General features: G+C 43.9%; 1 protein-coding gene across 2 annotated transcripts; it reads left to right on the top strand.

Annotated features, from left to right (window-relative positions):
- The first annotated feature begins 30461 nt into the window (after positions 1-30461).
- On the top strand, positions 30462-58636 carry GPR26 (G protein-coupled receptor 26). 2 transcript variants are annotated; one of them, XM_089668960.1, is made up of 4 exons: positions 30462-31458; positions 41330-41350; positions 45707-45820; positions 57535-58636. In XM_089668960.1, exons 1-4 carry the CDS (start codon positions 30791-30793, stop codon positions 57767-57769), a joined length of 1038 nt encoding a protein of 345 aa, XP_089525086.1. In that variant the 5' UTR covers positions 30462-30790; the 3' UTR covers positions 57770-58636. The 2 variants fall into 2 exon arrangements, with proteins under 2 accessions (XP_089525086.1, XP_089525089.1); XM_089668963.1 differs by lacking the exon at positions 41330-41350 and having other exon boundaries at positions 30469-31458.
- Positions 58637-72089: the final 13453 nt, after the last annotated feature.

Here is a 72089-nt window from a genome sequence, read left to right on the forward strand (position 1 = left end):
AATCGTTACTTAGGGACAAAGAAACGCTAGTTAGGGCCACAGAATTCATACTCAGGGACAGACAGAATTGTTACTGAGTGCCAGAGAATTGTTACTTAGGGCCACAGAAACGTTATTAGGGCCACAGAATTGTTACTCAGGGACAGACAGAATTGTTACTGAGTGCCAGAGAATTGTTACTTAGGGCCACAGAAACTTTAGTTAGGGCCACAGAATTGTTACTCAGGGACAGACACAGAATTGTTACTGAGGGCCACAGAACTGTTACTTAGGACCACAGAATTGTTACTCGCACAGACACAGAATTGTTACTCGCACAGACACAGAATTGTTACTCAGGGCCACAGAACTGTTACTTAGGGCCACAGAATTGTTACTCGCACAGACACAGAATTGTTACTGAGGGCCACAGAACTGTTACTTGGGGCCAAAGAAACGTTAATCAGGGACACAGAATTGTTACTGAGGGCCACAGAACTGTTACTTAGGGCCACAGAATTGTTACTCGCACAGACACAGAATTGTTACTCGCACAGACACAGAATTGTTACTCAGGGCCACAGAACTGTTACTTAGGGCCACAGAATTGTTACTCGCACAGACACAGAATTGTTACTCAGGGACAGACAGAATTGTTACTGAGTGCCAGAGAATTGTTACTTAGGGCCACAGAAACTTTAGTTAGGGCCACAGAATTGTTACTCAGGGACAGACACAGAATTGTTACTCGCACAGACACAGAATTGTTACTGAGGGCCACAGAACTGTTACTTAGGGCCACAGAATTGTTACTTGCACAGACACAGAATTGTTACTCAGGGACAGACAGAATTGTTACTGAGTGCCAGAGAATTGTTACTTAGGGCCACAGAAACGTTATTAGGGCCACAGAATTGTTACTCAGGGACAGACAGAATTGTTACTGAGTGCCAGAGAATTGTTACTTAGGGCCACAGAAACTTTAGTTAGGGCCACAGAATTGTTACTCAGGGACAGACACAGAATTGTTACTGAGGGCCACAGAACTGTTACTTAGGGCCACAGAATTGTTACTGAGGGCCACAGAACTGTTACTTAGGGCCACAGAATTGTTACTCGCACAGACACAGAATTGTTACTGAGGGCCACAGAACTGTTACTTAGGGCCACAGAATTGTTACTCGCACAGACACAGAATTGTTACTCAGGGACAGACAGAATTGTTACTAAGTGCCAGAGAATTGTTACTTAGGGCCACAGAAACGTTATTAGGGCCACAGTATTGTTACTCAGGGACAGACAGAATTGTTACTGAGTGCCAGAGAATTGTTACTTAGGGCCACAGAAACTTTAGTTAGGGCCACAGAATTGTTACTCAGGGACAGACACAGAATTGTTACTCGCACAGACACAGAATTGTTACTGAGGGCCACAGAACTATTACTTAGGGCCACAGAATTGTTACTCGCACAGACACAGAATTGTTACTCAGGGACAGACAGAATTGTTACTGAGTGCCAGAGAATTGTTACTTAGGGCCACAGAAACGTTATTAGGGCCACAGAATTGTTACTCAGGGACAGACAGAATTGTTACTGAGTGCCAGAGAATTGTTACTTAGGGCCACAGAAACTTTAGTTAGGGCCACAGAATTGTTACTCAGGGACAGACACAGAATTGTTACTCGCACAGACACAGAACTGTTACTGAGGGCCACAGAACTGTTACTTAGGGCCACAGAATTGTTACTCGCACAGACACAGAATTGTTACTCGCACAGACACAGAATTGTTACTCAGGGACACAGAACTGTTACTGAGGGCCACAGAACTGTTACTTAGGGCCACAGAATTGTTACTCGCACAGACACAGAATTGTTACTCGCACAGACACAGAATTGTTACTGAGGGCCACAGAACTGTTACTTGGGGCCACAGAAACGTTAATCAGGGACACAGAATTGTTACTGAGGGCCACAGAACTGTTACTTAGGGCCACAGAATTGTTACTCGCACAGACACAGAATTGTTACTCGCACAGACACAGAATTGTTACTGAGGGCCACAGAACTGTTACTTGGGGCCACAGAAACGTTAATCAGGGACACAGAATTGTTACTGAGGGCCACAGAACTGTTACTTAGGGCCACAGAATTGTTACTCGCACAGACACAGAATTGTTACTCGCACAGACACAGAATTGTTACTGAGGGCCACAGAACTGTTACTTGGGGCCACAGAAACGTTAATCAGGGACACAGAATTGTTACTGAGGGCCACAGAACTGTTACTTAGGGCCACAGAATTGTTACTCGCACAGACACAGAATTGTTACTCGCACAGACACAGAATTGTTACTGAGGGCCACAGAACTGTTACTTGGGGCCACAGAAACGTTAATCAGGGACACAGAATTGTTACTGAGGGCCACAGAACTGTTACTTAGGGCCACAGAATTGTTACTCGCACAGACACAGAATTGTTACTCAGGGACACAGAATTGTTACTCAGGGACACATAATCGTTTAATTAAAGAGTATGTCAGACAACATGCAGAGGAGTGGCAGAGGAGGCAATGTTTTAGGAGTGAGCAGACGTGGCAGCAGAGGAAGGGGTCGAGGCAGCACTATTCGCAGCCAGAGGCCAGTGCTCCCGGTGTCATCCAGCGGTCGTGTCTCCACCGACAACCCTGCCGTCATCGATTGGTTGGCTCGGTCGTCTTCCTCTTCCCAGGTCACCTCTGACACCTACAGCCAACGGTCGGTGGGTACGTCAGACACAACCGTTAGTTGGCATGGCCCGGGAGCAAGCCCACTGAAATCACGTGTCCTCTACCTGCCCCTGTCCTTTGGTGTTCCCTCACCAAGCGAAGTATCGCATGCTGTGGGCTCAGCCCCACTGTACAGTGAGGAAGAGCTAACAGAGGGCGGTCAGGAACGGGGGAGACATCCGCCTCTTCAGCAGCCAGGCGAAGAAGTACTGGCAAGGAGAGTGGCTCGGTAGCCGGTCTAGAGACAGGTCTGTCTCCTGACCCAGACGCAGCCGAGGGGGCTAGTAGTGAGGCGGAGACCCTACTTGATGATGAGGAGGTTGATCGCACTTGGCAGCCTCGTCGTCATCAGGCAATTTCTTCCGCATCATCAGGAGAAGAGGGTGGCAGCTTGGCAGTGAGCGAAACAGTCGGTGGGTTGCCCAGGAGACAGCAGCAGGGTCGCAGCAGTGTCAGTGGAAGCAGTGTCAGTGGAGCCAAACGGCCACGGAGTAGAGCACCAGCTCCACTGCAGCCTACCACCACGGCCAGTAGTGGTGCCGGTGTGCACGGAGGAAGCAGCAGTCAGCCAGTGAGGAGTATCGGGGGCAAAGTTTCCTACTCGGCGGTGTGGCAATTTTTCGTCAAGCCGCCCGAGGAAGTAAACGTAGCCGTATGTCGACTATGTGGCCAGAAAGTCAAGCGTGGCCAGGGGGCCCATGTTGGGACTACAGCGTTGCGGCAGCATATGCAGCGTCGCCATTTGGTGGCCTGGGAAAACCGTGATAAAGATACGGCGGTTCTGCCCGCCCCAGCCCCCGCTCCATCACCCGCTCCGTTACTTGCTCCGTCACACGACGTCAATCGCCCTCCATCAGCCAGTCAAGGCTCCAACACCTCTGCTGAGGGGAGTTGTCGCTCGGCATCTTCCGCTCGTTCAGATGCTCCTTCTCCTGCTACTCCTCTTCACGGATTCCGTCAGCAGTCTTTCTTGGAATCCGTTTCCAAGAGACAACAGTTTGCGAGCACGCACCCGACGGTGCAAAAGCTGAACGTCCTCCTGTCCAAGTTGCTGGTGCTGCAGTCCCTCCCTTTCCAAGTGGTGGACTCAGCACCTTTCAGAGAAATGATGGCTTGTGCCGCGCCGCGGTGGAGAGTGCCAAGCCGTTATTTCTTCGCCAAAAAGGCAGTGCCAGCCCTGCATTCACATGTAGAAGACATGGTGGGCCAGTCTTTGAGCATGTCGGTCTCTGCCAAAGTGCACGGCAGCGCCGACGTGTGGAGCTGTAACTACGGTCAGGGACAGTACATGTCATTTACGGCCCACTGGGTGAACGTAGTGCCGTCACAGCCGCACCAGCAACTTGGACAGGTCACGCCGCTTTTGCCTCCACGTTTGCACGTCCTTGGTCCGGCAAAGATGTCCGCCTCTACCACCTCTTCTTCCGCCGTGTCCTCAGCCGCCACCCCCGTGCCAAGTCCCATTACCCGACCGGAATATCACATGTGCAGGGCGCAACGGTGTCACGCTGTTCTGCACCTGGTATGCCTTGGCGAACGTAGTCACACAGGGGAGGAACTTCTGAGTGTAATGAACAGAGAAATCGACAGATGGCTGTCTCCGCGCAAACTGAAAATCGGAACCATGTTGACCGACAACGGAAAGAACATGGTGTCTGCTCTGCGTCAAGGAAGGTTGTGCCATGCGCCATGCATGGCTCACGTGTTCAATCTGGTTGTCAAGCGGTTCCTAAAATCCACCATCCCACTGCAAGACATCCTTAAAATGTCACGTAAACTTTGCATGCATTTCAGCCATTCCTACACCGCAAAGCACACCCTCCTTGAGCTGCAGCGGCAGAACGGAATTCCACATCATCGCCTGATCTGCGACGTTGCAACAAGGTGGAATTCAACCCTACACATGTTAGACCGCCTTTACGAGCAGCGAAAGGCCATCACCGATTTCCTGATGTTACAAGCAGATAAAGGTACTCCCCTGTGTAACTTCGATGTCAGCCATTGGCAGCTCATGCGTGACACCTGCCGCTTGCTCAGGCCCTTTGAGGAGGCCACGCTATTCGTGAGTCGGCAGGACTATGGGATGAACGACGTCATTCCTCTGTTGCACGTCCTTGAACAAATGCTGTTAACAATGGCTGGTCAGGGTGCGGTAGACGTGGCGCACAGATCTCAACGCCACATGACCCCTGTGGGGGCAGGACAGGAAGAAGAGGAGGAGGTAGAGGAGGACATTTGTGCTCAGGAATTATTGAGTGAAATGGGTGGTTTTTCCACTCAGCGGACAGGAGTGGAGGAGCAGGAGCATCTGGTAGAGGAGGAGGAGGAGGAGGAGACAGAGGACCCAGACGCACCGTGGCAGTATGCTGTGGAGATGGAGGCAGGGAGTCCCTCGCATTCCTTGGCACAAATGGCCCATAGCATGCTCGGTTGCTTGCGTAGCGACAGCCGAATAATAACCATCAGACAGAGGGATGACTTTTGGCTGTCCACCTTGTTGGACCCTCGCTACCGTTCAAAAATGGTGGCCTTTTTCACACCTGCTGAGAGGGAGGCCAAAATAACGTACTATAAAAACCACCTATGTAGTCAGTTGGTCTCTGCCTTTGTGCGCCAACGTCCATCCTCAGACACTGTGGGCCCTGTGCGCTCGCGTTCCGCTGCCATGGCAGCAGGGGAGGGGTGGGGTGGTAGGAGCAGTGGCAGCTCCACCAGCAGCGGCTGCCTCAGTCTGCAGTCGATGATGAGTAGCTTTCTTCACCAGCGCAGTGAGGAAACTACTAACCAGCCGCAGCAGCAGCAGCATCAGGTGGACCTGGAGCAGGACCTCAAACAACAGGATTGGGCCTACTTGGACAGCACCCTGCCAACCGAGGTAGACAATCCCCTTGACTACTGGGCAACGAAACTTGACCTTTGGCCCCAACTAGCTGAATTTGCCCTTGAAAGGCTGTCATGCCCGGCCAGTAGCGTGGCATCGGAGCGCGTGTTTAGTGCGGCAGGAGGTATTGTAACTCCGCGGAGGACACGACTGTCCACCCAAAGTGTGGAGAGACTCACGTTTGTGAAAATGAATCAGGCGTGGATTAGTCTGGATTTCAAACCACCAGTTCCTGACACAACTGACTAAATCCGCCATGAATCATGCCTCAAACATGTGCCACTTTCAGGTCTCCTCACACACTGCTGGTGTGTTGAATTTTTTGACATAGGGTGCTGGCAGATTACGGGCCTCCTATAGCTGCTGCCAGGCCCCTAATCTGCCATAGGCCCCTATATACCGCCTCCTCATGCTGCTGCCAGGTCCAGAGTCTCTCATGGGTCCCTGTACGGCCTCCCATTGCTGCTGTCTCCATCGCCACACTCTGCCATGTGCCACTTTCAGGTCTCCTCACACTGCTGGTGTGTAGAATTTTTTGACATAGGGTGCTGGCAGATTACGGGCCTCCCATAGCTGCTGCCAGGCCCCTAATCTGCCATAGGCCCCTATATACCGCCTCCTCATGCTGCTGCCAGGTCCAGAGTCTCTCATGGGTCCCTGTAAAGCCTCCCATTGCTGCTGTCTCCATCGCCACACTCTGCCATGTGCCACTTTCAGGTCTCCTCACACTGCTGGTGTGTAGAATTTTTTGACATAGGGTGCTGGCAGATTACGGGCCTCCCATAGCTGCTGCCAGGCTCCTAATCTGCCATAGGCCCCTATATACCGCCTCCTCATACTGCTGCCAGGTCCAGAGTCTCTCATGGGTCCCTGTACGGCCTCCCATTGCTGCTGTCTCCATCGCCACACTCTGCCATGTGCCACTTTCAGGTCTCCTCACACTGCTGGTGTGTAGAATTTTTTGACATAGGGTGCTGGCAGATTACGGGCCTCCCATAGCTGCTGCCAGGCCCCTAATCTGCCATAGGCCCCTATATACCGCCTCCTCATGCTGCTGCCAGGTCCAGAGTCTCTCATGGGTCCCTGTACGGCCTCCCATTGCTGCTGTCTCCATCGCCACACTCTGCCATGTGCCACTTTCAGGTCTCCTCACACTGCTGGTGTGTAGAATTTTTTGACATAGGGTGCTGGCAGATTACGGGCCTCCTATAGCTGCTGACAGGCCCCTAATCTGCCATAGGCCCCTATATACCGCCTCCTCATGCTGCTGCCAGGTCCAGAGTCTCTCATGGGTCCCTGTACGGCCTCCCATTGCTGCTGTCTCCATCGCCACACTCTGCCATGTGCCACTTTCAGGTCTCCTCACACTGCTGGTGTGTAGAATTTTTTGACATAGGGTGCTGGCAGATTACGGGCCTTCCATAGCTGCTGACAGGCCCCTAATCTGCCATAGGCCCCTATATACCGCCTCCTCATGCTGCTGCCAGGTCCAGAGTCTCTCATGGGTCCCTGTACGGCCTCCCATTGCTGCTGTCTCCATCGCCACACTCTGCCATGTGCCACTTTCAGGTCTCCTCACACTGCTGGTGTGTAGAATTTTTTGACATAGGGTGCTGGCAGATTACGGGCCTCCCATAGCTGCTGCCAGGCCCCTAATCTGCCATAGGCCCCTATATACCGCCTCCTCATGCTGCTGCCAGGTCCAGAGTCTCTCATGGGTCCCTGTAAAGCCTCCCATTGCTGCTGTCTCCATCGCCACACTCTGCCATGTGCCACTTTCAGGTCTCCTCACACTGCTGGTGTGTAGAATTTTTTGACATAGGGTGCTGGCAGATTACGGGCCTCCCATAGCTGCTGCCAGGCCCCTAATCTGCCATAGGCCCCTATATACCGCCTCCTCATGCTGCTGCCAGGTCCAGAGTCTCTCATGGGTCCCTGTACGGCCTCCCATTGCTGCTGTCTCCATCGCCACACTCTGCCATGTGCCACTTTCAGGTCTCCTCACACTGCTGGTGTGTAGAATTTTTTGACATAGGGTGCTGGCAGATTACGGGCCTCCCATAGCTGCTGCCAGGCCCCTAATCTGCCATAGGCCCCTATATACCGCCTCCTCATGCTGCTGCCAGGTCCAGAGTCTCTCATGGGTCCCTGTACGGCCTCCCATTGCTGCTGTCTCCATCGCCACACTCTGCCATGTGCCACTTTCAGGTCTCCTCACACTGCTGGTGTGTAGAATTTTTTGACATAGGGTGCTGGCAGATTACGGGCCTCCTATAGCTGCTGCCAGGCCCCTAATCTGCCATAGGCCCCTATATACCGCCTCCTCATGCTGCTGCCAGGTCCAGAGTCTCTCATGGGTCCCTGTACGGCCTCCCATTGCTGCTGTCTCCATCGCCACACTCTGCCATGTGCCACTTTCAGGTCTCCTCACACTGCTGGTGTGTAGAATTTTTTGACATAGGGTGCTGGCAGATTACGGGCCTCCTATAGCTGCTGCCAGGCCCCTAATCTGCCATAGGCCCCTATATACCGCCTCCTCATGCTGCTGCCAGGTCCAGAGTCTCTCATGGGTCCCTGTACAGCCTCCCATTGCTGCTGTCTCCATCGCCACACTCTGCCATGTGCCACTTTCAGGTCTCCTCACACTGCTGGTGTGTAGAATTTTTTGACATAGGGTGCTGGCAGATTACGGGCCTCCTATAGCTGCTGCCAGGCCCCTAATCTGCCATAGGCCCCTATATACCGCCTCCTCATGCTGCTGCCAGGTCCACAGTCTCTCATGCCATGTGCCACTTTCAGGTCTCCTCACACTGCTGGTGTGTTGAATTTTTTGACATAGGGTGCTGGCAGATTACGGGCCTCCCATAGCTGCTGCCAGGCCCCTAATCTGCCATGGGCCCCTATACCGCCTCCTCATGCTGCTGCCAAGTCCAGAGTGTGTCATGGGTCCCTGTACGGCCTCCCATTGCTGCTGTCTCCATAGCCACACTCTGCCATGTGCCACTTTCAGGTCTCCTCACACTGCTGGTGTGTTGAATTTTTTGACATAGGGTGCTGGCAGATTACGGGCCTCCCATTGCTGCTGCCAGGCACGTAATCTGCCATGGGCCCCCGTACCGACTCCTCATGCTGTGACGTTGCAACAAGGTGGAATTCAACCCTACATATGTTAGACCGCCTTTACGAACAGCGAAAGGCCATCACAGATTTCCTGATGTTAAAAGCGGATAAAGGTACTCCCTGTGTAACTTAGATGTCAGCCATTGGCAGCTCATGCGTGACACCTGCGCTTGCTCAGGCCCTTTGAGGAGGCCACGCTATTCGTGAGTCGGCAGGACTATGGGATGAACGACGTCATTCCTCTGTTGCACGTCCTGGAACAAATGCTGTTAACAATGGCTGGTCAGGGTGCGGTAGACGTGGCGCACAGATCTCAACGCCACATGACCCCTGTGGGGGCAGGACAGGAAGAAGAGGAGGAAGTATAGGAGGACATTGGTGCTCAGGAATTATTGAGTGAAATGGGTGGTTTTTCCACTCAGCGGACAGGAGTGGAGGAGCAGGAGCATCTGGTATAGGAGGAGGAGGAGAAGGAGACAGAGGACCCAGACGCACCGTGGCAGTATGCTGTGGAGATGGAGGCAGGGAGTCCCTCGCATTCCTTGGCACAAATGGCCCATAGCATGCTCGGTTGCTTGCGTAGCGACAGCCGAATAATAACCATCAGACAGAGGGATGACTTTTGGCTGTCCACCTTGTTGGACCCTCGCTACCGTTCAAAAATGGTGGCCTTTTTCACACCTGCTGAGAGGGAGGCCAAAATAACGTACTATAAAAACCACCTATGTAGTCAGCTGGTCTCTGCCTGTCTGCGCCAACGTCCATCCTCAGACACTGTGGGCCCTGTGCGCTCGCGTTCCGCTGCCATGGCAGCAGGGGAGGGGTGGGGTGGTAGGAGCAGTGGCAGCTCCACCAGCAGCGGCTGCCTCAGTCTGCAGTCGATGATGAGTAGCTTTCTTCACCAGCGCAGTGAGGAAACTACTAACCAGCCGCAGCAGCAGCAGCAGCAGCAGCAGCAGCATCAGGTGGACCTGGAGCAGGACCTCAAACAACAGGCTTGGGCCTACTTGGACAGCACCCTGCCAACCGAGGTAGACAATCCCCTTGACTACTGGGCAACGAAACTTGACCTTTGGCCCCAACTAGCTGAATTTGCCCTTGAAAGGCTGTCATGCTCGGCCAGTAGCGTGGCATCGGAGCGCGTGTTTAGTGCGGCAGGAGGTATTGCAACTCCGCGGAGGACACGACTGTCCACCCAAAGTGTGGAGAGACTGACGTTTGTGAAAATGAATCAGGCGTGGATTAGTCTGGATTTCAAACCACCAGTTCCTGACACAACTGACTAAATCCGCCATGAATCATGCCCCAAACATGTGCCACTTTCAGGTCTCCTCACACTGCTGGTGTGTTCCATTTTTTGTCATAGGGTGCTGGCAGATTACGGGCCTCCCATAGCTGCTGCCAGGCCCCTAATCTGCCATGGGCCCCTATACCGCCTCCTCATGCTGCTGCCAAGTCCAGAGTCTCTCATGGGTCCCTGTACGGCCTCCCATTGCTGCTGTCTCCATCGCCACACTCTGCCATGTGCCACTTTCAGGTCTCCTCACACTGCTGGTGTATTCCATTTTTTGTCATAGGGTGCTGGCAGATTACGGGCCTCCCATAGCTGCTGCCAGGCCCCTAATCTGCCATGGGCCCCTATACCGCCTCCTCATGCTGCTGCCAGGTCCAGAGTCTCTCATGGGTCCCTGTACGGCCTCCCATTGCTGCTGTCTCCATCGCCACACTCTGCCATGTGCCACTTTCAGGTCTCCTCACACTGCTGGTGGGTTCCATTTTTTGTCATAGGGTGCTGGCAGATTACGGGCCTCCCATAGCTGCTGCCAGGCCCCTAATCTGCCATGGGCCCCGTACCGACTCCTCATGCTGCTGCCAGGCCCGTAATCTGTCATGGGCCCCTGTTGTCGCTTGTTGGCATATTCCGCTCGTTCAGATGCTCCTTCTCCTGCTACTCCTCTTCACGGATTCCATCAGCAGTCTTTCTTGGAATCCGTTTCCAAGAGACAACAGTTTGCGAGCACGCACCAGACGGTGCAGAAGCTGAACGTCCTCCTGTCCAAGTTGCTGCTGCCAGGCTCGTAATCTGTCATGCGCCCCTGTACCGCCTCCTCATGCTGCTGCCAGGTCCAGAGTGTGTCATGGGCCCCCGTACCGACTCCTCATGCTGCTGCCAGGCCCGTAATCTGTCATGGGCCCCTGTACCGCCTCCCCATGCTGCTGCCAGGTCCAGAGTGTGTCATGGGTCCCTGTACGGCCTCCCATTGCTGCTGCCAGGCCCGTAATCTGCCATGGGCCCCCGTACCGACTCCTCATGCTGCTGCCAGGCCCGTAATCTGCCATGGGCCCCTGTACCGCCTCCTCATGCTGCTGCCAGGTCCAGAGTGTGTCATGGGTCCCTGTACGGCCTCCCATTGCTGCTGTCTCTATCGCCACACTCTGCCATGTGCCACTTTCAGGTCTCCTCACACTGCTGGTGGTTTCCATTTTTGTCATAGGGTGCTGTATGGCCTCCCATTGCTGCTGCCTCCACCGCCACACTGTGGCTCCACACTCTGGTTTTGGCCCCGTGACTGCCCAAATGAGTGAAGTGTGCGGTGATTCTAAGATCGACGGCACTCATCTGCATGTCATACTGACTGACAGTATTTTTTCTCTTCCCCAGCAGACTCCAAGGGCATTTAAATTAAAGGTACAGTGTTCAGCACTAATATTAAGTCTCTCTGAAGCCTAGAAACATCCTTTTTTAAGTTAAATTCACAGCGAATATATTCGACTCGAATCGAACTTTTTCCACGAATTCGCCGAATCAGTCGAATCGAATTTTTGAATACTTCGCTCATCTCTAATTAACATAAAAGAGAATAATAAAATCAATACAATACCATCTTAATAAATGCATCTAAGATAGCAAAACATCCAACCCTAAGAAGGAGTACTGGAATAGGCGTGCATGTGTCATATACCAATATGAATGTCATAGTGTCAGTTGATGATCATAAACATGATTAGATAACAAGGAATGAAGAAAGGTTTGCAGACTAAATGTAATTCAGTTAGGATTTATGTTGACTTTAAAATATAATTACAACACCTACATCATTTTCAATTCAACAGAGAAGTAAAGATCTCCACAATTGCTAAACCCTTGTAATTTATATACTGCACATGGAAGAGATTTTTATTTATAAAAATTGTGTTTTTCCTTAAATTATTCTAAAAGTGATACATGTATCATTTACTGTTCATAGATAATATTTCCTTTGACTGAAGTGATATCCTATGAGGGAACGTTCGTATTTACTAGCATGATTATTAGATCTCTCTGTGCTGTCAACCATGTGACTGAGATTCTTTTTCCACCCTGTACTTTTCAAACAAGTGGAAAAAATAGATATTCTTTCATGTGTGTCTTATGATGAAGTGTTGTCAGCCTTGTTAGCTGGGATCGGAGTGAGAGCTCTGCTGTCAGGTGCGCCTCTGCCCTCCCAGTACATGTAGACAAACATGAGTGGGAGGTCAGACGTATGAGCACTATCTTGGGGGATCCTGTGCACTTCTGGAGCCGGTGCTCTGTAAATATTCACTTTACACACCTATCTGCGTCATCTTTTTATTTATATATTTATAGCAATTACGTTTGAATATGTGGCAAACAATTATAAAACATGGTCAACATTGTAAGCTGTAGCCCAGTTCTTTATTTCCTAAATTAAATCTGAGTTTACACTGCGAAAAATAAATATATGAACATCGGTGATATTAATATCACAACTGCGACCGTTCTCACCGTGGAATCCCAGCAGGGAGGGGAAAGGGTTGTTGACTACCCCAAGGTGTGCAGCTATACAGTCAATATGTGTATTAGGTGTTCTTCAAATTTAGTAGCTTTTAATTGTGCTAAATTAGATATACTTGTGAATATTATCTGCTTAAAGCTCTGGTCATTTATAAATATAAATATTTTCTGAAGTGTGGGAGCTACTTTTTTATAGTACTCACATCTCTTCCTGGTTACATAGACATTGCCTATTGGCCAATGAAATTGCCAATCACAAGAGTCCACTAAGGGACTTTCAGAGTATTATATGTTTTTCTTAAGGTGGTAGTAAACTCTCTTTTCTATTTTTACCTACAGGTAAGCTTACAATAAGGATTACCTGTAGGTACCATGAATATCTCCGTGCACCGTTTAGGAAATATTCTAGTGAATGGCAGCCGGTGATGTCACCAGCGCATGCGGTCTAAAGCAATGGCATACCCATGCAGTTCCTTCAGAGCTGTGTGCAGTGGCCAAGACTCCCGAGCTTATGCGCGGGTCTGACATCATCATGGCTTGGCCATTCATCCGGCCCACGAACCCGTAAGAAGGGCTGGGTAAAGATGGAAGCCTCTGCAGCGGTGACAGCGCACAGCTGGAGGGCTTAGTTTTCAAGTAAGTCTTTCATAATGGGCTAGTATGCGGTGCATACCAGCACATTATGATATTTCCTTGCAAGAAGAAACTTTTTTTTTTTCAAACAAGAGTGTACTACCGCTTTAAGAGAAATTACAAACGTAGCTGTTTCCTTTCAGACTCTTTCTCTAATTGAGATTATAAACAGAACTGTACAGATTATGGAGAAAGAGGATTGAGTACAGATGATTCATTCATAGTTTAGGCCACATTCCCACTTTGGCCCAACAGCGTTTATATGTGAGGATCCCAGCGGGGGGGGGGGGGGGGGGGGTCCCTGCAATTAGTCTGTATCCAGTGCAGATCACTGGCAGGTAATTGCTGCATAATGATTACATGCAAGTGGCTGCAATAAGCAAGGGAAGTCAGAAGCCTCACATTGCTTTCAATAGGGCTGCCTCCCGCATACTCTTCCCTGGACACAAGCTAATTGCCGGGACCCCCTGCTGCTGTTCTCCCATGTAAATGCTGTCCGGCCAATTCGCAAGTGTGAATGTGGCCTTAATGAAAGTTGAACATTTAAAAAGATTAAATACAACTTTTGAAAGTACGTTAATATTAGTTCTTAGATTTAGATGTATTTTAAGTTGCATTATAGAGGTGCTCTGGGGTACTCTGCATCTCTGCTTAAAGTAGTACCAATCCCTCAACACATTGAGCAAAATAAAATAAACATTCCCCAGTAAACTATTTGTTATAATTCTTACCCCATAACTTGCAGTTTACAACTTTCAGGAGGAAGTAGGAGTAGTGGAGTGCCTCGCCTTCCTAGGCTATGGGGCTGTATGATTCTATTGATGCACACAGTGTAGGAATATACAACTAGCCCCTGCATGCCAGAGTTACTCCATAGAATGCTGTAAGGGAGAGAATCCACGCCGAAAAACAAGAAACCTAGGGAAGCAGTCATGGCACCAGCCTAAACCGGAACATAGGCAAGGATTAACCACTTGTCTGCCGGGCACTTTCATCCCCTTCCTGCCCAGGCCAATTTTCAGTTTTCAGCGCTGTTGCACTTTGAATGACAATTGCGTGGTCATGCAACACTGTACTCATATGAATTTTTTATATTTTTCTTTGAGACAGATTGAGCTTTCTTTTGGTGGTATTTAATCACCTCTGGGTTTTTTATTTTTTGCTAAACAAACCAAAAACAACTGAAAATTGTGAAAAAAAACCAAACATTTTTCTTAGTTTCTGTTATAAAATTTTGTAAATGAGTAATTTTTCTCCTTCACTAATGTGCGCTAATGAGGCTGCAGTGATGGACACTGATAGGCTGCACTGATAGGCAGCACTGATGGGCACTGATGAGGAGGCACTGGTAGGTGGCACTGATGGGCATTGACAGGCATCACTGATGGGCACTGAAAGGCAGTACTCATATATGACACTAATAAGCGGCACTGATAGGTGGCACGGACTGGCACTGATAGGCGGCCATAATAGGCGGCACTGACTGGCACTGATAGGCGGCACTGACTGGCATTGATAGGTGGCACTGATAGGCAGCACTGACTGGCACTGATAGGTGGCACTGACTGGCACTGATAGTTGGCACTGAAAGGCAGCTCAGATGGGCACTGATATGTGGCATTGATGTGCACTGGTAGGCACTAATAAGTGATATTGCTGGGCACTGACAGGTGGCATTGATGGGGCTACACTGATACTGATCATCAAGGCACTGATCATCAGTGCCCTGATGATCAGTGTAGATGTCCCCTCTGAGGAATGCCGATTACCGGTGTGACAGCTCGTGAGCTGATAACCAGCATTTCCTTATTTACGTACGATCAGCTGTGATTGGACACAGCTGATCACATGACAGAGCCAATCTCATTGACTCTTTCCGCTGATCAGTGATCCATTGTGTCCCAGGGACACAGCGCACCACGGATTGCTACGCTGCGTGGCCCTGGGGGTGCTCACACACGGTTAGAGTGGGAGGATGTCATATGACGTCCTCCCAGAATGAGAGAACCACCGCCCCCCGTTATTTCCTTATATGGTGGGTGGAAGGTGGTTAAAGGACAAAGAAACCACATAGTCATCTAGTGAATAAAGCTGCTGAAAATGCTTAAAAAACTGAGAGTTTAATATCAGCTTCATCCTAAATGGGAAGTTCCTCTTTGACACCTCCTTCCCACTCCTTTCCCACTTTTGTATTTTTTTGGGGGGGAGGGGAGCAAGTACCTAGTTTTAGCAGGCACAAGCTCCCACTTCTGCCCCGCAGCCTTCTGGGATATGTCATAGGTCCCAGAAGGCTTTGAGACAATTAAAAAAGCACAGCGCGATTCACACATGTGCACCGAGAAGTCAACTGTGATGACTCAAGGACTCACAGCTGGCGCTGGGGACCTGAAGACCGACAAGGAAGTGGACCGGGAGGATAGTGCTGGATCCCTGGACAGGTAACAGTCCTTTTATTAAAAGTCAGCAGCTACAGTATTTGTAGCTGCTGATTTCTGTTTAAGAACTGAAGAACTGCTTTGAAGGTTGCAGCACAAACATCCGATGGTGCCAGTCCAATCTACATGGAATCCTTTATCAGAAAAAGGCTATTACCCATGGCGTGACAGGAGGATTCACCCCCCCATACATGTGACAAAAGCCGAGTTCTTGTCATATCATTCACTCCGGATCCAGCTCATCTCAGCAGACAGCTATGCACAAAATGACTGGGTCAGTTGGAGCACCACGTTGAATGCTCTGCTGAATCCATCCAATTAAGTGAATCTAGTTCAGGCTTCTTTACCACAACAAAATTCAAGATAAATGATATGGACCGCCATGGTGGGCACCCTAAGAAACGCTGCTAATGTATGAAAGTGACTCTGTTTTACAGTAAGCCTGATCCCAGTATTGTAGCAACAATGTAGAAATCACTTTTCAGGCTTTTGTTTGTTGGGTAACTAGTAGTGGAGAATTACAACACAGTCCGGTAACTCTGGGCACTGAAGACAATTGTTCTAGATGGCTGCTCTTGTATTCAGCTCACTGTTACATTTTACAGTTATCTGGATATTGACTGACATCCTCAAGGAGTTTATTTTGGGGATAGACTGTCTTTAAAGTGAAACTGTGTGCAAATCAAAAAATGACATATATGATCCAGTCTGTAACTAGCAATGCCGCAGCAGTTTTTGTGTTCTGAGTCCCCCCTGTAGCTAAAGGCAGCCATACATGGATCAAAATTTGTCCGGGTCAGCTTGTTTCAGATGAATTTTTATTCATGTATGGGCGGGCTGGTTGTACAGAAGTTGATCTACTGATTGACTTCTGTACAACCAGTTTGTTCGTTTTTTCCTAAACAATCAGTGACTGTGGCTATAGCTTTCTCCTGTCAGAATACAATAACTCAATACCTCCACAATATACAATAACTCCACCATCCATATCTAGTGTGTGGATGGGGGAATTGGGTTATTTATTTTCCATTCAACTGTATGGCCTGCCTTAGTTTTATTACCTGTTGATTCTGCTGGCAGATTTGTTAGTCTTCCTTCCCCTGTAACAGACCAAGCTCTCAAGCAAAAGTGACAGTTATCATCACATGCCTCACAAATGAGTCCTGTGCAGCTCCGAAACATTGCACTTTCTTTTGTGATGTGATCTTTTTGGTATAAAAACCTTTTTTGGACCATATTGGAGATCCGTGGTGTGCTGGCGAATATGTATGTTTGCTTATTACCTGTTGATTCTGTTGGCAGATTTGTTAGTCTTCCTTCCCCTGTAACAGTCCAAACTCTCCAGAAAAAGTGGCAGTAACAGGGTTTGGAACAGACCGTATTACATTATAGAGATTCATACAACAGTTTTTGATTTAAACATTTTTTCCAAAAGAAAAAAATATTGTTGTAACTGTTTTAAAAGTATTAGCAAGAGTTGAACTTTCATTTGTTTGCCACTTAAAGTCCATCTAAGACTTGCTCTTGATGAACTACAATACATAGGTTAAAGCAGTGTTTCTCAACCTTTTTTCAGTCAAAGTACCCCTTACAATTATGGACAGTCCCAAGGCACCCTTTAAAATTTTAGACAGTCCCAAGGCACCCCATTCTAAAATGTAAAAAACTATTCTAACAGTTTTATATAATGCAGCAACATTCACATATGTAAGATGCCCAACATAAGAAGTGATTTATTCTTTCAAAGCAAATACACTTTTGCACACTGGTACTGACTGAAACTATTGTTCCTCTTCTCCCTCGCTCAGCTATTGTGACCCCAGCATTGATGGAGAGGGGCAGGGGAGGGGTATACAAGAATGTTTTGCAGGCAGCCGACATCCTCCTTATCAATTGATGATGTCATGGGTTGTCAGGACCCTGGCAACTAGAAGGTCATAGTGGTGCACAATGAAAATCTATGGCTTTGTGTAACTAAAAGGCAGGTTTGTTCCACCCGTGGCTTGTTTACAAGTTTTGGGCATTTTTTAGACATTTTGCCAAGGCACCCCTGAAGAAACCTAAAGGCACCCCAGGTTGTCTGGGCACCCTGGTTGAAAAAAGGTGGGTTAAAGTGTAAGTATGAGCAAAATGCAAACTGAAACAACATTAGGGTAAACGGTTTTACTTGCCAGAAATTTTATTCTGTTCAGCCAGTTTTATAATCCAGACACCTCTGATGTGGATATGGGAGGTAAGTGCTGTACTAGTCTTGTGGGGTCATGGTCACTGTGTTGACTTGATATACAGTAGATCTAAATGGTGCAGGGAGTGGTATCCTGAATTGGAAATAAACCCTACACTTTATTGTTTTCCCAAAACAGTTACATTTAAGGTTTGCTTATGTTAGCTGTCACCTGAACTGTTGAGCCATCAAATTGCTGGTGTCATAGCGGATCACATGCATAGCACCATGGCAACTATAGATCAAACAGAGGCTGAGATGGCAGCTTCCTGGGCTGTAAAGGATAAGAAGGTTTAGTTCCAACTTTAATGATGGCTGAACTTGTGAATGGTCTCCAAAGAAATGAATCCTTCAAAAGTATACTGTAAGTACTTGATTGCAGGATATGGAGCATAAATATGGCTGATCCTTCCCCCCTATTGGCTGCTCTGGTCCTTTTGTTGGATTACCCGTAGTAGGTCACCTGTGTTTCAAATTCCTCCCCTTTGGATCAGAATTTGAACGTTACATTTTTTTTTACATTTGTATCCATAATCCCTACATGAATGTTTATTATTAGCACCATTGCTGGAGCAACAATTTTGAATCATTTTTCTTTTTTGGTATAGAGAAGTGGTCTCCAAACTGTGGCCCGCAGGCAGGATGTGGCAATTTTCTTGCCTTTATATGGTCCTTAGGACACTATTCATCCCACTGACACCATAGATGGGGCATTGTTTCTTCCACTGCCATCGTAGATGGGGCATTATTCTTCCCACTGTCACGAATGATAGAGCACTATTCTTCCCACTAATACCAATGATGGAGCACTATTCCTTCCACTAATTCTAATGATGGGGTACTATTTTTCCCACTAATACCAATGATGGGGCACTATTCCTCCCACTAATAGCAACAATGGGGCACCATTCCTGCCACTGACACCAACTATAGAAATTCTTCTTCTTCTCTCTAATACTAATGAAATACCAATGATGAGGCACAGGTGATATGTAATGATGGGGATTATCCTCCTACTGCCCACAGGTGGTATGTAATGCTGGGGATTATTCTTCCCACTAATATCAATGATGAAGCACTATTCCTCCCACTAATACCCATGATAGGGCTCTATTCCACCCACTTATACCAATGATAGGGCACTATTCCCCCCACTAATACCAATAATGGGGTACTAATCTTCCCACTACTACCAATGATGGGGCACTATTCCTCCCATTAATACCAATGATAGGACACTGTTCCACCCACTGTTACCAATGATGGGGTACTATTCCCCCCACTAGTACCAATGATGGGGCACTATTCTTCCCACTGATACTAATGATGGGGCACTATTCCTCCCACTAATACCAATAATAGGACTGTATTCCTCTGAATAATACCAATGATGGGGTACTATTCCTCCCACTTATAGCTATGGTGGGGCACCATTCCTCCCACTAATACCAATGATGGGGCACTATTCTTCCCACTAATACCAATGATGGGACACTATTCCTCCCACTTATAGCTATGGTGGGGCACCATTTCTCCCACTAATACCAATGATGGGACATTATTCTTCCCACTAATACCAATGATGAGGCACTATTCTTCCCACTAATACCAATGATGGGACACTATTCCTCCAACTTTTACCAGTGATGGGGCACCATTCCTGCCACTGACACCAACTATTCATCCCACTGATACCAATGAAATACCAATGTTCCTCCTCCTGCTGCTCACAGGCACCAAGTCTGAGGCATATTTTACACCCACTGGCCACAATCTGGCCCTCCTAAAGTCTGAAGGACCTTAAACATAAACTGACCCTTTGCTTAGAAAGTTTGGAGACCCCTGGTGTAGAGGTTGTATTTTTCTGTGAATGTGTAGCAGCATGCACTAATGATTCAATGACACTTGGATATGTATACACTGAAGTGTAATGAGGTATGACACTACAGTGTGTGTGGGTAATGAACATTGACCAGTTCTGTGTGACACTGTACTGACACGATGTGACATCTCAGCATCAGGGAACACAGCAGCCCTAAATTAGGAGAACAAAAGCAGGCAGGGAATGACCCCACTAATTCATTGTATTATAGGATTACAATGTCCGAATGAAAACTTTGATGATAGTAAAAGTGACATGATCATGGTCTAAACTTAAAAGATCTTCTATGTTTCTAAGAGAGCTCATTGTGATTATTAAACCAGTACTGTAAAAACAAAGTGAAATACAGTATGTACAAGATTTATTTTTGTTTTAGGTAAGGTGGAGAGGGATTAGAGCACCTGTCAGGTTTCTATTGCCATCTGTGCAGTGGTGGGACAAGGTCATCCAGTGTCCAGGGCAAAGAAGACAAATTGTGCCTTCCCCTTACGTCAGGATCCTCAGAGTCACCCCCTCCCTTATATCAGGGTCCCCAGAGTCCTTCTTAACATTAGTTTCATCAGATGTCCCCCCCAACATCAGGGTCCCCAAATACCCCACCCCAACGTCAGTGTCCCCATGTCCCCAGAGTTCCCCCCAACTTCAGGGTCCCCTAAGTCACCCTACTTTAATCACTGTTCCCATAGCCCCACTTCCCCCTTTCATCAGGTCCCCAGAGTCCCACTTCCAAATCAGAGTCGTCGTCCCCCCTTATGTCACAGTCCTCAGAATCCCCAGAGTCCCCCCTAACATCAGGGTATCCATAGTCCCTGCTCCCCCCTTTTCATCAGGGTCCCCAGAGACCTTCCCCTAGCATCAGGGTCCCCAGAGCCCCCGGTACATTAGGATCCCCAGAGTCCCCCTGCTTACATCAGGATCCCCAGAGCCACCTCCCAAGATTAAATCAGTCTTTAGAGGTCTCTTACCCATCTTGCATAGCAGTCCACTTTCTTATGTACTCAGTACAGCCTGCAGCTACAGGTAAATCTGGGAGGCAGGGCACTGGCAGCAGATCCGGATGAGGAGGTTCCTTCCTCGTTCTTTGAATGCTAGGGAGGTGCAAACAGCTGGGGGAGGTGCAACCACTTGTTTGGTTGATAGGACACTGGGCGATCCTAGCAACCAACTATGACAGCAGCTTGCGGGAGGTGGTGCTGCAGTGGTTCTCGTTAAAAAAAAAAAAAAAAAGAACACTGTGCGATGGAGGCGCTATCAAGCTGTAATAGCATACCCATGCACCCCCCTGGGGCCACCTTTGTGCGCTTTTGACCAACAGTACATCTGCACCCCTGACAAGAAGGCTAGCCTGCCCTCACTCTGTGGAGGTGCCTGTGGTGAGAAGGAGGTGTCTTGCGTTTTCAGCATGACACTGTCCTGTCTTCTCCCTTCAGCAGCTATCGCAGCCGTGCACTGTGCTCTGTTCTGAATAACAAGAGTGATGGCAGTATCACTCTTGTCATTCAGGTAGTGTGCATTGGATGTCAGCACTCCCTCTCCACAAAGCACCATTGCACCCAGGGCACATGCCCCTTCTTCCCACTCTCTGTCCCAGTCCTGCGTCTGTGCCCTCATTAGGGAAACTCACTTTCTCAATTTGTCCTGTTTACTGTTATCACTATTAGTGAAAATGAAAGAAAATCCCAAATATCAGGTTGTCACCAGAACAGTAATGGATGGGAGATCTTCCAATGGGGACACTAGTTCTTGTGACTTTAGTGGGATTTCCTTTCACTTCCTGTTTTGGCTATAGGACAGGAAGGGAAATCTCCTTGATTTGACACAGGTGGCAAATAAAACCTGATGGGGTTAAACTCTTCCTTACTCTATCCAAAATGAATCAAGTTTTGCCCTTTGTTCTACTTTAAAGATGCAAGCTTTTAGGATGTCTTAGATCTCTTCTTCAGGTTTTACACATTTCTGGAAATGTTTCTGGAGCCCATATATTTATACACAGAGTTACATGGAGGAGGTATGAAATATAAAATACTTTTAAAAATACAATTAATTATTCAGGGCATGTGCTGTAAAGTGTTAGACTATACAGATAGTGATCAGTTTAGAGGTGTTTTTGGGATAATTGACTCAAACATATGGGATGACTTACTAAAACTGGAGGATGCAGAATCTGGTGCAGCTCTGCATAATAGCCAATCGGCTTCTAACTTCAGCTTTGCTATTAAGCTTTGACAAAAAAACTAGAAGCCGATTGGTTTCTGAGCAGAGCTGCACCAGATTTTGCACTCTACAGTTATAGTAAATCAACCCCATAAGAAACCAGGCACACATGACACCTCAGGGTTTATTTACTAAAGCTGGAGAGTCCAAAATTAGACTCCCTTCTGCATAGAAACCAATCAGCTTCTAACCTCAGCTTGTTCAATGAAGCTTTGGCAATGAAACCTGGAAGCTGATTGGTTTCTATGCAGAAGTGAGTCTGATTTTGGACTCTCCAGCTTTAGTAAATAAACCCCCTCAAGTCATACTCTTGAGATACTTGTGGTTATTGTAAATAGTTGGAATATGCCTATAGTTATCAAAGCTTAAAGGGTTTCATTACTAAAATTTCTGCAAAGCTTTCTTACCAGCAAAGAATACCCAACCATAGGCAAGAAAATAAAAAAAACTGAATTTTTGCTTGCACATGATTGGATGATAGATGAAATCAGCAGAGCTTCAGTTCATTCACCAAACTTTCCTTGTCTTTAGTAAACCCAATCATAAGAGTGTTGTTGGGGTAATTAACTAGATGCCAAATCTGGCCTGTACCTTTTTATCTCCTAGTTAGCATGCCTTTGATGAAGTCAATGGACGAAACATGTCAGGCATGCTAGAGATGGCATTTGTACTTTCTTTTTACTTTGTGGTAAATAAAACAGAGTTACACTATACTGTTTTTTGCCTTTTTTTTTTGCTGTGTATTAAGTTCCTGCCAGATATACTGGATGAGATGTGGAAAGTCCCAGGTGACTTGAAGCTGTAATCCTATTTAGCTGTGCGTCAAGAGTGGCCAAAGAGCTGGAGTAGGAAGAAGAGCAAGGGACGATTGCTGTGGCTACATACGATTTCCTGGAGAACTGGTGAACAGAAGGCTATAACACAATCATTTATAGAGCTTCAGGAACGAGGGTCTGACGTTTCCGGTAAATGCTGCATCTGATGAGTATTTCTGTGTTGCTGAAAGCACACTTGTTAAAGTACTATTATTGTTATCTGGTAACCCAGGATGGATGGATGAGCTGCAACTTGACATCGACATATACAAACATGGTGTTGATAAATGTGAAAGATTTTCTTTAAAACACAATGCATTGCATGGCTTTTGAACTATGGCCAACAGGCTTAGAAGAGCCAATAAATGGACTTTGGGATAAGGGGCACAGAGTGGCCAGTGTCAGTGTATTGGAAACTGCTGTAGGGAAAGGACAAGGAAGGCTGACAAACTGCTTAGTATTAGTTTGCAAACTGTACTTCAATTCTGATTTCCAGCTAATTTGGCAATCAACCAGGCGTGGTATGTAAACAAGATCAAACTGCGCAAGTCTCCAATCACTTTATTCCACAAAGCTGCAAATATTAAAGAGGATATCCTCTCTTTTCAAAATGCCTAATTAAATAAAATATTGCGCTTTGTGAAACAATAAACTTCATACAACATGCATATGCACTATGAAGACCCTCATACCTATGAAAAGCGATCAAAAAAACAATAAAAACAAATAAATAAATAAAATAGTATTGTGTAAATTTCACTAATCATATTCATACATATGAAGACACACAAAACTGTGAAATGTGATCAAATAAAAAAAAAAAAAACAGTGACATATTGTCAATATAAACATATAATAAAGTCCATATGAAGATGGAACTCCACAATCGGTGATAACGCTGTATATCAATGCTGTAGGTGCGATATGAATAGTCTTCCTTCAGATATTCACCAACGTGTATACCACCACCAACTGATTAAATGGAGGCTTAGCAGAAATAGAGACCCCTTAATTATGGGAGATCTCAACCAGCATTGCAATGTAAGATATTAGCAGGTTCTCCATGCCATCCCTGGAGCAGGGATCTTCCAAACCTCCAAACCCAAATGTGAACTCCAAAACAGTGACAAATAATATTATGAAAGAAAAAACATGCCTCTCATAGTGTAATGTCTATAGTGTTATTTGCGCAAGTAAAATCCTACTTACAGGCTGTAGAACAATTCAAAGCATTCAAAAAGACCAGCGCAATGACGTCAGAGGGAAGCTCCGCCCAATGTGTTTCATCATCAAAAGACATCTTCTTAGGGCTACCAGTTATGCTAGTTGAGACCCCCTATAATTAAACCAGGGGTAGTAATTTGGTGTTTTCATTACTTTTGGGGGATCCTGATTTTTATATTGTATTGTTAAGTTTGGGTTGCTCGAAGTGCACCATTTATTTGTTACTAACGTCTATTTTTGATGCTGCCCTGTATTTGCAGCATGCTGCTGCATTGTTTGAAAGTATAAAAGTGCAAGAACTGTTCACCTAAACATCTCAAATTCCATCAGTAACGTTCACCATAGCCCCTTCCCCCATTGTAACAATAAAAGTTAGGCCTACATTGTTTAGGCCTATTATCCCTGATTAAAACTGTCCTACTGGTCAATTTTACGCTGCTGTACCATCTGGAGTATCTTCTTGTAGTAAGACTCTAACCTGTGCCCTTTTGTCTCTTGTAAATTTTGACCTAGCCTTGTTTATTAATTGTCTTGTTGCTAAAGAAGTTTACAATGCCACATCATCTGCAGTATCTTAATTCCTATAGTAAGAAACTAGCCTGTGCTCTTTGTCTCTTGTAAATTTTGGCCTAGCCTTGTTTATTAATTGTCTTGTTGCTAGAGAATTTTACGCTGCCGTATCATCTGCAGTATCTTAATTTCTGTAGTAAGAAACTAGTATGTGCTCTTTGTCTCTGGTAAATTTGGGCCTAGCCTTTATCTTTTTTTGCCTTGCTTCTGGCCACTTTTACCTGACTGTATCATCTGTGGTCTCTTAATTTATAATGAGAGTTTGATAGAAATTAGCCAGTGGCAGCACACTTGCATCAGCGAGAAGAGGGAGAGCCTCAATAAACTACTTATCAATCTCTATTGGCTGGTCAAAGTGGGGTGATTACTGCTTGATAAAAAAGCATGTGTCACTACTAAAGCCTTTATTTTAAGTAAGATTAATAGGATTGGATTGAGGTACTGCTGATGTGTAAGCCAAGCTATCTGTAAAAGAAAATTTGCACTACCAGTGTATGCAGCCACTGAGACTTAATGTGAAAATTATACTGTTCCTTAACTCTGAGTAAAGACATAAAGGCAAAGACATTACATGGGCTTTCCAGTAAAGTGATTATGGTGATTTGTGTCAGATGTCAGAGTGATCTCATGATTTGGAGACTGCATCACCAAACAGTGACCAGGTGCTGTCTGTGACAGCCTGGTCACTTTGCTGCAAGTGAGTGCACTTCCAACATTAACACATACACATATATTTGTGACCACTGTTATTTTTTTGGGGGGTCGGGGGGATTATTTAAAGTGCTGCAAGTTGGATTATGTATTTTTTTAAATAGCTTGTAGTTAAAGCCTGCAGATCTGCAACCACATCTATGGGTGCAGATGTCGTTAAGGCATCCACCAAGCATATAATTTAAAGAATTTGTGTATTTTTAATGTTGCCCTTGAAACTGCGCAAAAAATACCTTCTTCCCGTTATACAGTATTTTTTAAGATTCACTAATAATTTTGGGTTCATCGAATTTCAAACAGGATTTGACAAACTATCAATGGTGAATCAAAACTGGGCAGATTTGATCATTCTATTGCTGTTTTGTTTTCAAAGGCAAACAATCCATGGCCATTATACTAATCCCTTCCTACAATACATATTCCCTGCCCTGGAACAAGCATGCAGCCAGAGAAGTGTCAGGACTTTTGATAATTTAAAGCCAAGCTGTCAGTTGCTGTTGCTGACTTGTTTTATAGAGTATATGATCAAGGTCTGCCATACTTAAAGTGTATCTAAAGCCAAAATCTTTTAGTTTTGGAGAGTATGGTAGTGTTAGAACCCCTATCAGGTTATTATTACTGTATGTGTCCCAACTGGATAAGTTTGCTCTCTTTATTTATCCTATTGTCTATAGCCACTGATACTAAAAGTGATACGTAATCCAAAATTGTGAGTTGTCACTACATGGGCAGAGGGGATGTCTTTCAGTAGAGCAACAACTGTCTGAGAGAGAATTTTCCTCACTTAGGAGAGATTTCTCCTCACTTCCTATTGTGTCTCCGGGACAGGAAGAGATGGGGAAATTTTCCCTAAAGGACACTGGTGGGAAAAAAGATGATGAGGGCTTTTAAAAGTTAACACCACCTTGAAGTTTTCCGTGGAGCACAGGTGCATTGACATCACCACACTTGTGTCAATTGACTACTGGGCTAAAGAAATAGTCTGCATTAGCCTGTGCATTGCAGATGTAGTATTAGTAGTAGCATTACTGCATGTTTCAATGGATACTTTATAATTAAGTGCTTTTTACCTTGAAACACATCAAAAGTCTCATTCCGCTGTATCAAGATTTTTAGATTTGTATTAGTAAATTAGTCTATTTTATTGGAATGTGGTCAACCACTATTCTGATTCCTGGATTTTCGGTAATGAGCTTGATGTGAGCCTAGTACTTTGTGGGCAGGAGTGGAGCAACCTGGAGCAATGCTCCTTCTGCCTTATTAGCTAGAGCAGGGGTCTCCAAACTTCTCAATCATAGGGTCAGTTTACTGTACTTCAGATTTTAGGGGGGCCGTATTGTGGCCAGTGAGGGTAGAAAATGTTCCAGGACCAGCATCAGTGACAATAAACATCAACTCAGGCTTGGTGGTCAGTAGGAGGATGAGTAGTGCCCCATTATTGGTATTAGTGGAAGGTATAGTGACCCATCATTGGTGGCAGTGGCAGGACTAGTGCCCCATCATTGGTATTAGTGGAAGGGATAGAGCCCATCATTGGTATTAGTGGAAGGGATAGAGCCCATCATTGGTATCAGTGGGAGGATAGTGCCCCATCTTTGATATTAGTGGGATGAATAGTGACCCATCATTGATATTAATGGAAGGAATAGAGCCCATCATTGGTATCAGTCAGAGGATTAGTGCCCCATCATTGGTATTAGTGGAAGGAATAAAGACCATCATTCGTATTAGTGGCAGGAATAAAGCCCATCATTGGTATTAGTAGAAGAAATAGTGCCCATCATTGGTATTAGTAGAAGAAATAGTGCCCATCATTAGCATTAGTGGAAGGAATAGTGCCCATCATTGGTATCAGTGGGAGGAATAATGCCCCGTTATTGGTGTCAGTGGGAGGAATCATGTCTTGTATCATTCAGAGGTATAGTGCCCCAAGGGCCAGATAAAGGCTAGCAAATGCTGCATCATGTCCTTGGACCACAGTTTGGAGACCTCTGACCTAGAGTATTGCATCCATGAGCCACTAATCGTGGTAGCAGTGCTTTACAGGTTCAAACGCAAAATATAATTTTCAAACTATGGGTGCATTTATAATTTTTTTTGCAAAAAGAAGAATTCTCCTTTAACACTTGGAAAAAAAAAGTTTTGGACATGTATATATTTTAATGAGGTACTAAAACCCACTAGCAAAACTTACCAAACCTTAAATGTGTGGGTTGCCTTAGTTCCCTTTTTTAGACTTTTTTCATTTGTTTTCTGCTAAAAAGTGTTATTTCTAACTCTAGTGGTCTAGAGTTGGGCTTTAATTTGTTATTCAAGTTCATCTAAATCAACTAGTGCATCTAACATTACCCGCTCTTCAGAATGACAATGCTGCTGTCCAAAGGTGTCTCCATTGGTCCTCCATCCAGAATGGAGCCACCCTAAGATAGAAAGTGTGTTATTGGCCAGATTACCAGGTGAAAATAAAGAAAGAGAAAACTAATGCAGCCACCACATTTAGGCCTCATTTACATTTGAGTAAATGGTTGAGCTGTGTTTTTACCACCCTCTAACCACTCCCCCTGAACTGCAGAGGCAGCGGATGAGAGTATACACGTACTGAAAAGCATTACAGCATGGCAAAAATGATTCAACTGAAAAAGGGTGCAACCTGCCTGCAACCAACAATGCATGCAGTTGTAGCATGGTGATGCAGGTTTTTATGGGGTTAAAGCAGGCAGTCCGCACACAACATATCTCATCCTCACCGCCTGTCAAATGCCCTCTGAAAATCAATCCATCATAGATCGCTCTCCAGAAGTTAAACAAGCCCCAAAAGTGACATTATACTTTTTACTATTTAAATTCTATTCAAACATGTATTCTTTAGACGAGGTTCACACTGCTGCAGTCCAATTTTGATCCATGTTTATGGGTATGCAGTGCAACTTTAATGCAACTTGGATGTGGTTTGCATATTGTATGGAGCCAAAATTATGCTGAAATCACAGAAAAGTAGTGCAGGGCCCTTTGCCAAAATCGTGCCATGCTGAGTTTGCATTGATATGAGCAGCCACCATTGAAAACAATATAATTTCCTTTGCCATGTGATTCTGTGTGATTGAAGTCGCATCTGACATTGTACTAGTGTAAATGCAGCCTAACTCAAAAAGTCCTTCTATTACCTTCAGAGTTCTCCAAATCTTCAAATTCTGTGAGCTGTCTCCCTCTTCTCTTCATGGTCCACTATATGCAGGAACATAGCCACTCTCTCCTGCTTGCTCCTACAATGGATTGGACACTATGGACTATGTTACTTAAAGTGTGCACAGAGCAGTGCATATGACCGCAACTAACACGCACTGCACCTTCGAAACAAATGGAATTGAGGGGGGGGGGGAGAAAAGGTCCAGGAGCTCACAGATGACATTACAAGGAGGGAGAAAAAGACAAGAAACAAGTTTGTGAAAAAAGACAGTAAGAAACAAGTTCAGGATAAATAAATTAAAGGGTTGGATTTTCACCCAAAAGGGAAAGTTCCACTTTTCCGCCTCCTCCCCCCTCCTCTGCCACTTTTGGCATGTGATATATATTTTTGGGAGGAAGCGGGTACCTGGTTTTGACCCTCCATGCCTTCCTGCTGCCTTTTGGGATGTGCCAGGACCATTCACAAAGTACAGCACGGCTTGTGCATGGGCAGTGGGAAGCTGGCTGTGAATCAGACAGGAGTCACAGCCAGATTCCCACACTAAAGTTGCCGGAGTCACAGACCCAAAAACTGGCGAAGAACCAGCCCAAGTGAGGACAGTGCCAGGTCCATGGACAGGTAAGTGTCCTTTTATTAAAAGTCAGCAGCTACAGTATTTTTTTCAGGCTGAAAAACGCTTTAACCACTTCTTGACCGCGCTATAGCCAAATGACGGCTACTACGTGGTCATCCAGTTCTGAGAAGTCCCCAGTGGCGCTCACCTGGCACTGTCTCTGATCGCTGTGTCCTTTAGATACAGCTGGTCACATGACATGGAAAAGGGCCAATCACAACGGCCTTTTACCACGTGATCAGCTGTGTTCAATTACAGCTGATCACCATGTAAATACACTTGCCATTTATCAACAGTACTTTACTCCCGCTGTGACAGCATTAGGAAAGTGCTGCCGGTGACCAGCAACTGTGAAAGGAGAGATCTACACTGATAATCAGAGCATTGTTTATCAGTGCCCTGATTATCAGTGCAGCAACAAAAGTACCCAACAGTGTTGCCCATCAGTGCCTAACAGTGCTGCCAATCACTGCCCAGAAGTGCTGAACATCAATGCCCAGCAATGCTACCAATCTGTGCCCAGCAGTGCTGCTAATTTCTGCCCGTCACTGTCTCCAGTCAGTGCCGTCTATCAGTGCTGCCAGTCAGTGCCCTTCAGTGCTGCCTACCAGTGCCCATTATTGCCGTCTATCAGTGCCGTCTATCAGTGCAGCCTCATCAGTGCTTCTTCATCAATGCCCGCCAGTGCTGCCTCATCAGTGCTGCCTCATCAGTGCAGCCTATCAGTGCCCATCAGTGCTGCCTATCAGTGCCTATCAATGCAGCCTCATCAATGCACATCAGTGCAGGAGAAAAATTACCTGTTTGCAAAATTTTATAATAGAAACAAAGAAAAACTTTTCTTTTTTTAATTTTCGGTCTTTTTTCGTTTATAGTGCAAAAAAAACCACAGTGGTAATTAAATACCACCAAAAGAATGCTTTATTTGTGGGAAACAATTATAAAAATGTCATATGAGTACAGTGTTGCATGACTGCGCAATTGTCATTCAAAGTGAGACAGCGCTGAAAGGTGAAAATTGGCCTGGGCAGGAAGGGGGTATAAGTGCCCGGTATTGAAGTGGTTAAGTAGTGGGTGTGTATCTGGATTATTTTAGTATATATATGTCAATTAGAGTCACTTTAAGGATTAATAAACTGAAATATAATACATTTTTTGTTTTGGATTTAATACAGTTTTAACCTTTATCACTTTTTTTTCTGCTCCGGCACAACAAGCATGCAGCCAGTGAAGTGTCAGGATTCCTGCTAGGCACACACTTCTTGTTTCAGCTTAGTGCCTCTCTAAGTGGTAAAGGAAAGACAATATAACAGAAAAAAATCACTTTCATAAATCAGTGTCATCTCCCATATTTTCTGCTCACAGGTTTCCTTTTAAACAGTTGCTGAGCCAGGATGACACCAGCCTCCTGTGGCCCATCTGCCTGCTTGTGGCCCCCACCCTGCACCCATTGACTCCTCCACAACCCTCCTCTCTGCCCACCATCCTAGAGGCCGGGGGGTGTGCCATGGCAGAGGGATTCTCAGAGCTCAGAGGAAGAACCCTCCCTCCCCTCCCCGTTTTTTGTGTGCACACAATAGGCTCCATGTCTACTTCTTGGTGGGGATGCCATAGAGCGGCTCACCTGTCTTCTGCGGTCAGTGGACAAATCGCTGCGACTTGGGATCGCTGCTGCCCCAGAGAAGGCTAGCCATGGGCTGCGGGGCTCAGCATGCCTAGCCGGGGAGGGCTCCGGCAATGGAGCTCTGGGGGATCGCCGGCTGCTCCCTGGTGGTGCTGATGATAGTCGCTGCGCTGCTGTCCAACGGCGTGGTGCTGATCTGCTTCCTGAGCTCCTCCGACATCCGCGGCCAGGTCCCGGGACTCTTCACCCTCAACCTGACCCTCTGCAACCTGCTGCTGACCGTCATCAACATGCCCCTGAGCCTGGTCGGAGGGATCCGGGGCCACCAACCTGGAGGGGAAGGTCTATGCCGGGCTGTGGGCTTCTTGGAAACTTTCCTGACCACCAACTCTATGCTGAGTATGGCTGCCCTGAGCATTGACCGTTGGGTGGCCGTGGTCTTCCCTTTGAGCTATCACTCCAAGATGAGGTACCAGGATGCTGCTCTTATCCTCCTCTACTGCTGGATCCACTCCCTGTCCTTCCCTACTGTGGCCCTGTGCCTGTCCTGGGTGGGCTTCCACCAGGTGTATGGTTCCTGCACCCTCTATGACAAGGAACCTGAGGAGCAGGACTCCTTTGTGGCTTTCATTGTGTCCTTCCACCTGCTCAGCTATCTGCTGTCCTTCCTGGTCCTCTGTGTCACTTACCTGCAGGTGCTGAAGGTAGCTCGCTCCCATTGCAGGAGGATTGATGTCATCACAATGCAGACTCTGGTGCTCTTGGTGGACCTGCACCCCAGGTATTATCTGTTGGAGATATCTTCCATCCACGTTATACAGAAGTCCTGGGGGGTCAATTGATGCTATGGAAGAGACAATCCAATGTTTACTTGATAACCATTTTCAAATCCATCCAGTTGTTCCATAACAGGTTATTTGGGGTAGAAATGGTACTGGAATATAGTGTCAACGTACATGGGTGTAGGTCGTGTAATGTGTAGATGTGGATGACCAGTTGAGGCACTCATGGGACTTTACAGAAGTAGCATTCAATTAGACTTAGCTTTAATGTTCACCTACCTTTCCTATCCAAATTGCAGTGAGTAATTGTAAAGTACATGTCCTGGGTGGGCTTTCACCAGGTGTATGTATGGTTACACCTTCTAAAACAAGGAACCTGAGGAGAAGGACTCTATTGTGGCTTTCATTATGTCCTTCTCAGTTGTCTCCTGTCCTTCCTAGTCCTATGTGTCACTTACCTGCAGGTGCTGAAGGTAGTTTGCTCCCACTGCAGGAGGATTGATGTAATCACAATGTAGACTTTTGGTGAACCCACACCCCAGGTATTATCTGCTGGAGATCTCTTCCATCCTGGGTGCATAGAAGCCCTAGGGGGTCACTTGATGTTATGGGAGGGACAATCCAACATTGTATGTTAGCCATTCATCATATCCATCTGATAGGTTATTTGGGGTAGAGAGGGTACTTGAGCTAACTTGAATGTATCTCATTTAGTGTGTACATGTGGAAGAAGAGAGGCACTTACGGGAATTTCTAAAAGTAGCATTCGGTTAGTCTTAGCTTTAATGTTCACCTAACTTCCCCATCAAGATGAGGAATTCTCAAGTGCCTTTTCCTAGTATATGGTACCTGCACCCTCTAAATCAAGGAACCTGAGGACAGTATCAACTAACCTGAGAGCATCTCATGTGGTATGTAGTGCATAGCTAGGGAGGAAGAGATGGGGCACTCATGGGAATTTGCAAGAGTAGAATTCAATTAGTCTTAGCCTCAGAGTATAGCTAAACCCAAAACCAAAATGTAATATATTTTCAGCTTACTATTCATCAAGCTTCATTTGCTTTATTTTCTCCTGGTCATCCTCCATATAACACACTTCTTGTCCCTAAGTGGCTGCATCACTGCTCCGCTGTATTTATGGAGGGAGCCATAGTTGTCACCGTGGTCTGCTCTCCTGATATGGACTACAAAGATGTCCATATCTCTTCATCTGCGTTATATGAGGGGGCAGTGCAATTGGTAGTTTACAGAAGAGAGCTAAGAAGGAAGATATTTTTCTTTGCAGCTTACAAGAAGTGACAAGGACACTCTGTTTCTGCTAGGATCAAAAGGTATTTGCTGTATTTGCTGAAAATTATCTTAGCTTAAAAAAAAAGAAAACTAAGCCAGTCACCACATCTAAGAACTGTAAGCTGCAATATATTTCATTTTTGCTCCTGGGTTTAGTTATCCTTTTTATTTTCACCTACTGTTCCCATCAAAATGCAAGTGAGCATTAAAGAGATAATAAACACAAAAACAAATATGTAAGATATTACAGCTTACAAGTCCTTAATGTTCAGCAACCTATCCTACCAAAATGGCAGTGAGCATTAAAGAGATAATAAACACAAAAACAAATATGTAAGATATTACAGCTTACAAGTCCTTAATGTACTTTCAGGAGCTGATTTGATTGCTTACTGAGAATACAACTTCTTTATCTTTTAATCTTAGCCTATGTTCTTATTTAAGCTGGCACATTTTTCCTGTTTCAGGGTGGCTCCTTTCTCTTGCAAGATCCTATGGATCCACCCTTGCATGCATGCACAAGAGCTGTGTTTCCCTACACTGTGTACACCAATAGAAACACACAGCTCCATAGTGTAGGATAGGAATCACTCTCCTCCTCATGCCCTCTCCCTGCTCCAAACTAACAGATAAAATTGAGTCTGCTCTGTCCACTTTAAACTCTTTCCTGTGAGAACCAAAAGTTCAGGGAAGCAGCATTGAAAGTGCAGGAGCCATCAGCATTGAAAGTTATAAACTTCAAGTGCTGGAGTAAACATTTTATCAAATAGTGTACTGGCTTATGTTGAATTTAATGTGCTCAATGTGTTAAACGAAAAATAGTTGAGGGCTTAATATGTGTCTAAACCCAAAACCATAAATGTAATATAAAGAGGATAGGATCGCCACTACTCCTGACCTGCCCAGGTGAGGATAAAGCTTTTCTAAATGCAGGTCCATTGCTTTCACTAGGCAAACTAGGAGACCGCTTAGGGCACATGGCCACCTAGGAGTGCCTGGGCACAGCAGAGGCTGGAACTCTCTCTGTGTGGGATGCCTCCACACCATGTATAATTCTCCAGCTGAGGGGAGGGGTGGCAGAGAGGAGGAGAGTCTGAGGCCAGTGTAGCAGCTGAGCTGCCATGCCTTCCAGTGTTCCTCTCAGACTCAGTCCCTTACTGCAAGCCAGCTGGTGGCTGCGGATCACTGTGGAGTGCCAGCCCTTCTCTTCCCATTAATCAGAGAAGGCAGAGCTGCACCTGCGGACGAAGGTAATGTCTGACTCTGATGTCCCATATCTGTGTGATTGTGATCCGCCAGACATCCATTACATGTGCAATATGTCAGTGAGTGATGACATCATCACGATCCCACAGCCTGCTCTTCTAGTGCCTGCTGATCTGTGTCAGTGTTGGTGGTGGTGTGTTGTGTCGGATCTGTCACTGTGTGGAGTCGCTCAGTTCAGGTGTTCTCTTTTTGTGTGGGCTGGGCTGCCTGCTGTCACAGTGTTTTATATCCCCCCCATTGCCTGGGGAATTCCAGCCTGGGATCTGTCAGAGTGTGGATCCATCATCCACCACTCACTGCAACTGTCACCCTGCCACTGCCAGCCACAGATACAGTCCATCGGTGACACTGGTTTTGTCTTTAATATTGGTGCTGGTGGCATCTTATGACACTTATTTTTGCAAATTAAAAGAAATTTAGCAGTTTCATGTTTTGTTGATTTAATATTTTCTATTTTGGGGGGGACCGCTAGTAGCTTGTCTTGCCTAGGACGCAAAATAGTCTAGCATCGGCCCTGCCTGGTTTTACCTTACTATTTGTTATGATAGCTCTGTGCTGTGGTCTGTGTACAGATGGAAGCGGAACCAAATTCTGACACCACTGCCACTCCCAGATAATCAACAGACCGGACATGTGTGAGAAGCACAGGAACAGCGCTGCTGTGGGAATGCCTGTGTTGTTCAATGGTAAACTGACAGGCCTCTTCCCCTGCATTCAGAGTGACAACACAGGAGCTTTCAATTATACATCTGTCTCCTTAAAACGTTGTGGTCAGAAATCAGTGGGTGGAGCCTGGGATGTGCTGTCACATACTGGATCTCAATGTCTACAGCTTCTAGAGAGATGAAACAAAGTGCAATACATATACATTGTGCACCGCAGGGGATTGGAGCACCAAAGTGTTCGTTCTTTTTTAAGGTCCCCATAGATGGCTCAGATTTTAAATTGATTCTGCAGTAATCGGCCAAAACTTGAGCAGTGTGTGGTCTGGCAAGCACAAATGTCAATTTAAATATTAACTGGGAAGTTATCCTAATATATGCAGTCATAGTTCAGGTATTCAGGCAGCCACTGCTTCTGCTGCTTCCAGAATACATAGCCATGGATTTAGATTCTTCCATCTACATTTTTAGTGTATGGATTAAACACATTTTCTGGGCAGATCCAGTTTGACCACCCATTATTCTCTATGGGGAGGTGGATGTAAACGGACATGTGTCCATTTACACCTGCCTGGATCTGATGTGCTAAAAACAGACGGATGGGGATCTGTTCCCCATCCATCTAGTGGATCGGATGAGAGTTGGATGTAAACGTACAGGCCGGTCCATTTATATATGACCGCCCCATAGAGAACAGTGGGCACAAGTGGAGCAGACACGAACCTGTCATCAACTTGATGGAGTCCACCAGTTTGAAAGGGCCCTTAGATGTAGTGACTGCATAGCATGTAGCAAGAACAGAAAATACCTGCTGCTCCTTGTCACTTCTAAAAATACAGAATAAACAATGATATCTCTCTTTTGTAAACTACTAGTCACATTAATTCACCATATGATTGAGATAGACAGATGGACCTGTTTGAAGTCTATCCCATGTGACAACCATGGCTCCCTTCATAGATATTGGAGAAGCAAGTGTGGGCACAAAAGGCACAGGAAGCATGTTATTCCTACCCTTGTTTGGTGAAAACAAGTGAAAAGAAAACAAATGCAGTCACCACATCTAATAAATGGTGAATTGCAATATATAACTTTTTTTTTTTTGCTTTGGCTTTAGATACAGTTGAAAGAAATATGAATACGTCTGAAAATTCCTCATCTCTGCATTTATAAACCTAGCATTTTTTATTGGAAGGGTTGGAAATTTCTCATTGTTACATAGACATTATCACTTTTGATTTTTGTTCACTTTTTCCAATAAAACATTTATATTGATAGTGAGCAGATTCAGGAAAATGTACTGCTTGTTTTACATAGAACAATCTTGTTTGACACCCAGTTGATTAAAGCTATTGGGTTGAGCATGAAAAATTAGTACAAGTATGATCTGCATAATGGTGAGGCAGAGTAGGCTTCTGCCTAGGGAGGCAGGCTTTGCGGTAGGCATAGATTGTTCAATAATAATTCTTGCTTGCATTGTGCTGCCCACACACAGATTTAAAACGAACGATATATCATAAGTTCGATGTTTCAAACATCCTTTCAGTGAAATCCAGTTGTTTGAAACAGCAAGGAAAATTAATTGGTCGAGTTTGTCCACAAATCAATTGTTAATCTGTAAAATGTGATGAGCTCACCAAAGCGCTCACTATATTGATTGAGCATTTTGTAATGCTGTGATGAGTATCTGTTATCATATGTGTACACAGTACAAAGTGTAGTAAGCCATGACAGTCAATCAACAGTCATAGGAAGGCTGACATCTCCTTGCTGTAGATGGTTTTACATCATGGCTGCTGTTAGCAATGTTCAAACATCCAATAAGGGGGTAGTGTGATAATTCAGAGAGCTGTCAGAGCTGTTATTAAAACTTATGGGGACCCATACAGCCTACCTGACAGGACCCACAACCCCTCCCCTGGGCACCTAGAGGAGAAGAATGAGATGGCACGCAGTGACGAATTGTGGGTGCAGCAAAACTGTGTTAACAATGGGAGGGGCTTAAGACTTGAGTCTAGTGAAGGGGTCAGAAGTATGTAATGTACAGAGTGCTGATGTCAGAAGTATGTAATGTATAGGATGCAGGTGTCAGGAACATATTTCCTACAGTGGTCAGGAGTGGGTACTGCGCAAAGTGCGGGAGTCAGATGTATGCAAGGAACCTAGAGCAGGGGGCAGGTATATGTAAAGTACTGAGTGCAGGGATTTGGTGTATGTAATGTACACAGTGTGGGGTCAGGTACATGTAAAGTACATAGTGCAGGGTATAGGGGTATATAATGTACACAGTGCAAGGTTCAAGTGTATGAAGTGTGCATAGTGTAAGAATCAGGTGCATGTAATGTACACAATGCAGGGGTCAAACGTATGTAATGCACACAGTGCAGGGGACAGCTGTATGTAAAATACAAAGTGCAGGGGTTAGGTGTATGTGATGTACACAGTACAGGGTTCAAGTGTATGTAAGCAGTTTAGGAATTAGGTGTTTGTACTGTACACAGTGCAGGGGTCAACAGTATGTAATGTACACAGTGCAGGGGACGGGTATATGCAAAATGCAGCATGCAGGGGTTAGGTGTATGCAATGTACACAGTGCAGGGGTCAAGGGTATGTAATGTACATAGTTTAGGAATTAGGTGCTTGTAATGTATTGAGTGCAGGGATCAGAAGTGTGTAATGTACAGAGTACAGGGGTCAGATGTGAGGGCCTATGTACAGAGCGAAGGGGTCAAAAGTATGTAATATAAAGAATGCAGATGTCAGAATGTCACAGAATGATACAGATGTCAGGTGCATGTAATATACAGTGGTGAGAAGTGCAGGGGTCAAGTGTATGCAATGTATATAGTGCAGGGAACATGTATGTAAAGTACAGAGTGCAGAGGTAACATATACAGTCATGGCCGAAATTGTTGGCACCCTTGATATTTCTCCAGGAAATCATGTATTTCTCACGAAACGTATTGCATTAACACATGTTTTGCTATACACATGTTTATTCCCTTTGTGTGTATTGGGACAAAACAAAAAAAGGGAGGAAAGAAAGCAAATTCGACATAATGTCACACAAACCTCCAAAAATGGGCTGGACAAAAGTATTGGCACCCTTTCACAACTGCGGATAAATAAGAATGTTACAAGCATGTGATGCTCCTGTAAACTCACCTGGGGCAAGTAACAGGTGTGGGCAATATAGAAATCACACCTGAAAGCAGATAAAAAGGAGAGACGTTCACTTAACCTTTGCATTGTGTGTCTGTCTGTGCCACACTAAGCATGGACAACAGAAAGAGGAGACGAGAACTGTCTGAGGACCTGAGAACCAAAATTGTGGCAAAATATCAACAATCTCAAGGTTACAAGTCCATCTCCAGAGAACTAGATTTGCCTTTGTCCACAGTGCGCAACATTATCAAGAAGTTTGCAACCCATGGCACTGTAGCTAATCTCCCTGGTCGTGGACGGATGAGGAAAATTGATGAAAGATTGCAACGCAGAATAGTCCGGATGGTGGATAAGCAGCCCCAAACATGTTCCAAAGACATTCAAGCTGTCCTGCAGGCTCAGGGAGCATCAGTGTCAGCGCGAACTATCCGTCGACATTTAAATGAAATGAAACGCTATGGCAGGAGACCCAGGAGGACCCCACTGCTGACACAGAGACATAAAAAAGCAAGACTACAGTTTGCCAAAATGTACTTGAGTAAGCCAAAAGCCTTCTGGGAAAACGTCTTGTGGACAGATGAGACCAAGATAGAGCTTTTCGGTAAAGCACATCATTCTACTGTTTACCGAAAACGGAATGAGGCCTACAAAGAACAAAACACAGTACCTACGGTAAAATATGGTGGAGGTTCAATGATGTTTTGGGGTTGTTTTGCTGCCTCTGGCACTGGGTGCCTTGACTGTGTGCAAGGCATCATGAAATCTGAGGATTACCAAAGGATTTTGGGTCGCACTGTAGGGCCCAGTGTCAGAAAGCTGGGTTTGCGTCCAAGATCCTGGGTCTTCCAGCAGGACAATGACCCCAAACATACGTCAAAAAGCACTCAGAAATGGATGGCAAAGAAGCGCTGGAGAGTTCTGAAGTGGCCAGCAATGAGCCCAGATCTAAATCCCATTGAACACCTGTGGAGAGATCTTAAAATTGCTGTTGGGAAAAGGTGTCCTTCCAATAAGAGAGACCTGGAGCTGTTTGCAAAGGAAGAGTGGTCCAAAATTCCGGGTGAGAGGTGTCAGAAGCTTATTGATGGTTATAGGAAGCGACTGATTTCAGTTATGTTTTCCAAAGGGTGTGCAACCAAATATTAAGTTAAGGGTGCCAATACTTTTGTCCAGCCCATTTTTGGGGTTTTGTGTGACATTATGTCATATTTGCTTTTCTGCCTCTGTTTTATATTTGTTCCAATACATACAAAGGGAATAAACATGTGTATAGCAAAACATGTGTTAATGCAATACCTTTTTTGTGTGAAATACTTGATTTTCAGGAAAAATATCAAGGGTGCCAACAATTTCGGCCATGACTGTATGTGATGTACAGAATACAGGGGTCAAGTGCCACAATTTCCACACCACTACCCCCTTATGCATAGCACAGCAGTACCACCTATGCACACACATTGTATACACACATACACACTTTAGACTCAGACACACTGCACATACAAACTCTACAACAGTATATACACACTGTACACACACACAATAATGTACCCCTCTGTTTTCCTTCCACCACTTTTAGCCACTTCTGCCAGCAGGCAAGCATGGGGGTAGTGGTGCTAAAGATGATCGGCATGATGGGCTGTTGGTCAAAATGCACAAGGCCAGGTGGAGAAGAAGACGGAGAGTAAGAGCTGGAGCTGTGCTTGGCGGAGACCTAATTAACAGCACCCTGCTGTCCTCTCCCACTATCTATGATATCCCGGCATTGCATAGAGAAGAAAAGAGACCTAGTAATGATGTCATTGGGTCCAAAATAAGATATGTAATAAAAGTGAAAGGTTTTTATTTAAACATTTCATAAGCTTGTTAGTTAGTGAGCAAATAATGAAGGCAAAATATAAGCAGATTAAACTTCACCTTTACGTTCCTGCTGAGGTCATTATGAAGGGATATTATTCCTGTTTTTTTTTTAATATTCTATATTATGGAGACTGCAAAAGGAGGAGCTAAATTCAAAACATTGGGAGGATACATCCAGAACTCCTAGATCTTGTGGCTGGAATATTCAAAATATCCTGGCTCACTCACCAATAACAAGTAATACAAACAAATAGTTACATAGTTAGTCTGGCTGAAAAAAAGACAAAGTCCATCCAGTTCAACCATTAAAAAAAAAAAAGTTGTAATCCTATACCCACAGTTGATCCAGAGGAAGGCAAACAAACTCAGCAAAGCATGATCCAAATTGCTCCTGCGGGGGAAAAAATTCCTTCCTGATCCCCCAAGAGGCAATCGGATATTCCCTGGATCAACTTTCTCTATAAATGTTAGTATCCAGTTATATTCTGTGTATCTAAGAAACAATCCAGGACTTTTTTAAAGCAATCACTGAGCTGGCCAGAACCAACTCTTGAGGGAGTCTATTCCACATTCTCACAGGTCTCACTGTGAAGAAACCTTTCTGTGTTTGGAGATTACATTTCTTTTCCTCCAGATGTAAAGAGTGCCCCCTTGTCCTCTGTGATGACCTCAGGGTGAATAGCTCTACACCGAGTTCACTATATGAACCACTGATGTATTTATACATGTTGATCATATCCCCCCTTAATCTCCTCTTCTCAAGAGAGAATAAATTCAGTTCCTCTAATCTTTCCTCATAGCTGAGCTCCTCCATGCCTCTTATCAGTTTGGTTCCCCTTCTCTGTACTTTCTTCAGTTCCCCAATGTTCTTTTTGTGTTGGTGCCCAAAACTGAACTGTATATTCCAGATGAGGTCTTACTCATGATTTGTACCGGGGTAATATGATATCTCTCTCTCTGGAGTCTATACCTCTTTTAATACAAGAGAGGATTTTGCTTGCTTTAGAAACCGCAGCTTGGCATTGCATGCCATTATTAAGCTTGTGATCTACCAGAACTCCCAGATCCTTCTCCACCATTGATTCCCCCAGTTGTACCCCCCCAGTATGTATGATGCATGCATATTCTTAGTCCCCAAGTGCAGAATCTTACATTTATCAACATTAAACCTCATTTGCCACAATTTCCTTTAAAGGAAAGTTGGCAACCGAATGAAAGAAAACTTCAACACATAATATAATTTAAATCTGTAAGGATAAAACACGGAAATCTAGTACAAAACACTATATGTGATGCTTTTTTTTTTTGCTGTGAAGCTGAACATACATGACTCGGGTCCATTACACTTCCTCAGACTGGCATGCGGTATAGTATTTAAGATTCCAGCTCTATGGGCTCTGTACAGAAGTGTTAATGATAGGATGGTTGGGAAGGAGGGAGGGAAGGGGGGCGATGTTGGATCCCATTGTTTAGCACTGGCTTGGTGGTTACTGTATATCAGATCATAAAGATATGGACCAATTGTATCAGCAGATGTCAATCCACAGAAATATATATTCCTGTGTGGGAAAACAACATAAAACACTGTTTTTGTGTTGATTTCTTCTTATCTTCCTTGTTTTAAAGGATAACTATGATGTGTTTGGGGTAAGTAAACATTTTATGTTAATTTTTCATTATTTTTGACATGACTTCACTTCCTTGCTGTTTCATATTTCGAATGTTGTATGCCAGGGAATGTTATTACAATTTCTTGCTTAAAGCCAAACTCCAGCCAAAACCTCTTGCCTTGTTGTGAATAGAGCAGAGAAGGGTTAGAGCTCCTATCCCGGATTTTTGCTGTCTGTGTCCCTGTTGGGGAGATTTGCTCCCTGGTGATGGGATCTATCACCAGTGGGGACAAAAGGTACATTTTTCATAATGAGGGGATGGATTAAAACTATTTTTGATTTTACTGTCCATCCTTCCCTGGCCTGGTGACAACTGTACTCCCTCTCTCTTATATGGGAATTTATGGAGAAAGGAAGTGAGGGACCCCCAACTGGGGCTGCAGATAGAAATTTAAATTCTTCCCCTCTCTATCCAAAATTATAAGAAATCATTAAGCTAGAGTTACATTTTGAGGACCGTTAATTAGCCTTATCAACCTTGCATACAATCTGTTGTATTTGGACAGTTAGACCCAATTCATAGACTTGTACGGAGAGGAGCAGTGTAAAAGTCAGTCAATGCACAATATTACTAATGAGGAAGCAACAAATCCAAGAAAAAAGAGGGATATAGCCTCAATCACAATTAATATACAATAAAATAATATATTTATTGAATCACATTAAAAGAAATGGTGGGTGAAATGACATAACCACCATCACATACATAAATACATGTATTTACAAAGCAACTTGTATAAAAAACATACAAATACATGGCTGTAGTTGCATCCTGCTGATGAATCCCAACACATTTCACAGTTTTATAGCTGCTTCATCAGGGAACCTCGGGATTATTGCAGCATCAATTAAAAGCTTTTTTGTCTGATCCTGGAAGGATGTCATAAAATTGGCCTAAAAAGGCTCCCTCTACATAGGTAGAACATGGGAAGGAATAAACTGGACACTGGGCCAGAGAGAGGGGAGGAGGAACAAGAGGTCGCAGTGAGCCTGTATATTCCCAACTAAAATGGCAGCCAAAGAGGGAAAAAAGCCACAATGATGTCAAAGATCAAGGGTCCTCACTCAGCTCCATGACCTAGAGAGGCAATGAGGATGCAGTGTTTGCATATGTAACACTAGTATGTTTGTACAGTAAAATAGATATTTAATTTTTTGGCCAATCAGTCCTTTCACAAACTATTTCACAATACAAATGTCCTGCGTGCTGGCTGATTTGGTGTTAGAGTGTTCTAAATCAGGGGTCGCCATACTTTCTAAGCAAAGGGTCAGTTTACTGTCCCTCAGATTTTAGGGGGGGGCGGACTGTCGCCAGTGAGAGTAAACAATGTCTCAATCTTGGTAGTCAGTGGGTGTAAACAAGTTACATAGTGCCTATGGTCAGCAGAAGGAAGAATAGTTCCCCATCATTGATATTAGTTGGAAATATAGTGCCCCATCCTTGGTATTAGTGGGAGGAATTGTGCCCAATCATTTATAGCAGTAGGGGGGGGGGAATTATGTCCCATTGCATTGTTGGTGTCATTGGAAGGAATAGTGCCCCAATAGTGATGTCAGTGGAAGGAATAATGCCTCATCATTGGTGTAAGCGGAAGTAAAATGTCCCATCATAGTGGGAGGAATGGTTTCCACTGTTGGTGTCAGTGGGAGGAATGGTGCCTTATTGTTGGTTTTATTGAGAGTAATAAAGCCTCTTGTCAAAGTAAGCAATAGTACCTCATTTCAGAGGCAGAGTGTCCCAGGGGCCACATACAGGCAAGCAAAGGGCCACATCAGGCTCACGGGTCACAATTTGGAGAACACGGTTCTAAATGTATTGGAATTCTTATATTTACTTTCACTGAATGTTACCCACTTAATAAAGTGAGGCTTCAACGTTTATTGCAATATAAGAAGACTAAATATATGCTTATTAAATACACTCTTTCAAGTTTTGTTGACAAGACATGCTGGGACATGTAGCCCCTTGAAAAAGTTTCAGCCATGTTTTATTATGCACTTCCGCCATATTTCTGCCAGAAAATGACAAAAGCCTTCATTAAAACACACCAACCACAAACCTGGGCAAATACCACCAAAAGAAAGCACTATTTGTGTGAAAAAATTATGTAAATTTCATTTGGGTACAGTGTTGCATGACCTAGCAATTGTTAGTTAAACTAGCGCAGTGGTGAGTAGCAAAAAATGGCCTGGTCATGAAAGGGGTAAAAACTCCTGAGGAAAGGTTGTATCATCATGATAGCACTGTAACATCTTTAGTCGCTCCAATGTATATCTACGCATAGAAGTTATCTGATCACCTATGCCTTTGGTGGAGGTCTCTGGAGGTCCAGTTGTGTGCAATTTGCAACATATAGGACGCCAAGTTCATCATTAAAGGAGACTTGTACTGACCAAAATAGAGGAGATGCCACTTCTGACCTCCATCTACGAGTGCTAGCTTCCTGGTGGTCTCTGGCATACTTGCTCTAGCCCAGTGCCTCAGAAAGTATTGGGGCCATTGAACCAAAATAACATCCAGGCAACAGGCATTTCCAAAATGACAGCTCAGGAATGGCAGCTTTCATATTCTCCCAGGTTTTCCAGTTTCTAAAAGAAATTGCAAAGCTTTTCACAGATCTGACTGGCGGAGGATGACCCGCTTGGAACTCCACCAGGCAATTGAAATAACAGCATTGCCAAGCAGTTCTAAGGCTACTGCCACTTGAAAAGCTGCTTGATTTTCTCTTGCATGACACATCCCCACTTTGGAAATCTTTTATTGTTTTTAAGCAGAGATGCATTAAGATGAAAAAAAGAGCCAATTTGCTGTGATCTGTGGGAGATCTGTTAGGTCCAGAGCTGGCACATCCACAAGGCAACCTACTGTATGCAGGAACCCAGAGCCAGGCGGATGTCCAGGGGACACCATTACAGCTCTAATGCTCCTGTAATAACCCAGGGTAATAATGCAGTTGGTCAAAGCTGTGCACCAGCCTGTCACTGCAGAAGGGGAGATGCACTGCTAAGAAGCTGCTTTCTGATGGGTCAATTCCGGTACAAACTTGGAAAATGTGCCTACAGAAATGTAATTTGAAGGAATGGACAGCCAAAGTTTCTACCCTGCCTAGGTCCATGTTCTTTTTTCATTTGTACTTGCTAGGACAGATAATCAAAAGCTGTTCCAGGTTTGTAGACCCTCACCATCAGCACCAAGAAGTAAAATCTGATTGGCTGGTAAGGGCAACCAGACTTTATACATATTAACAGTACTCTGTACTGCTTGAGTGCGTAAAGTCAGCTATGCACAGACCTCCAGATTTTCTGCAGTGGTGACTTTAATGTACACACCAGTGTTGCCAACCTCCCGCAGCATTTTTTACTTTTAACGAAACAGAAAATTTACTGCCGGAGCACATTTTTTACTGACTACCTGAAAAAATAACATTAGAAACTAAGGCAATCAATATTTAAACAGTATAAACACAATACAGAAACACTGACAATACCCATAACAAGTAATTTGACTGGTTTACACTTACAAAAGTCAACACAGCATGACAAATTATCAGCCCCTGATATTTAAAGTGTTACTAAACCCAAGACCCTGCATTCACTATATCTGGTCTCCCACAGTACACACAACATGGAAATGCAATTATTTTAGCAAATATAAGTTGCTAAATACCTTTCCTCATAAACAGGAACATCAGTCTTGTGACTTCTATCTGTGTCCAGCAGAGCACTGGTTAAAGCTTGTAGGAGGAGTTTTATTTCTGCTTTAGGAGGATGCAAAACCCCTGACCTCTGTCTGGACAGTGCTGATTGGCCCTGTGCAGATCACATGCACTCTCCCAAGAAGAAAAAAAACCTCTCTAGCAATACACACCAAAGTGAGTATGTGCAAAATGCCTATGGTTCAGTCTGTCTTATCAGGAAATAAGAGGTGGTCGCTTAAACAAGGAGAGGAACAGAGCAATCAGAATCAAACAGCCTTTTTACACAATGCAGAGGGTTAACCCCTTAGGTTCCACAGTGAGTATAACAAGCATGCTTTACTGCACATACAGACTGATTTTTCTGTTGTGGGTTTAGTAACACTTTAAAGACTGATTTTTACAAACTGTCTGTAAATTTACTGATGGTTGGCAACCTTGGTACACAAATACAAATACATGCTTTTCTCTAGAGATTGGTTGGATGTTTATGCACTGTATCTCTATGGCTGGCTTATGTACATCTGCATCCTCTGCATGCCCTATGGTTTGGATTTCAGCACGTGTTTGCAAACAGTACTGCTTTATTAAATGCGTTCAAATAGCTGAGCTTTGTCTCTTTATTTTCTGTACAACAGTGTGAGGCAGAGATGTCTGGAAGAGCAGAAGAGGAGGAGGCAAAGAGCCACCAAGAAAATCATCACATATATTGGAACATTTCTGCTTTGTTTTACTCCATATGTAGTTACCAGGTAAGTGATAAGCATGAATTAGCCTTCTGAGCCACTTTGTGATTATTCATTCATAATAGTTTGTACATAATGTGACATATATACTATATACTGTGTATATATATATATATATATATATATATATATATATATATATATATATATATATATGATCTATGGCCTAATATTAAAAAAAGATATGGGATGCTGCACTTAAAGTGATTGTAAAGGCACAGTTTTTATTTTCTTAAAACTAACAGACATGTTATACTTACCTGCTCTGTGTGATCCTTCTCTTCTTGGGTCCCTCTGCTTGCTCCATAAGGCACACAGAGAGTGGCCTGGCCCCACCCCCGCTCCCTCTTCACTGGCTGTGATTGACAACAGCAGCCTAAGGCTCCTTCTGATGTGTCTCAGCCAATGAGAAGAGAGAGAGCCAAGAGAGCTTCTGCTCTCATTCACATTGCTGGATCCAAATTGGGCTTAGGTAAGTATAAGGGTGGGGGGATGAGGGAGGGCTGGGGGGGGGGGGGGGCCTGCTTGCAGAAGAATATTTTAACTTCATGCTTAGAATGTATGAATGTAAAAAACCTTCTGCTTTTAGAACTAATTTAAGTCATTTGCATGTAGACTCCTTTACTCTTAGTCACTCTGCAATGCCCCATAAATACCTGTCAATCCTACCAGTGAGATCCACCTATTGCATCTTCCTGATATGTTGTGGCAACAATGCTGCACTACTCCTAATTTCAGAACAAAGTTGCCACTCTCATGTAGGCTGTACCTGCTTGCACTACACTGGGATTAAAAAAAAATGCAGGGGGAATATCAACATTGTCACAGCTAAATCATAAGCCTGTAGCTTTTCAAACAGCACCTGACCACACCTAGCCTTCCCATTGCTGTCTGATGTGACAGCACTGCCTCTGCTGCTAAAACCCTCCCACTTTGAGCTGCAGTGTCCAGGATGGGGAATGCATGAGACAAACGATGGAGAAGGTAGAATAAGTTTTGCATTGACTTTATGGGGCTTGGGCACCACATACTATCTAGAGTTGGAAATTGGAATAGAAGAAATGGATAAATCCCAAGCATCCGTGCTTATTGTAGAAACTGTCCACAAAACATGTCAATGACAGTCTCCGCCCTAGGACTGCCACCTCTAACATGGTCCTAGGACTGACAGTCATTGCCATGTTTTGTGGACGGTTTTTACAATAAACACAGATGCATTTCTTCTATTCCAAGTACCAACTCTAGTTAGCATGTGATGCCCAAGCCTCATAAAGTAAACTGCCTTTGCCATGTTTGTGGATGCTTTTGGTTTATCCAGTACTCAATGGCTCGTTCATCTATTCCTGCCTATTCCTGGTCAGAGAGAGTAGATGACTCAGCTTGCCTCCTGCACCTGGGATCCACGTGGGGCCGGGGAGCAGTAGCTTGGAGCGGAGAGTCTTTCTAGTTAGCTTTGGTAGATTTAATTCTACTTGAAATCAAAGTTGTGTTATTCTAAACTTATAAAGGTGTGGTTATAAAGACAGGGCAAATCCAGGCTCCTCTGCTGGCAAGAGGACTTTACAAATAAAGGTACTGGGTGAATCTGTGACGAATAGGGATTTTATTTTAGAAAATTAAATCACATGGAGTTTGTTTGTTTGTTTAGCCTGTGTTAGTATGATACTTTGCCTTGCATTACTGGATTTTAGTTCTCCCGGCATCTGAAATAAATATCAGTGGAGGTATGTATGTTCAGCCTGTGGTTTGGGGATTCTTTGGCTTGCCTTGAAGTGTTGTCTTGACAGCAGGCACACAGTCTTCATGGGGTGTATTTGCCTGCCTTTGTTTGTGTGATGCTATACATTATTTTGCTGGGCTCCTGACTTCTCTTGGAACCAGTGACAAGGGATACATTTTTTTTATACTCCAATACATACCTAGGACAGCTAAATTCTGTGTGTAGAAAACAAAGAGAAGGCGAGCGCTCTAGGATCAGATAGAAATCAGCTGCAAATGCACTAAAAGGAACCCTAAACCTTACACATAATACAAACAGAAAACAGTACAGTGCTGAAAAGTGACAAAACTTAGTATAACCATGAATTGTAAAGATTAATTAAATAAATCATTATCCGTGATAAAAATATATTCACTATAGATGAGTGATGCGCTATGGATGGCGCAGTGAAGGAAATTTGTGTGACTAAACCAGTCTTTAGACAAGGAGTGTTCATAGAATGGAGAAAGCGTGACACAAAAGGGACCGCATACAGTATTGAAAACAGGTCCTGTTATGCAGGTGACAGCAAAATACTTAAGGCGATGTCCTGTGTGGTTCTATCTGTGCAGGAGGTAATGAAAATGCGCACTCACCAGATGCGCATACTCAAAACGCGGTGTGTTGAAAGGTGTACTTCAACTAGGAATCAGCAGGAAGCCCCCTTTAAACAGACTGGGCAACGTGGGAAAGGATCCCTCCTCTGGGCATGAGACTCCTCTGCAACTGCAAATCCGCTGGGGTCCTGGGAATTATTATCTCAGAAAAGAGCCAAACAAGATGGTGCTCATATTGTAGTAAATTCCAAATTTATTAGGTAAAAAAGTTGAATAAAACACTTCCACATGGAGTACAGCAAAACACAGCATTAAAGAAAGTTGGGGCTGAACAGCCACTCACTAAAATGACCAGCAGACCTCCTTGTGGCTCCAGCGGCGTGACATCATGGCGTACGGCTCCTCCTTGACGCGTTTCGTGCACGCGCACGTTCTCAAAAGGAGTGTGCCTCCAAAAATTCTGTGTGTGTTTAATTGTCTGTAGCAGGGGCATTAGACTATAATCTCTGCAGGACAAGAACTGATGTAGATGGATCATTATACATTGTAAGGTACAAAAGACTATTGCAGCAAAACACAATCAAAATAATTAGTAATTTTCAGATTTTTAAGTTTTTTTTCTTTAAAAGGGCCCCTGGCCTTTCAACCTAGCCAATAGTATAGTATCCCTTATTTGATTTGTGATTCTCTAAGATAGTATTGTGTACAATGAGTTCTAACAAAACTCCCCATCAGCAGCTATGCATTCACACAAATGAGTCTACAGGCGTACCTCGGTTTACAATTTTAATGCATTCTGCGGGACATTTCGTATTGCGAAAAATTCTTAAACCGAAAAGCGGTTCCCCATAGCAATGCATTGAAAACCAGTTAATCCATTCCAGAAGTCAGAAAAAAGTTAAAAAAGTCTTTTATCTGTTCAAAACTCTTTATAAAGGGCAGTTTAAAGGCATAAATACTGTACAGGGACATCTTTAAAAAAAAATTTGAAAACCAATTAATCCATTCGTATTGCAGAAAAAATTTGTAAACCGAGCCATTATTTTCAATGGATTTTCATTCGGAAACCGGAAATTACGTTAACCGAGGCGTTCGTAAACTGAGGTACACCTGTATTTATAAATCATTTATTGCTTAAAACTTTTGTGAAAGATGAACACAATTTCACTGCATGTTTGCTAATAGATGAACTCTTGTATCATCAGCTCCATCTAGTGGACAAAATGCAGTATAGGTTTCTGAATTACATTAACGAGAAAATATGCTACTTTTTCTCCTTTAGATAGAGCTAATGATACAGGAATTATTAGGAAGCGGACAGTGAAATTTCATTTGCACAGATATTTCTGAAATTTGCGCAACAATTTTTTTTATAAATAGACCACTAAGCGTGGGGAAGATGAACCATTTACTATTTTTTTCCAATCATTTTTGTTATTGGACAGAGTGGTACAAATAAAATTAGATAAATGTCAGATAGCAGTATCATATTATAAACAAGGAGAGATCCTTCCCCTTCTTCACTCTGCAGCCCTGCACCCTGGAGATGGTAAACCATAGTCAGCTTCACCTTAAGGAGTAGGGTAATTCTCACTCATACTGCAGAAAGTTCCCATCTATGCCTTAGGTTACATGGAGATTCTAGTACCACAGAGTATCTGACAGTTGTACATTATATACATTATAACTAAAACGTTTAGAACAAAAATACTGCAGAACCATATTAGGTTCCCAGTGGCCAACAACACCTTTGTTAGGCTAGGTATCTCTTCAAGTTTGTACCATTACATCAATAATAATCTGGAATGAGAATCAAATTTTAGAAAGAAAGAGAAGTGAGGTAGAGTAGAGAGAAAAGAAAAGTGAAAAATCGATCACCCCATTCCTGCTTACCGACCCCCAGGCCACCCAGCCCACTAGGGTGATTGGAGATATCTGATCCAGGCATTCCAAATCAAGGCTGTTTGTCCTGGAGTAATGTTCCCAGTTGTGTAACATAGTGTCCTCTTGCCCACACCCCCTGAAACATAGCGGTGAGGCATCAGGATAGATCTTAGACAACTGTGTCAGAATGAGATACCAACAAGACAGCACTTTGTAATTCGTCTCCACCAGGGAAGTGTTGAGAATTCTCCTGTGCACCATAGTGGACCATTGGGACCAAACTTCCTCCTCTATGTTTCCCCTAGATCCAACTCCCAAGCCGTTTGGTAAGAAAATTTAGGGTCTTGGTCTGCAAACAGGGAGTATAACTCCGAAATGCTGACACACATACACCTGTTCTCATAAAGGGTCCTGGTAGTGATATCCGCCTGATCTTGGCCCAAAGTCTGTAAAAAATGAGTGATTTGACAAAGGCAGAAAGTCTCCGAAGTAGGATACAAGAAAGCTGTCTAATTCCTTTGTGGTCTATAAAGTGGGTTATTCTAAAAAGGCCAATTTACTAGTTTTTATGAACATTATCAGGAAAATAACAGTTGTATAAACTATGCCCTCACATGACTATTTCAAATTGATTTGAAGGTGTATTGCTTCCCCCATTGCATTGCTGGATTTGTTCTTCGAAGGCTTTAGGCACTGTTCCCCATTGATTTCTCAGTATCACTCCATGAAGAATGCAGTGAGTTAACTGTTATGGCAACAGTGACCCATATACAAAGAACTTGGAGCACTGCTCAAAGTACTACAAAGCCTCCTCCTGCAGTCCAATTCACAGATCTGCTGTCGGCATTCAAACAAGCTCATCCAGGCTAGCAGAAGCAAATTGGAAGAAAGAAGATGGAAGCGTCACACATCGGAACCCAGCCACCATACAGGGAGGTGAAGATATGGCTTTGCCCCACCCATGAAGCTTAATCACAGAACCTCATGGGTGGGCCGAAACAAGTCAGTGGGGTGTAGTCAGGATGAGCTTAGTCTGAAACCATATATTCACCCTTCTGTATAGTGGCGGGGTTACAGTTTGAGGCACTTGCACCTACTATCTAATGAGGAAAGAAAAAACAGAGGGCGTACAGGCCTAGTGCATTACCATAAAAGATGTTTAATCTCTGAGGAAGAGGCAAGTCCTCGAAACGCGTCAGACTATTGGATGTCTACACACCCTATTGCGGACTGTTACTCCAGCGCGGTCTACAGGAATGCTGAGAGCCTGTTTTCATAATTATCAGGAATTTTATAGATTTTCTGGGTCTCATTATGTACCTGTTGCTTCAAGCAAGACTTTAAATCAGAGGTCTCCAAACTTTCCAATCAAGGGGCCAGTTTACTGACCTTCAGGCTTTAGGAGGGCCATACTGTGGCCAGTGGAAGGAGAAAATGCCCTGATACAGTGCCCCATCATTGGTTTTATTGAGAGGAATAATATTCTATTGTTGATAACAATGAGATGTACAGTATAGTGCCCCAATGATGGTGGCAGTAGGAGGAGTGGTGCCTCATCATTGTTATCAGTTGGTGGAATAATGCTCCAAGGGCCAAATAAAGGCAAGCAAAGGGCCACATCCGGCCTCCGGGCTGCAGTTTGGAGATTACTGTTTTACATTTTTTTTAATTTTCGTTATCTGTGGATCCCATCTAGTGGTGGAGGATGATAAAACTCAGTTCCCGAAAGTGGAGGCAGGTCTGGGGCAGAACAGCATCAAGGAGGTAATCCAAGGCAGCCCCCCCAGTAGTAGATGGAGGCCTCGAATGTAATAGATGACAGCCATTCTCACAGACCCCCTTCAATGGTAGAACAGTTACTATATCTCAAATACCTGATCATGCCTAGATGCTATATGGCTACACCAGAGACCTATGCTAAGTAATAGATTCTCTCGATTTTCATTTGGAATATCCATTGTTTGCCCTAGAAAACAAATTACGCTCACCTTGCTTAAGTATGCTGAAACTGTCTGCATAGTATATCTAGGGCTCATGTATCAGTATACAGCACAGCCACTATTTGCAAGTTTGCAAATGTTAAATATACCAGTGTAAGCGTTTTTCTGCTTGATAAGTGCAATTAAATAGCAATTGATCTGTCAAATCTAAAGCTGTCCTGTGCACACTTCCTATGTTATCTTGATGGCATTATAAACCTTCGTACCTTCACCTATAGTAGCATAAATTTTCACATCTCAGTGTCAGAAGTTTCTGTTTGTGTTCAAGCATTAGGCATGACACTACAGGCTAATGCATGTCTGTAGTCTGAGAACTAACATTTCCAGTGAATAAACACTATATCCCACAATCCCCAAGTCTCTCAGTCTGGTGCCCTGCAGGTGAGAGCTATGTAGTAATAATATCTGATATAGACACAAACAGTTTTAAGGTGAGCTCACCTGGCTGGAAGAGATGTGTTCTCATCACATTAGCACTCCCACATTTGTGATGCAACATAGAAGAAATAGCAAGGCATGCACTGGATACTGTGTTACCAAAAACAAGAAGTTGCCTGTCCCTAAACATAAGCTAAATTAATTGATAAAGGAACATAGTGGAATTGATCAGCCATGGCACTATAAACTGCAGCCACAACATATGAACCCACCATTACAAGGTAAGGCCAACAAATGACACAGGGAATATACCCCAATTCACTAATACCTAGTTAAAACAATGCAAGCATTTGAAACTGTGCAATGCCTTTAACCGCTTAAGGACTGCCTTATTATTATTATACAGTATTTATAAAGCGCCAATAATTCGCTCAGCGCTGTACATTACAAAGGGGGACAGAACATGTGACAGAACAATACCAATACAATGCAAAACATGAGGGGATCGAGGGCCCTGCTCTTTCGAGCTTACAATCTAGGAGGGAGGGGGTGGTGGCACAGGAGGAGATAGCTGTGGGGGATGGAGTGGTAGGAAGAGTGGAGGAGGTCAGCAAGTTAGCAGGGGGTGGGGTAGGCTTCCCTGAAGAGATGGGTTTTCAGGGTGCGCCTAAAGGAGAGGAGAGTAGGTGATAATCTGATGGGTTGGGGCAGGGAGTTCCAGAGGATGGGTGACACCCTGGAGAAGTCCTGGAGGCGGGCATGGGAGGAGGAGACCAGGGAACTAGAGAGAAGGAGGTCTTGTGAGGAGCGGAGTGTGCGTGCTGGGCGGTACTTGGATATTAGGTCAGTGATGTAGTTCGGGGCAGTGTGGTGGACAGCTTTGTACGTCAGCATTAGGATTTTGAATTTGATCCGTTGCGCAATCGGAAGCCAGTGGAGGGATTGGCAGAGGGGGGTGGCGGAGACAGAGCGGTTGGAAAGGTGAATGAGTCTGGCAGCCGTATTCAGGATGGACTGAAGCGGGGATAGCCAGCGGCGAGGCAGGCCAGTGAGGAGGGAGTTGCAGTAGTCGAGTCGTGATATGATGAGGGAGTGGATGAGCTGTTTAGTGGTTTCTGGGGTTAGGAACGTGCGGATTTTGGCGATGTTGCGGAGGTGGAGTCTGCACGAGTTTGTTAAAGATTGGACTTGTTGCTGGAAGGATAGGTTGGAGTCCAGAATGACACCCAGTACTCTGGCCTGCAGGGCGGGTTTGATGGTAGCGTTGTTGTATGTGACGGAGAAATCAATGGGGGGTGGTGTCCGGGCTGGGGGGAAGACAAGAAATTCGGTTTTGGAGAGGTTCAATTTAAGGAAGTGGAGCGACATCCAGTCTGATATGTCGCTCAGTAGGTGTGTGATTTGGGCTGAGACCAAGGGGGTGAGGTGGGGGATATACTGCTACAGGGCGGCACCTGTGCGCAGAATCATTTATATATCCGTGATTTTACATTTACAGGTAGGGGGTGCATGCAAGCTGTGCTCATGCCCTACCCGCGCCACCATTTGTGGCCGCGGATGTCAATTACCGGGTCCCGGCCGGTAATTACCCGCTGGCGCTTGGTGATTACCGAGCATTTCCGATGGGGAGAAAGATTGTTTTCTTTAAAAATCTTACTCCCTGTCAGCTTGGAAACACTGCTCGGGATGGCTTTGCACAGTATAGCCATCCCGTTCAGTGTGCATACAGTAAAGAACACGCCCCCTAGTAAAGCACTCCCAGCACACAGGTAATCCTTTGATCGCCCCTCACATTAACCCCTTCCTGCCCAGTGCCATTAGTACAGTGTCAGTGCCTTTTTTTAGCACTGATCACTGTATTGGTGTTACTGGGGTGTCAGTGACACCAAGTTAGTTCCCCCCCCCCAGAGTAAGAATGTCCACCGCAGTTCGTGGGAAAAAAAAGGATGTACATTTCATTTGGGTGCAGTGTGGCATGACCACGCAATTGTCAGTTAAATTAACACATCACCGTAACGCAAAAAATGGCCTGGTCATGAAGGGGGGTAAATCCTCTGGAGGGTAAGTGGTTAAGGAGGGTAATTAGTCCTCTCAGTTCTTTATCTTGGAACCACAGAATAATTAGTGTGTGTTTCAATGATGGGTAAAGTAGCAGGGTTCGAGAAATTTTGCAAAATTGACCTGGGCAGAGTTGATACCACTCACTCCATAAAAAATCATTTTATCATCATGCTTCATTCCTCTGACTTTGCTGATTGGTGGTGAAACATGTTGGGCGCGGCCTAGGCGGTGATGTCATATACATGCTGATACTCGAGGCTTTGGTGTCTGTTTCTTATGCGCTCCTATACTTCTTATGTTTGTAATTATATGCCTGCTTATTTTACATAAAAAAAATTTTTACGATATAACACCATTGCGGACCTTTGATCTCCTTCTCTGTTGGGAATATCTGTTTATTGCAGAAGATTCCTTCTGGTGTCTGTCACATTATGCTGAGGAGGCGGTGAAATTATCAGTGAGATGAGTGCTGAGTACAAGCATACAAACATGTAATGATCTCTGGAAAGTGAGATCAATATTTTTCATAAGAGACTGATCATTTTTGGCAAGAGGCTGAATCACATTTGCTCAACACCTTTCAAGATTTGATTGAATCTTGGAGAATATGTTTTGGACTGAGCACTTTTTCACTTTTTTAATGGCTGGTTTCACTTTTCATATGGCAGATTGCACTTATTTATTCTAAAGTTATGCTTTGTTAGTCTTTTTGTATTGTGAAGGTTCACAAGTGTATATTGTATTGTTATAAATGTAGAGATGTGCACCAAGTTTAGAATGATATTTGTAATGCCAGAGTGTCTCTGGATTCTAATTGTTAAAAAAGTATACTAATGTATCTTCTTTGAACTAAACTACTTAGGTAGTAGGTTGTTTATTTGAAGGTCCAGCTTGTCTTTGGACTCTAATTGTTAGAAAGTATACTAATATATCTACTTAGGAATAATCTATTTACTAGTATCATATTAAACAGTCCTACAAGTCAGCTTGCTGATGTATATATACTAACATATCTACTGCAATATATAGTTACATAGTTACACAGTTAGTCTGGCTGTAAAAAGACAAAAGTCCATCCAGTTCAACCATTAAAAAAAAGAAAAAAAAAGTTATAATCCTGTACCCACAGTTGATCCAGAAGAAGGCAAAAAAAAACAGCAAAGCATGATCCAATTTGCTCCTGCAGGGAAAAATCCTTCCTGATCCTCCGAGAGGCAATCGGATATTCCCTGGATCAACTTTGTCTATAAATGGCAGTAAACGGTTATATTCTGTGTATCTAAGAAAGAATCCAGGTCTTTTTTAAAGCAATCCACTGAGCTGGCCAGAACCAACTCTTGAAGGAGTCTATTCCACATTTTCAAGTACCAATATCTTTGCAGTGCGATTTGAGCCTGTACAAAATGAATGGGCTCAAATCGCACAGCAAAGAATCACATGCAATTTGAGGAGGAATGTGCTGTGATTCCTGTCCAAATTGCATACAATTTCCCCCACTGCTCCTGTGTGATCCCACTATAGAAAGACAGGGAAGCGACATGAAGTGCAGCAATGGGCAAACAAACATTAAAATATTAAAAGAGCTTAGTATTTTGTATGTCAAATCCAAAAATGGCCACTTGCAGTGCTCAGAGGGCTGGAGGAGAGGAAGGAAGTTCCAAGACCCCTGTGGGTATAGGGCAGAATTGATGTCAGCTTGGGGGCGGACTGCCTATACCTCTCCTCCAGTCCTGTGAGCACCGCAAGTGGGCAGTTTTGAATTTCACATGCATGATATTAAGCGCTTTTAACATGTGAGTTTTGATAACATTTTAACTTTTGTTTGCCCATTGCTGCACTTCATGTCTCTTCCCTGTCTTTCTATCGTGGGATGGATAACACAGGAGGGGTGGGGGAAATCACATGCGATTTGGACAGGAATTGCACTGCACACTTGTTCAAATTGCATGCGCTTCTTTGCAGTGCATTTTGAGCTCATCCATTTTGTATGGGCTCAGATTGCATTGCAAAGGTATCAGTTGTGGGTATTGGGAGCATTTGCACGAGTATCAGTACAAGTATTCAGTATCGGTACCTATGCCAATACTGGTATCAGTGCAACCCTACTAGGAGTATAACATCATGATTATGCAAGCTGTATTTGCTGCCTTGGAAGGAGAATTTTTTGTGAACACAAATGCTCCTGCGCTTGGGGATGGATTCGATGCAGGCTACAACCACATAAGGAATGTCCTGGAACATGCATACCTTGCTGCCCTCAAATGGACCGGGGCAATCCAAATATACTGAATGAGGAAAGAAAAAACAGAGGTCTGACGCGTTTCGAGGACTTGCCTCTTGCCTCATGGGTGGGCCGAAACAAGTCAGAGGGGTGTAGTCAGGATGAGGTTAGGCTGAAACCATATATTCACCTTTCTGTATAGTGGCGGGGTTACAGTTTGAGGCACTTGCACCTACTGTCTAATGAGGAAAGAACAAACAGAGGGCGTACAGGCCTAGTGCATTACCATAAAAAATTTTAATCTCTGAGGAAGAGGCAAGTCCTCAAAACGCGTCAGCATGTTGTATGTCTATACTCCCTATTGCGGACTGTTACTCAGCGCGGTGTTGACCCAGCTGTTTTTTATGATGTGCCTTGACTATATTGTCGTTTGTGAGTACAACACATACTTTATTTTTTATTAAACATTTTTTATGGTAATGCACTAGGCCTGTGCGCCCTCTGAGAATTTTTTGTGACCTGGCATTGAATCAGTGTAATAGAACCTACATTTTTAACCTAGATAGTCACTGATTGCCCCAAGCCACTCTACAAATTCAGGCAAACAAGTAACAGGATGGTATGGACTCCACTGAGCAGCTATATTGTATCCTGAGTACATATAAATGTGCTTCCCATCAGTTTTCTAAATAATTGTGACATAACCATTGAAGTTGTTTTGTAATCCTGAAATGGCAGGATTACATGGCAATGTAGTCCATATATCATGATGGGCCACCACTAGTTGAAGATATTGGTTGCCTTATATATCCAAATTTCTGAGAATATAATGAACAAACTGTATTTTATTTCCTTTATAGGTTGGTCGAGATTTCCTCTTCCACCATCATAAGTCCTCAATGGGGCATCATAAGTCGATTTCTGGCCTACAGCAAAGCTTTGTCGGATCCATTTGTGTATTGTTTATTACGGAACCAGTATAAGACCTGCTGTCGGGACATGCTCAACAAACTGTTGAAACGCAGCTCTGGAAATTCCTCTGCGCGTAGGGTCAACTCTTACGTAGGACATTTGGTGCCAACCACTTCTGATTAAATAACCTCAACGAACTACAAGAATCCTCTTTGCCAAACAGGCACAAGTCCCTTTCCTGTCAAAAATGAGAACTACTCTAAATGGAATATAATCCTTATTTTATGTTGCTGTAATTTATTGCCTTAATTTATTATGAAAAGTTTGTGTTCCTTTAAGAAAAGAACTTTTCTTCACGATATCATTCTCGAATCCTTGACCTATTTTTAGTCCACCACAGAATAATATTCCAGACTCATGTACCAGGGTATACGAAACACAGAAGCACTGATCGATAATACAAATCTGCCTACTTGTACATTTCCATTAATTTGTGGATCTGTCTCTGCAGGTACTGTCTACTACTTGACTCAGAACATTTGATTTGACTTTGATAATGTTGCCTGTTGACAATCGTATGTTTGAGTAAAGTCACCATTTGCTCAAAATAGGTATCTTGTGTTGTTTGATAATGAATGGACCTAAAGTTATATCTCTTTCTAGACTAAGTCATATTCTGGTGTCTAGCCTCTGGAAAAGGAGTAGGCAGCATACACTGGAGGCGGTGGGTCTATGTGAGAACAGATCATAGTGAAAAAGGATTACGTTGACACAGAACATGACCACATCTACCTTTGTTAGGCAGCACTTCAGCTGCTTATTAACAATTCTGAATGTTTTTTTTTGTTTTAAGAAAAGTATATTTATTCTTTAATTTAATTATTCCTTTGAATGGCAATGATTGTTTCATGAAACACGATTCATTTATGAAGCAATTGATTGCATAGCCTGTGAGTAGGACCCCAGATTCATTTTGGGACCTATAATATTGAATTTGAAATGCTTTCTACTGTTTTTTCTAAATAAAAAAACCTTTTAGTGTCCTTGAAACGTTTGCACTGACAGAGCCCAGTATAAAAATTGTGAGTGCCACTTGTCTACAAAAATTATTAGTGGTGCCTATTTAGCTAGATGAGTGGTCTCCAAACTGCAGCCTGGGGAGTGAATGGAGTCATTTGCCTGCTTTTATCCAGCCCTTGGGGCAGGATAACAGTGGGGCATAGTTCCTGCCACTGACACCAACAATGGGGCACTATTCCTCCCACTGACGCCAATAATGGGGCACTATTCCTCCCACTGACACCAATGATGGCGCACTATACCTCCCACTGACACCAATGATGGGGCATTATTCCTCCCACTGACACCAATGATGGGACACTATACCTCCCACTGACACCAATGATGGGGCACTATTCCTCCCACTGACACCAACAACAAGGCAGTATTTCTCCTACTGAAACTAAAGATGGGGTACTATTCCTCCCACTGACACCAACAATGGAGCACTATTCCTCCCCCTAATACCAAAGATGGGGCATTGTTTACTCCCTCTGATAACTGGACATTTTCTACACCCATTGGCCACAGTCCGGCCCCCATAAAGTCTGAAGAACAGAAAACTGGCCCTTTGTTTAGAAAGTTTGGAAACCCCTGATCTAAGTAAACCAGTACTGATGAGAATGCAGCCCATCATGTATAAATAATATTGGTGTCATACAGTAAACAGCAATGCGCCATGACACATATTTATTTTATATCATAGCATTCAATCAAAAATGGCTCTTCAGTAGCCCATCAGCTGTAATTTGCAGTAAGATATAGTCCCATGTGTTACTAGAGGTAATTGCACTTCATTGTTGTTTGCAGTAAACATTGAAACAACAACCCATGTGCTTCAATGATATCACTGGTTCCTAGTTGTTTAACCGCTAGCCTACAAGGCACTTATACCCCCTTCCTGCCCAGGCCAATTTCCAGCTCTCAGCGCTGTCGCACTTTGAATGACAATTACGTGGTCATGCAACACTGTACCCATATGAAATTTTTATCATTTTTTTGTGATAGATAGAGCTTTATTTTGATGGTATTTTGGCGGCACTGATAGGCGGCACTGACTGGCACTGATAGGCAGCACTGACTGGCACTGTTAGGTGGCACTGACTGGCACTGGTAGGCTGCACTGACTGGCACTGATAGGCGGCACTGACTGGCACTGATAGGCGGCACTGACTGGCACTGATAGATGGCACTGATTGGCAGCACTGATTGGCATTGATAGGTGGCACTGACTGGCACTGATGGGTGACACTGAAAGGCAGCTCAGACGGGCACTGATATGTGGCATTGATGTGCAGTGGTAGGCACTGATATGTGGCATTGATGTGGCACTGATGGGCACTGGCACGTGGCACTGTTCAGCACTGACAGCTGGTACTGATGGATACTGACAGGTGGCACTTTTGGGCCACACTGATGATCAGGGCACACTGATCATCAGTGCTCTGATGATCAGTGTACATGTCCCCTCCGTGGAATACCAATTACCGGCTCTCCTCTCGAGCTGTCAGCGTGACAGCTCGTGGGGAGAGAAATGCCGATAACCGGCATTTCATGTTTACATGTGATTGGACACAGCTGATCACATGACCGAGCCGACGTCTTTGGCTCTTTCCATGGATCGTGATCCGCTGTGTCCGAGGGACACAGCGCACCGCCGATCGCAGCCCTGCGTGCTTCCTGAGCCGCGCATGCACGGTGGGAATGGGAGGATGTCATATGATATGAATGAGAGAACCACCTTGCGCCTGTCATTGGACTATATAGCGGGCGGGAGGTGGGTAAGTAGCCAATGATTACAGCTTCCCAAATAACCTTATAAGACCATTAACTAGTACACTAAATAAACTAGAGAATGGATACATAATGGTCTGGACTACTTGCTCTTGACCTAAAATGTTTGCTTTTGCATACTTAGAAAAAGTAACAGAATCTAATGGTCCTATGGCTGTGGTCAGTGTCTCCACCATTTACTATCTGGCCATTAACTGATCCACACTCACATACAGTATATGGTACTGGGTACCATATGATCTCTCCATAATAAGATCTGAGTTCATATTTGTCAAGGATCATGCAGGCCCATTTCAACCAGTTCTTTTGCTAAATTTTGATATTCTACATGAAGGACATCAACACAATCTTTGCAGGTTATCAAGTTGAAATATTTCCTCAAATTTGAATGCACAGTTGATATTTGCTAAATATATTATTGGCTGAATAGAAAAAATAAAATATAAAGTATGTGTCTCATTTTTACATCTCCAGAACTAACCTGTGCCACAGTTATACTTGTCCATCTGTGTAACTGCTTCAGAATTCCCCATAAAAGTGCCTGAAGTATTCTCCAATACATGTGTTTAGACAGTCTCAGCCCCCAAACATCTCCCCACCCTGTTGGTTTTTAACAAGAAGTGCTGCCAGACAATCACTCCTCTGAGGTCATGCCTGGGAAAGCTATTTAAACCTGTTTTGTGCATTTGAAAGTTGCCTAATCAAAGACCTCTCTGAGTATATCTTCCCTTTACCTATATCCATGAGTTCTGTTCCAGTTCTGTTAACAATGTCTGCCTGCTTCTTGATAATCTTTGCAATCTGCCTGCCCTGACCTTTTACCTGTGTGGCCATGACTTGGCCTGCCATTTTGTACCATTCTTAGTTTCTGTCTGCTGAGTGGTCAGCAGCAAAGCCCATCATTCCTTGAACTGTGCTTTGTCAGCCAAGGGTAACTGAGGCCACAACCTGTGAGTGGTCAGCAGCAAAGCCCATCATTCCTTGAACTGTGCTTTGTCAGCCAAGTGTAACTGAGAGCCACAACCTCGGAGCCATCAGCATCAAAGCCCATCATCCCTTGAATTGTCCTTTGTCAGCCAAGTGTAACTATGAGCCACAACCTCAGAGCCATTAGCAGCAAAGCCCATCATCCATTGAACTGTCCTTTGTCAGCCAAGTGTAACTGAGAGTCACAACTTCAGAGCCATCAGCAGCAATGCCCGTAATCTCTGGAACTGTCCTTTGTCAGCCAAGTGTAAATGAGAGCCACAATGTGGGGGCCATCAGCAGCAAAGCCCATAATCCCTGGCATTGTGGTTTGTCAGCCAAGTGTAACTGAGGGCCACAACCTGGGAGCCATCAACAGCAAAACCTGTCATCTCTTGCATTGTGCTCTGGTGAACACTGTGCAGTTCCTTAGACCCTGTGCCTCAGCACTTCATAGGGCTTACATTCACCTGATCACACAGAAAGTCCACTACCTCTGTTGCAGTGTGCCAAATGTTTTGGTACACCTCCAGTTATTTTTTTTGGTGATAGAGCTTACCTAACTCATTAGACAGGTGTCAGGTGAAGGCAATTTCAGAGTTGTCCCCGCTGGGGTCTACTTCTTTGTTCATCCCAATGATCATTTTCACTGGGACTAAAAGTGAAAGAAAATCCTAAAATTAGAATTGCCACCAAAACAGGAATAGATGGGAAATCGTCCAGTGGAAACACTTGGTTCAGTGACAACTGTCTAGAACACAAGATGTGTAAGAACATCAAGATTGAATGGCTACTTCATGTCTGTGACACCCTCAGACAACTCTGGCTGACAATTTACTTCTGAATATGTTCAGTCGGGGAGGTTGTCCTTGTCCAATCACTGTTGATCCCTTGCAGATAAGCTAGCACCATGGCTGTCATCCTGCAATTTTTCTGATTGAAACTTCTGACTGGGCTGTTCAATAAGACATAAATCACATGCATGCTTCTTCCACTTGTGTATGTAGATTTTAGATTGAGCTATTGAGGTTTGTAAAAAAGCTATAAGAAGATAACATTTGAAATCTGGCTAAAATGCAATTGAAATGCAATAGTTCATATTTCCTGGCAAAAAAATGCTTTTATATTTTTACTTTTTTAGGCCAGATAATAATAAATAAAGCCTTTATATATGAAAATACTACACATTCCAAAAAATAGATAAATAGTCAAGGAAGAAAGTGAAGCATAGTAGACGTTGGGTGTTCCATAAAGTCAATAATTTAAAATAACATCCGTGGCAGCACAGTGGCTAAATGGTTAGCACTGCCACCTGGCAGTTGGTTCGAATCCCAACCACTGCACCACCTGCCTGGAGTTCTCCGTGTGCCTGCATGGGTTTCCTCTGGTTTCCTCACACTCTCCAAAGACATGCTGGTAGGTGAATTGGCTCCTGTCTAAATTGTCCCTAGTATGTGTATGTATGAATGTGAGTTAGGGACCTTAGATTGTACGCCCCTTGAGGGTTAGGGACTGATGTAAATGTACAATATATATGTAAAGCGTTGCATAAATTGACGGCATTGTATAAGTACCTGTAATAAATAAATAATAATACTTAAAAAATAAAAGACTAAGGTTTCAGAACAAATTTCACCATCCCTAGACATGGAATGCTACTGAAAATCTGAAGCCTCTTCTCTAACACGTAGTGCATGCAAAGACAACCTGAGAATCTTTCTGAACTAGAAGCCTTTGTCATGTAAGAATAGGAATACATTCTTAAAGAATGAACTAAAGGGTGAGCTGACTTCAAGAAATGTTTAGAATCTGTGATTCTTGCCAAAGGGGACATTACTAGTCAGTGGAAGACAAGACATACCAATTTTAGCAAATGCCAGAGCTGTCTTTTCAAGTCCATTTCCATACAATTTGCAGAAATGTGTGAATTTGTTTCTTATATGATGTTACCTTCTTTTCAGTGAGAAAAATGACAAAGCATGTCAGGTGTTCAATGATGCCTAAAGCTTATGCAAAAGATTGTATTTACCTACAGTACAGCTGTCAAAGGAGACCCCTTTGGTCATTGGCTGCATGGTGACAACAGTGAGAAAACTTAAAATGACAGCAAACTCACATTTGAAAAAAAAAAAGAAAACAAATCTACTAAAGTATGTATTCTTAATTCAAAATAGTACCTTCTATTGCTCTATTATGACCGGCAGTGGTGAGAGAGCTGTGAGAATGGGGAAACAGTTCAAGAAGCAGGCAAGTAAGTACTACTACTAATTTTATTACTTTTACTAGAAAGATTGCATTTATGTAGTCAGGTTTATTAAGGGGGGGGGTCTGCTTTAAGATGTCTGTTGGATCAGGAAGGAATAGTAATAAACAGGCAGCAGAACTTGTAATCAGATCAATGGTGTGCTTATTTCTGATCACCTCTCTTTCACATGGGGAACTTTGATCATATACTGTCTAACTTTACAAACAAAAAATTAATAAATTGCAGCTTGGCAATACTTAGGTGTAGTGGCTGCAATCATTTTCTTTTTTAGGCATTACAATATTTCCATTTTTTTCACCTGGCGATCAGGCCTGTAACACAGCTACTGTCTTAAGATGTCTTCACTTTGAATGGAGGAGCAACTAAGCCACCCGTGGATAGTAGTATTGTCAAGCAGGTCCAGCTAGACACGACCAGACATACCAAACTCATGAGGCCCCTTTTACTCCTTCTCTGTGGCCCTCATTTAATGATAAAAAAAAACAAATAACTCCCCCAGCTGTTCTCTAGTTGATAAGTTACACTTCCTTACATAAATGCACAACTAAGTTCTTCAGAAAATGTTCATGGCTGCTTTCCAGAAAAAAAAGTGGCAGTTAAGCCTTGTTCAAACTTGCTCAAAATACACTGAACAAAAATGTCTATTGAGTTAATGCAAGTTTTTTGTTGAATTTGCGTTGTATTTAACAAGCGTTAAAGGCGAGTTAAAAATGCTCCCCAAAAGCTTTTGACATGAGTTTGATGAGAATTAAAAACACACCCCAGGTGTCTAGGTTTTTTTTCTTGGCTGCTATGAACAAGGCCTGACTCCCTGCAAACTCATCGCGAAGTCTCTGCAAACACATGCTAGTGAGTTTATGGTGCATCACCATGGACTTTAATAAAAGGAGTCAAGCTCCTTCAACTCCTTCCAAACTCTACATCAGAGGAGTCAAACTGGAGGCCCTCCAGCATGAAGCTTCATTTTTGAAGAGCAGCAACTCAACACGACTCAAACTCTTGATGTTTTGATAATGTGAACAGCACTGTGTGCTGACATAGTATTCATTGCAGACTACTTTGCTAGGAGTTTGGGGAGAGTTAAAAACTCTGACAGGGGTGCTTACAATGGCCACCATTTGTTCATTTATGTAAAACTTGTATCCCAAAAGGAAAATAAAGCTGTTGCTTTATCTGATTAAAAAGTGTTGGCTGGAGTTTGGCTTTTATTTGTTAGTCAAGTCCATCTAAATCTGCTAGTTCATCTAACATCACCCTCTCCCCAGACTGACAATGCTGCTTTCTAAAGGTGTTTTCTTTGCACTTTCATCCAGAGTGGAGACACCCTGAAGCTGGGAGTAGATGGTTGCTTTGCTCAGTGGGTTGAAAAAAAAATAATAAAATAGCAGATTCCTCCATCCACACAAGTGAGGTGGATACAGAAATCCCCCCCCCCCCCCCATCGGGACATGGAATTCTGACATTGACTCCCACTGCTGTCAGCATATACTGATCTTTGGCTGCAGCCACTGATAGATAAAAGTTTTCCAGCTTGTCCATTATGTTAACTGACTTATGTCATACTGGGAGGGCCACACACAGATTGAAATTCAACCAGTTCTTGCTGAACTAGCAGAATTGTGATGCCCAGCTTAGGAACAGAAGTATGTTACTGGTTGGATCACCAGGTGAAAACAAAGGGAGAAAAGCCTATCAAATAAAACTAATGCAGCCATTACATCTAAGGATTGGTCAATTGCAATATGTAACAGTTTTTATTTTGGGTTTTAATACCACTTTAAGCCTTAATGAGATGATTTAACAATCCTGGGAGAAAATACATAGGATAATGAGAGGAAAACCATGGTGACTGGTAGAGATGTGCACGACAAAAACATTTGTTTAGTTTTAGATTCATTCGTTAAGTCAATCATTTAGTTTCATCATATTTGTTATGTTAGAATGATTTGTTTTTGGAATTTATTTTGTATATTCATTGTTCCAAATCAATTCGTATTTTAGCAAGTTATTTCGGAAGATTTGGATTAATTCGTTATGTTTTTTCGGGGACTTGCTTGCGACTTCAATGCAACTTGCTTAAAACTTTGATGTTTTGAGACTTTGGCTTTGGCCAGTCATAACAATACAGAGTGTGACACCTAACTTTGGACTTATAAAACCCTCTGCAGTCACAAATGAATATGAATGAATTTGTTGTTTTCATTATAATTTATTTGTGGTTTGTTGAAATTCCTACTGTTTTGATTTGGAGATTTGGATACAATTTTAGGCCGAATTTCGCTTCGTAACTAGGGTTGCCACCTCATCCCTTTAAAACTGAACATGTAAGAATTACACAGGTTCTGAGGCTAATTTAATGCAGGTAAGGCACTGAGTTTATCAACCCTATTCATAACAAAATGAATCACACATCTGGTGTCCCAATAACAATAGTCCCCATAGAAGGTGAAGCAATGTTACAGAGATTTCAGCATTGCAGGTGTGGAAAAGCTTTGCCCCCCTCTTTATCCAGCAGCCATAAAACACAGTAGGGGTGGGAAGATAACAAGTGTGTAGCCCTCTTTTGGGGGGTTATGAGAAATTATGCTCCCCAAATAGGATGTTGCCCTAAATCTGTACGTAAATAAGAGAACCGGGATTGATAATCAAGTTGGCAGTGCCTCCACCTAAGACAGGGCCTCTGTGAACAAAGAGATTTTCTTCCTTGGAAATTATTCAGTAATCTAAGGAATTGGGAGCAGAAGAACTACTACAAGCAGCATATAACATTACCAATAAGTATATAGCTGCACACCAGTATAGAAATCACACAAGGTTTATTCAAGAAAAGATCAATAACAGTACATACATCCAATGTACAGACAGATATTACCAGCAAAGAGCCCAATGAGAGTCCTGGTGGAATTGTGCTCATATACAGGTGTACCTCGGTTTAGAAATTTAATGCGCTCTCCGGGACGTTTCGTATTGCAAAAAATTAGTAAACCGAAACATGGTTTCCAATAAGAATGCATTGAAAACCAATTAATCCATTTCGGAGGTCAGCAAAAAGTTTTAAAAAGTCGCTGTCACTATAGGTCAGTGCCGATTTTTTAATGTAATTACCGGCTCTTTTTTTCTTCATTATAAATCAGCTGTCACTTTCCCCCCAGCTAACAGAAAGTTTCCTTTTAGTTTATATCCCTTAGTTAAAAGAAACAATGTTTCCTTTTAGTTTGTTTCCCGAGATAAAAGAAACAAAGTATCATAGCTTCGGGGAAAGTGACAGCTAATTCTGTGAGCTATAGTGCAGAAAAAAAAGCCGGCAATTGCATTTAAAAATCGGCACCGACATGCACTTTGTAAAAATTTGTAAAAAATTCATAAACCAAGGCATTATTTTCAATGGATTTTCATTCATAAACCGAAAATTACGTTAACTGAGGCATTCGGAAACTGAGGTATACCTTTACCTGGGTATATATAGTTATTAAAAAAGGTATCCCCAGATGAACATTGCAGCAAAGTTTAGTTGCAGAGGCCCTTGATGGTGATCATGATGCAGCGTCCGCCTTTGTGTCGGAAACCTGAAGATCAGTGGTGATATGGGGATCCCCCAACTGTTGTACAGCCAGCCTGGAACAGAGCTTCTCACTGGCAGAAACCATGGTGTGGCATTGGAACTCAGAGTCGTCTATCTAATCTGTGCTTTTGTCCCTAGTAGTTTTGAACATGTCATGCAACTGGACCTCTAACTACTAGAAGTGGCTGATGGATCCTAGTCAAAAACTAGCTTTACAATCCCAGACCAGAAAAGACAAGGCTAACTAAAAAAATCAAGGGCTGTGTATAAACTATAATGTAATAAACAGGTTCACCTACTAGTATACTAAAAGGTGAACACTGCATACATATAGCAGCAAAGACTCAACTATCTAGCACTGTGTATGTGAGATAATACCAGCAGGAGAGAGATAAGCCTGTCATGAGGATTTATATACACACTCTAGAAACTATGGGCAGCTGTAGTTAACCTCCCTGGAGGTATTCCCGAGTGTAGCTTGGGGTAAAGTTTCAGAACCACAAGCAGTGACCCCCCCGAGCTACACCGGGAATACCCTGCAGCGTTGCTCCGGGATCTCTTGTTCACTTACCTTGTCCTTCGCTCCTGTGATGTCCCCCCTGCAGTGTCCCCGGCAATGTCCTCCGGCCGATGCTGGCATCCGTCTTCCGGGTACCGTTACCTGTGACGTCAGGATATACGGGGACGGAACCGCGGGAAATTTAAAAATGTCAAAAAGTGACATTCACTAAATACACTAAAATCACATAGTTAAACATTCCTGTATCAAACCATTTCACCTACATTTTGTCCCGAGTGCTTTGTCCTGCGCTCTGCCTGCATTTTTACTGTTCTTTCTGCCTGGAAACTGAGAAATGTCCATGGCGTCCAAAAAGCGTCCCTTTAGGTCAAAAGCGGTTTTAGACCGGCTAGAGAACAGCGATAGTAAATTAAACCACTTGCAGAATTGAGTGATAATGATTCGTGGGGAAATTCATCATCAGACACTGAAAACGATTTTGCGACTTTGCTCAGTGATGTGCGAACTTGGCGCTATATTTCAAATTTCAGTGTTTTTGGTTTGATTATATTATTGAATTAAATTTATTATTATTAGCAGTTATCAAGATGTCAATCCTCCCAAAAATTCTATATCTATTTAGAGTCCTTCCAGTCCCAGTCCCCCCTCACTACCTCCGCACACTACAGCATCGCATTTTTTCCTATGTATGGGGTAATACTCGTCCTCGTATACCTCGCTCTACCCTATACCGTCCTAAGCTCAAAGGTGGTCTAGGCCTACCTGACGTCAGCAAATACTATCAAGCAGCGCATTTAGCCCAATTACCTAAGTACCATGCAACTCTGAAATCCCTCAATGGGTTGCACTTGAATCGATAGAATGTGACCCCTTATCTACAGCTAACTTACTCTGGTTGAGGCCTATAGACCGCCGTTCTATAACCAACCCCATCACTTCTCACTTTTTATCCCTATGGGATAAACTGAAAACCCGATATCCCCTCCAATCGCTACATAATCCTCTGCTCTCGTTTTTACGAAACCCAGCTTTTCCCCCGGCCTGGCAGACGCCCCTTTTATTCAAAGCCTGGTCCTCTTCTAATTTGCTCCGCACGCATCATTTCCTGCAGAGGAATAAGTTTAAATCCTTTGCCTCGCTGCGGGAAACACATGGCCTCCCAGCTTCCTAGATATTCCGATACTTACAGCTACAACACTTTTACGCCCCCTACGCTACAACAACAAATCGGCCAGATGCTATGTCTTTCTTTGAACGAGCGTGCTACAAAGACCCCATAGACGTGGGCTTATTTCTTGCTTATATTCACTCTTCACTACTTCGATTACCACGTCCCCCCTTCTGTATACCCATAAGTGGGAAGTGGATTTGGGCAGGAAACTCGACCCATCTGACTGGGATCACATTTGGGCTAACACAAAATCATCTTCGCAGAACATTGTAGCATTGGAAACGAATTATAAAGTTTTAACCCGCTGGTACTTGGTCCCAGCGAGAATCGCAAAATTTACCCCTAATTACTCGCCCAACTGTTTTAGAGGCTGTACAGAATTAGGGACGCACTACCATATGTGGTGGGATTGCCCAGTGGCCCGGGTCTTTTGGGATGAAATTTTCACCATGCTATCTACACTTAGCGCTATCACTCTAAGACCTGATCCAACAACAGCCCTACTCAATCAGTGCCCCCCTGGCGTCTCCAACTCACAATTCAAGCTCCTTATGCAAGTTACAACAGCGGCTAAGCAGGTTATAGCGAAATCCTGGAAATCCCCCACCCTTAGTGTTGCTGCTGTCAAAACCAGAATAACACAAGCCATGATACATGCAAAGGTGGAAGCCACAATTCTTGACACGATCCCTAAATTTTTGCACATATGGAACCCCTGGGTAGAGCGCTTCCTCCCGCCTAACTTTGATGAATCACTCCTTCTCCCTTGATTTCTATACTGTGCGCCCAGGATACTGTCAATAGTCCTTCGTGGGCAACTCGTGGAGTCTGCTGTAAACTAGTTGATTGTTCATGGAGTCATCGTTATTGTTCTTTTTCCCATACCCTCCCTTCCTCCCCCGTCTGATCCCCCTCCAAACTTCCCCCTACTTCTTAAATGCACTTAGGAGACGTTACTTGGATTGGCTGGGACGATAATGTCATCTATTGCCGACTCTTATGTTCCTGCTTTTGCTTGAATTGTATAGACATCTGTAATGTGATCCTCATTCATTTTTCTTCAATGTCCTATTGCCTCTTCAATGTCCACTGTATATCAACAATGTCTCCTTGATTGTGTTGTTAAAGTTTTCTCTTTTGTTAATAAAAATGTTTGAACAAGAATTAAATTTATTATTATATGGTAGTAATATTTATGATTATTTATTACATTATAATTTATGATTTAGTGTTTCAAATTTTAACATACCCGGGATGTTTACTAGACTCTTGTTCAGACAGATTTCAGAGTTTTTCCTAAAAATTACAGGCCTACAATAAAAAAAATACATATTTCCATGCAAAAAAATGTGCCGCTTTGAGCACAGAAATACTGACATAATCAGACCGCTAGGGAGGCTACACTATTAGAACATAGAAATACTTTGTGGCTGGTCTGGGTGAAATACAACAGCAATAGCGCCTCCTCTACTTATACAGTTATGATGCCCAGTTCTCTCAGTCTGCTTCCTGGAAACTCCCCTTTATATAACATCACATCCCTCCAATAGGGGTTTCTGACTCAACTTGCAGGGACAGGAAGTACCTGTCTATAACCAATTAACTCTGTGGTAATTAACAAGCAAAAGTGTCTGAAGAAAAAGAAATTTATTCTCCAAACACAGAAAGGTTTCTTCACAGTGAGAGCTGTGAAAATGTGAAATAGACTCCCTCAAGAGTTGGTTCTGGCCAGCTCCATGGATTGCTTTGCAAAACTCCTGGATTCTTTCCTAGATACATATAATGTAACTGGATACTAACATTTATAGGTAAAGTTGATCCAGGGAATATCTGATTGCCTCTCGGGGGATCAGGAAGGAACTTTTTCCCCTGTAGGAGCAAATTGGATCATACTTTGCTGGGGGGTTTTTTGCCTTCCTCTGGATCAACTGTGGGTGTAGGATTATAACTTTTTTTTTGTTAATGGTTGAATTGGATGGACTTTTGTCTTTTTTCAGCCAGACTAACTATGTAACTAATTTAAAGATTCAGATAGTAGAGGGCAGCACATCCCTGCATAGAATTATTTCTAGGCAGGTATATACATTTCTGTATATGTGTTTCAATGGTGCATGTAGCTTGTGTTTCCCTTTGTTTCCCTTCATTAGCTTCAAGTGAATTTTAACATTTTGAATCCTAACCTGATGGCCTTAGAATCATATGTTCTCCAGGTCATGTGTGGTTTGCATATTATTACTATTGTGCACATTTCCCATGTGGACATGTGGAATTAAATCATCAAAGATACTGGCCCTACCTGGTTAAAGTGATTGTAAAGATAGAAATTTTTTTATCTTATTGGATTCTCTGCACTAAGCTAAGAAAACCTTCTGCATGTACCCCCACCCCGCGGTACCCCACCCCCAATACATACCTCAGCTCGATCTTGATCCAGCGATATGCACCAGAGCCGAGGCTCTCTCGGCTCTTACTTCTCATTGCCTCAGATACAGAAGCTGGAGTCATTGGCTCCCTCTGCTGTCAATCAGAGTTAGTGACGAGGGAGAGGGCTGAACCCCGCTCAGTGTGTCTTATGTTAACACACAGGCTCGGGAGTGAGCAAGCACAAGTGCTCCCAGATCAAACAGCTTGCTGTGCGGGCACTCAACAGGAAGGAGGAGCAAGAGCGCAGACGGAGGATCCGAGAAGAGGAGGATCAGGGCTGCTCTGTGCAAAACCATTGCACCATGTTATTTGAAGAGGAAAAAAACCTTTACAATTACTTTAAAATGGTAGGAAAGGCTAAAATGAATATGGCTTAGAACATAGTTTCCCCCTTCTCGGATCCATAGCGGAGCTCAGGCAGTGCCTCACCTGGTCCCCATCTTCTGTCACCTGCCACGTGAGTCCCTTGTTATGGGGGGCTATGCCACCTCTCTGAAAACTGCCGCCCAAGGCAAACGCCTTGTTTGCCTCATGGTAAATACGCCCCTGATGTGGAGAACAAGTAAGCATTTGTCAGGGGTAATAGAAGTCTAGCGACCAGTACAAGCAGCCTGTCTTTAAGTGTATACCTGTGACTCCTGTGTGGTGTCCTCAAGCAGGGAGGGAGTTGCTTCTGGTGCTCCCTCCTCAAATGGTCCATCTCCCATAGTAACAGGAGAATATTAGCACAGCAGAAGCCCT

Source organism: Staurois parvus, unplaced genomic scaffold, assembly GCF_062004578.1.
Source record: "Staurois parvus isolate SC_StPar_1 unplaced genomic scaffold, SC_StPar_1.0 ptg000009l, whole genome shotgun sequence".
Classification (NCBI taxonomy): domain Eukaryota; kingdom Metazoa; phylum Chordata; class Amphibia; order Anura; family Ranidae; genus Staurois; species Staurois parvus.

Excerpts from the sequence above, each read along its gene's own strand:
- GPR26 (XM_089668960.1), top strand. The coding sequence starts at position 30,791 with ATGGAGCTCTGGGGGATCGCCGGCTGCTCCCTGGTGGTGCTGATGATA. Across the intron at positions 31,459-41,329 it reads TTGGTGGACCTGCACCCCAG|GATAACTATGATGTGTTTGG; the intron begins GTATTATCTGTT and ends CTTGTTTTAAAG. Across the intron at positions 45,821-57,534 it reads ACTCCATATGTAGTTACCAG|GTTGGTCGAGATTTCCTCTT; the intron begins GTAAGTGATAAG and ends TTTCCTTTATAG.